Here is a 72089-nt window from a genome sequence, read left to right as displayed (position 1 = left end):
GCATCCTCGTAGTGACTAGTGAGCAACCCAGACTCGTGAGCCGAATACAGTGGTATGAGACACTGTATTCGAGCTGTCGACCTACGTCTAGGTGACGAGCCATTCATAGTGACCTCGAGCATACTCTAAGACTGCACAAAGGCGATGAGTCTTTCTGTAGCAATTAGAGTATAAACTAGGCCTGCATTGATAAGGTGACGGGCCCTTTGCAGCGACCTAAAACCACAACATCGTATGTGATTTGCTAGGACTGACGACCATAGAATGGATCATTATTTGGGATTTGATATAAGGGAGGTACCTTAGCTTCCCACTCCTGCTGTATGAAAAGGACTAATAAGAACTTGGTAATCACGCTCATGCACCGCACTGCATGTGCCGTTTGGCGTTGAGTAGAGAGCAAGAGGAAGTGTGTAACGACCTTGGAATTTTTGTGCTAATCTTTCCTTAAGTAGTTGTTTTGGGGTAATTAGTGCTTTACTCGATTGCTTGTGAAATTCGCATCAATCACTTTAAATTGTATCTGCATGGCTCCAAACGTGTAGATTAGTGAGCGCTACGTTACTCTGAAATCTGGGATCCATCGCTAAATCCAGTTGTTCTGGGGAATTTTTGGAAGATCTGGATCGGATCTGGACCATGCGTCGAAAGTCCGATAGCGATGATCTTAGGCTGTTGCGGTCACCGAGTTGGGCTTGATCTTCACCTCGAAAATCAAGTCGATCTGATGTTCTGGGTCGATTTGGTTGAGCTCGGAGTGAAGAGTGTGAGAACGGTTGGAATTTATTAAGCTTTATTGAAATCTGAGTCGTGTCGCTTGCGCGACGATTTTAAGCATTCTGACCGTTGGATTCTGACCCAATTTCACCCTCTGATCAGGATAGTTGGCCCAGGCATATCCTAGTGCTTGTGGACCTGATCGAGTTTCCGTGACCGTTGAATTGAGTGTGGTCCGCCACGGCTGATCTGAAGAGCCGGTCGGTACGAAAACTCAGCCTGACCTAGATCCATGGTCAATGAGCTTAAGTCCGACCTTTCGTGGTTATAGGCCCACCAGAAGTGCTTCGTTGGATCGAGAAAGGCGTGCTTTGGTTATAACCTAAGTATACCTTGACCCTGGGGTTATTTCCATCATTTTAAGGCCTATATATAGTCCTTAAACCCTAGCTCTCATTTCCATACGAATTTTCTCTAACCCTAGCTTGGAAAGAGAGTGGAAAAGAGAGAGTCAGTGAGAGAGATTTGTTGGTGATTCATCTTGATTCTTCCTTGTTCTTCTTCACCTTTGAACCTTCACTTTGAATCGTTCTTCTGACGGTTCTGAGTTCCTTTGGGGTAAGTTAACCTAACCCTAACCTGTGTTAGAGCTTAGACTAGACTTGGTGTTGTTGTATCTCATTTCTATCCTTATTTTAGGGTATTCTAGCGCCGTTGACGAAGACAACTCATCTAAATCAGCTCGGCGGTTCTTTCTTCGCTTAAGGTGCGGACTTTAAGTGTATAGGTTATGGTTTTCAAGGCTTTCAATCCCAGTTAGTGATTTATTCTTGTTATGGATGAGATTTCACATGTTAAATGTTATGTTTACATTGCTTTCCTGATATGCATGTGCTATATTGAGATTTGTGTATTCTAAGTGTATTTATAAGGTACCGTATACGTATAAAATATGCACTTGTGTTTGCCATGATTATTTGTCATGTATGTATACTAGATGCATGTATGACAACTCCTTAGTAAAAGGAATTGTCTAAGTGCATGTATTCCAACATACGCTATGTATGTTGTTCCTTGTATGCTAAGTGTTTGTAGAAATGCATGAATGATCTAAGTGTAACTGATTACACTAATTGTGGGCGTTGAGAAGTGATTCTCAATACTCCTATTGATGCGCATGTTTTCCTTTATGCAGTTACATTCCAAGTTATTTACATTCAAGCATCTCCTATGCTTACATTTATGTTAAGTTGATATTCTTCAGATGTGTATGTACCATGATTTGAGTTGTTGATCCATTACTGTTTTACATTCCATATGAATATCTGTATTAGTATAGGATGTTTAGGACTATGCCTTAGTCCAGGAGACGGTAATTGACCCTATATTCGTGGTTGAAATTGCTTTCGCCACGTAGGACGTATTAGACGAACCCGAGCCGTATTAGAGTTGGCGGCAGTGGTTTGGCCACGCGGAGTGTTTGCGCACTCTATGTCGTTCAATTCAACGTGCGCTCGTGCTAGTCGAGTTCGTCAAATAACCCGATTGTCCGATGTATGTTAACCATGTATGGACGCTACTGTTTGAATCTAGGATACCGAACTTACCAGTGAAATCTTAATAACTATGGTACCTGATCCGCTAAGACTCATGAGCCGGACATGGTGGTATGGGACACCATGGTCGAGCTGTCGGCCTACGCTGGGGTGACGAGCCTCCCCGTAGTGACCAGTGAGCAACACCGCCTCGTGAGCCGAATTATGGTGGTATGGGACACTATATTCGTGCTGTCGGCCTACATTGATTGGTGACGAGCCCTTTGTAGTGACCTCGAGCATACCTGGATACCGCAAGGAGGTGACGAGCCGATCTGTGGTAGTAAGGGCATGAAAGGCGTACATTGATTGGTGACGAGCCCTTTGCTACGACCTCAAATATAAAATCGTATGAGATGTCTAGGATTGACGACCCTAGTATGGATCATTGTTTGGATAGTGACATGAGGAAGGTATCTTAGCTTCTCAATCCTGTTGTGTGAAATGGACTAATAACAACTTGGTAATCATATCCATGCACCGCATTTACATGTGCTTTGTAGATGTGGCGCACTTTGAGGCGATGTCATGCGTAACGTAAGATGAAGACGCTGAGGGTGTACGCGTGAGGGCACGCATCATATTGCATTCATACTTGCATTAACAAGAGTACTTAGGATTTATTTAATTGTTCTGCTTTATCATTACTGTTTGATTGAACTGATAACATGTTAACCAGTGCCTTATAGCTCCAGAGTTGATCACTCACTCCCACGTTTAGGCGGTGTTACACACCCACCGGACTGCATCTTAGGCCACCGATGTTGCGAGATGTGGATGCGACGCCCGAGGCGAGCGAGGCTGGATGACGACGAGGTGCCTTCTCCTATATGCAGTTGTTTTGAGACGGGTTCTAGCGAGCCTCGGTCTGATGCGCGGGATTCCTGGGATATTTTTGGGGACTGAAATGATGTAATTTAATACTTATAATTTTGTTGAATAACACTTTTACACGATCTGGTTGTATATGTAATTCAGGGATTTACACTTGTACACTTTTTACTATAAGTCTTCCGCTTGCTTTATTCACTTGTCCCTAAATCATATCTGTGTTTTGGCTTAATCTATTCCATGTTTTATGCACTAATACAGTCAACATACATTCATCATTAAATATGTTGCATAAGTGATGTTTTGGAACTCGGGAGCTGAGTTATGCTCGACCCCAGAATTTCAGGGCGTTACAAGTTGGTATCAGAGCATGATCTGGATTAAACCGGACCTGGGTTATGGTCACACACCGCATGTTGTCTCCACTTTAGTGTATTTGGGTGCGGGTCTATCATCGCTTTGTATTTGTGCTCCGTAGCTTCTATCGGCGAAAGTTTCATGGAAACCTTTGCCGAGATCGAGTCTGTACTTCTACCTGATCACACACAGCAACCCGAAACCTTTTCTAGACCCTCTATTAATGAGTGTACGTGGTCTATCTTTCCTTTTTTTCATCTTAAACCTTCCAGAAATTGCTGTTTGAACCAGATTTCTGTCAGAATGGCCCGATAGACCTCAAACTACGCAAGGGGCCATTTGGGGCATTTCCAGTGGGGCCCAGGGGGGAATCACATGTTTTGGACCAAGGGGGACCAGGAGGGCCTCGCCAAATCGGTGAGGCATCGTCGATATGTCCAGAGACCGGCGATGTCATCGGCGGTTCGGCGAGGGATCGCCGGTCGCCGGGCCAGGCGGGCCGGGCCGACGCGGGCCAATCGTCCCTAGGCTTAGTGTGGCCCACCCCTCCACGGTTTTCATTTTAAAACCCTTCCTTTCATCTATTTCCTTCACAAAGCCCTCTCCCAAGCTTTCCTTTTCTTCCAAAACCTCTCCAAAGTCTTTCAAATCTCTCCCAAATCTTCATCTTCCTCCCATTTTTGTGCAAACCCATCACCCCATTCTCAAATCTTCCATTCCATTGCTGATTTCTTCGTTTTCCCTTCTCATTTGAGCTCTTTCATTCCCTATTTGGCTAATAGTTGTGTGGAAGCTTCACCATCTTCCTATTTCTCTCTTTCTCTCATTTTCCATGGCCCTCTTTGAGATTGTGACGGCCATCTTTTCCATTTCTTCCCTTCTTTCCTTGATGGGGAAGAAGAGAGCGCCCGTGGATGAAGCCGGGCCGAGCCGCCCAACCCGTGCACGGAGGCCGAGAGGTGCCGCCGCTAGCACGTCCGCCACGCGCGAGTTCCAGACGAAGCGGGACCTCGATCCTCGAGCTCCTGTCAGTAGGACCTTGTTGGCGGAATTGTCGCATGGAGTCTATGAGGGGCGTAGAGTCCTTTTTGAGGCTCATGTTGATCCGCGGCTCTTTGGTGAGTTCTTCTTGTTAGAGCGCCTAGAAGGGGCTGGTTGGGGTCCCTTGTTCGAAGGCGAGTATCGCGCGAATGCTAGCACTGTTCGGGCCTTCTATGCCAACATTCTGGAGCCTTCGCTGGATCCTCTGCAGTTCAAGATTCCCTGTGGTAGCGGTCGAGTTGGAATTGTCAATGTTGCTTTGATATCCCGACTCTTGAAGGTGCCACTTGGGGAAGTGCATGCTAGCGAGAAGAATGTGGACAGTGTGCGCGAGAAGGATCATCGCACCCGATTCTTGTGTGGTCGTCTGGTTGGCAGCTGAATAGGAGTCTTCTGGCTTCTTTCATGACGGACGACTTCCGTTTGCTTCACCACATCTTTACGTTCAATGTATATCCAAGGTGGAGCAACCGCAGCGAGTGTACGCGCCTGATGGTAGATTTTCTATATCAGGTGGGGCAGGATGCGAAGTTGTGTGTGCCGACGTACGTCCTGTGTCAGATTATTCTCATCGCTCGTTCGAGTAGACGGACCGAGTCTCTTCCCTTTGGCCGCCTCATTTGCAAGATCGCACATGAGTTTGGCTATAGGCTTGGAGCTGAGAAGCCGGTCCCTGTTCGCCATATCAACTTGAGGACCCTTAAGCTGATGGAGGTTGGTTCTGGTCGGCTTGCCTCAGAGGGTGAGGCCGGGTCTGAGAGTGGTGATGATGAGAGTTACGCTGAAGGCGGTGCGGAGTCTGGGGAAGAAGCAGAGCAAGACGAGGAAGAGATTGAGGCACAGGATTCGAGTGATAGCTCTCCTCTTGTGGTGCCTGAGCAGGGTGCAGAGCAGATTGCCAGAGATGTCCGTCTTACACGGCTTGAAGAAGGGCAAGCTGCTTTACGTCAGGAGATGGTGGATCTTCAAGGCTTTGTTAAGCATAAGTTTAAGAAGATGTCTCGGACTTTGAAATCTATCCTGTGTTGCTTGCAGGATAAGGGTGCTCCGCCTCCATCTCCTGATTCCGACGAGTAGCATCGTTGTGGTCGTCTTTGCTTTGTTGTGTTTTCTTTCTGTGTGTAGCCGTTGTTGGCTTGTAGTTGGAGCTGTTATAGTGTGGTAGCTATTAGTGGTTGTAGTTGTTGTGGTTGTTTGAAGTGTTAGATGTTGTTGTTTTCATGCTTTCCTAGTCGTGATTCATGTATTGCTGCACTACTTGTATTGCGACGATTTTGGTTAATGGAATGCATGTTGTTTATTTTTGGAGTTGTGCTGTGTTGTTGTTGTGTGGATGGATTATGTGACTTAGAATCTGACAGGTTGCATCCTTTGATTTAATGTAGGGATGCCTCTTAAGGGTTCGAAGACTTCGGCCCGTCTTTCTCTGATTGAGTCGCTTGCTGGGGTTCCTCCCTTGAGCGATAGCCAGTCAGATCCACAGGCGGGTCCATCTCGTGCTGGTGTTGGGTCGACACCTATGGCTCCTCCAGTCACACCCTCGGTTCCTGAGCCGAGCCATGCACCTTCTTCTGCTTCACCTGTTGATAGGTTTGAGCAGATGATGTTGTTGATGCAGCAGCAGCAGCGGCAGCAGCGGCAGCAGGAGTTCCTCTCCTCCATGGCCGGCATCTTTGCTCAGTCGGTAGCGACTCCAACTGTTTCACCTATGCCTCCATGTGGGAGCGCCAGTGCCAGTGTCAGCGGCACATTCGAGCGATTTCAATGCTTGCGACCTCCTACTTTTGCGGGTTCTCATGGACGAGGAGGCCAAGTATTGGATTGACCGCATCTCTAAGATCCTAAAGCCGCTACACTGGCTCTGAGGTCGAGCAAGTTGAGCTTGCCACCTTCATGTTTGAGAAGGAGGCCAGTTTGTGGTGGGACAGTGTGCTTCGCACTGTCGAGGAGGACTTCGTGTGGTCGTGGCAGGCGTTTGAGGCGCGCTTCCACGAGAAGTATTTCCCGGTGATGTACCGACACGAGAAGGAGAGTGAGTTCCTTCGCCTCCGCCAGGGAGGGTTGTCGGTTACGGAGTATGAGAACCGGTTTACTGAGTTGGGGCGGTATGTTCCTTTGATCCTGGGTGATCAGCCGATGAGGATGCGGCGTTTTTCTGAGGGGCTGCGACCTGAGATCCGATCGAAGATTTGCTGTGCTAGCATTTCTTCGTATGCGGAGCTGGTGAGCATGTCCTTGCGAGCAGAGCAAGACGAGGATAGAGCGTCCCGCATGCGAGCACCGATGCCTCTAGGCCGCGACCGGATTTCCGTGTGCACCTTTCCTCGGCAAGAGGCCGCGTGTTGATTCTCCTCCGAGGCGTTCGGCGCCGCCCGCTCAGCAGAGAGAGCTGATCTGAGATGTTCTTATTGTGGGAAGGTGGGGCACTTGGACCGTTTATGCTTCTCCGTATGCGAGCCGGTGGTTTTACTCCACCGCAGAGGGTTAGCCGTCCGATGCCTCGGTGATTTCTCCTCCTCCTCTTCGATCGGCGCCAGCTCATCCATCCTTAGACCTGCAGTTCTGGTTTCAGGCCACCTCGGCGGCCCATGGTTCCTCCGCCGAATCGTCGGCGAGGCTCGTGTTCATGCGCTTTCAGCTGAAGCGCCTATGTCTGACTTGGTGCCGAGGTCCTTTGAGGTGACAGCGCATATTGAAGGTATTCCCGTTTCTGTGCTAGTGGATACAGGGTCCACTACTTCTCTTATTTCTTATGCGGCAGTTAGGTGTTTGGGTTTGAGATCTGTTCCTATGCCTGGAGTGACGCTTACTACCGCTACGGGGATGTCCTCTACCTTGGGCAAGCGTTGTATGGATTGTTTGGTCGATCTGGGAAGTGGATCGATCCGTGTTGATTTGCTAGTCGCACCGCTTTATCACTACGATGTTATTATGGGTATGGATTGACTCACGAGGATGCGAGCTGAGATTGATTGTGAAGCGAGATCAGTGACGATCCATGGACCTGAGGGCGAGATTGTTACTTTCCCAGTTCAGGTCAGTTACCCGATTCGTATTGATTTTTATTCTTCTCTGTTGGAGAGTTCGGCCGAGTTGGCGTTAGTTAGTACGCCGGTAGTTCAGGAGTTTGAAGATGTGTTTGAGTCGATTCCTGGATTACCTCCTCAGCGTGAGATTGATTTTGCTATCGATCTTATGCCTGGTGTGGCGCCCATTTCTTTACCTACCTATCGGATGCCTCCGAGTGAAATCGAGGAGTTGAGGAGGCAGATAGATGGTTTGCTAGAATTGGGTTTTATTCGGCCCAGTGTGTCTCCTTGGGGAGCACCTGTTCTGTTTGTGAAGAAGAAGGATGGTTCCTTGCGATTGTGTATTGATTATCGCAGTTGAACTAGGTAAATGTGAAGAATAAGTACCCTTTGCCCGGGATTGATGATTTGTTTGATCGGTTGAAGGGGGCACGGTACTTCTCGAAGGTTGATCTGCGATCGAGGTATCATCAGTTGAGAATCAAGGATGAGGATTGGAAGACCGCTTTTAGGACCAGCTCCGGTCATTATGAGTTCCTTGTGATGTCGTTGGTCTTAACGCACCGGCCGTGTTCATGGATCGATGAATAGGGTGTTTCGGCCTTTCTGTTTCGATTCGTCATTGTCTTCATCGATGACATTTTGATTTATTCGGCGGGGGACGAGCACGAGGAGCACTTAAGAGCGGTTTTGGGTACTCTTAGGGAGCATCGGCTTTTCGCACAGTTCAAGAAGTGTGATTTCCGGAAAGAGGAAGTCAAGTTCTGGGACATGTGGTGTCCAAGGAAGGGATAGCCGTCGACCTTGCCAAGGTAGGTGCAGTGCAGGAAGCCTGGTTCGATTTTCGAGGTGAGGAGTTTTCTTGGCCTTGCAGCTACTATCGACGCTTTATTCGGGACTTCTCGAAGATTGCCACACCGTTCGCAGGTGACACGGAAGGATTTGAAGTTTGCTTGGAGTGAGCGGCGGAGTTAGCTTTTCAGAGTGAAGGACAAGTTGACGTCCGCCCCTGTGCTAGTATTGCCGAGCAAGGGGTTAAGTATATTATATATCCTGACGCCTCTCGCGTTGTCTGGGTTGTGTCCTTATGCGGAAGGGACGGGGTGATTGCTTATGCTTCGCGTCGATTAAGGAAACACGAAGAGAATTACCCTACGCACGACATGGAAGTGGTCGTCATCTTCGCATTAAAGCTTTGGAGACATTACCTCTATGGTGAGGAGTTCGAGCTCTTTTGCGACCACAAGAGCCTTAAGTATATTTTCACGCAGCGTGATTTGAATATGAGGCAGCGCAGATGGATGGAAACATTGAAGGACTTCAAGTTCGATGTTTCTTACCATCCTGGTAAGGCGAACCTTGTGGCAGATGCGTTGAGTCGCAAGAAGGCTTTGGAGTTTGCGGCTCCGCTGATGATAGCAGAGTGGGAGATGTTGGAGTTCATGCGCGATTTTGAGCAGAAGCTTACGGTGGTTGAGCCGTATGAGGTTATCGCACACATTCGTGTACAGCCCGTTATCGACGAGAGGATCGTTGCAGCTCAGGCAGATGATGAGCTTTTGGTGAAGATGAGGCAGCGGGTTGGTACAGATGAGAGCTCCGACTGGAGTGTTAGTTCTGATGGGGGCCTACGTTTTCGTGGCCGGTTATGTGTTCCTGACATCCCTGACTTGAGACGTGAGGTTCTCGAGTTAGCCCATAGTTCTAAGCTTGCGATGCATCCAGGTAGCACGAAGATGTATCAGGATATGAAGAGGTCTTATTGGTGGGACAATATGAAGGTCAGTTGCTGAATTTGTTTCTCGTTGTCTCACGTGCCGGTCAAGGCAGAGCATCGCCGACCTCCTGGGTTGTTGCAGCCCATGCCCATAGCTGAATGGAAGTGGGATTTCATCTCTATGGATTTTATTTCTGGGTTGCCGAGGACGAGAAAGGGATTTGATTCTATTTGGGTGATCGTCGATCGATTAACGAAGTCGGCGCATTTCTTACCAATCAGAGTCACTTACTCTGCAGACGAGTTGGCTAGGTTGTATATCAAGGAGATAGTACGTCTGCATGGAGTTCCCCTGGAGATTGTGTCTGATAGAGACACGCGTTTTACATCTATCTTCTGGACTCGTATCCAAGAAGCGATGGGTGTGAAACTGAAGTTCAGCACCGCGTTTCATCCGCAAACAGATGGGCAGACGGAGCGCGTGAATCAAGTCCTGGAGGATATGTTGCGAGCTTGTGTTTTGGATTTCAAAGACAGTTGGGATGATTGTCTTCAGTATGCAGAGTTCGCGTATAATAATAGTTTCCAGGCGAGTATCGGTATGGCTCCCTATGAGGCGTTGTATGGTCGCCCGTGCAGAGCACCACACTGTTGGGCAGAAATTGGTGAGCGTAGTTTGCTTGGCCCAGAGTTGGTGCAGGTGACTTCAGAGAAGGTTGACATCATTCGACGTCGACTTTTGACAGCGCAGAGTAGGCAGAAGAGTTATGCGGATACGAGGCGTCGACCGCTTGAGTTTGTGGTGGGAGACCATGTTTTTCTGAAGGTCTCTCCTATGAAGGGAGTTTTGCGGTTCGGTAAGAAGGGGAAGCTGGCGCCGAGATTTATTGGTCCATTTCAAGTTCTGGATCGAGTGGGAGCGGTAGCTTACCGCCTTGCTTTGCCCACACCTCTTGCGGGCATGCATAACGTATTTCATGTTTCTATGCTGAAGAAGTACGTTCCTGATCCTTCGCATATTATCAGTTGGGAGCAAGTGCAGTTAAGTGAGGATGCCACTTATGTACTGCGACCGACGCGTATTCTGGATAGAAAGGAGCAGGTACTGCGTAGCAAGGTTATCCCTCTCGTGAAGGTGCTATGGACGCATCATGGCGTAGAAGAGGCTACTTGGGAATCTGAAGCTGAGGTCAGGAAGACCTACCCTCTGATCCTCGAGGATTATATGAAGGTATGAATTTCGAGGATGAAATTTTCTTTAAGGGGGGTAGATTGTAACGACCTTGGAATTTTTGTGCTAATCTTTCCTTAAGTAGTTGTTTTGGGGTAATTAGTGCTTTACTCGATTGCTTGTGAAATTCGCATCAATCACTTTAAATTGTATCTGCATGGCTCCAAACGTGTAGATTAGTGAGCGCTACGTTACTCTGAAATCTGGGATCCATCGCTAAATCCAGTTGTTCTGGGGAATTTTTGGAAGATCTGGATCGGACCTGGACCACGCGTCGAAAGTCCGATAGCGATGATCTTAGGTTGTTGCGGTCACCGAGTTGGGCTTGATCTTCACCTCGAAAATCAAGTCGATCTGATGTTCTGGGTCGATTTGGTTGAGCTCGGAGTGAAGAGTGTGAGAACGGTTGGAATTTATTAAGCTTTATTGAAATCTGAGTCGTGTTGCTTGCGCGACGATTTTAAGCATTCTGACCGTTGGATTCTGACCCAATTTCACCCTCTGATCAGGATAGTTGGCCCAGGCATATCCTAGTGCTTGTGGACCTGATCGAGTTTCCGTGACCGTTGAATTGAGTGTGGTCCGCCACGGCTGATCTGAAGAGCCGGTCGGTACGAAAACTCAGCCTGACCTAGATCCATGGTCAATGAGCTTAAGTCCGACCTTTCGTGGTTATAGGCCCACCAGAAGTGCTTCGTTGGATCGAGAAAGGCGTGCTTTGGTTATAACCTAAGTATACCTTGACCCTGGGGTTATTTCCATCATTTTAAGGCCTATATATAGTCCTTAAACCCTAGCTCTCATTTCCATACGAATTTTCTCTAACCCTAGCTTGGAAAGAGAGTGGAAAAGAGAGAGTCAGTGAGAGAGATTTGTTGGTGATTCATCTTGATTCTTCCTTGTTCTTCTTCACCTTTGAACCTTCACTTTGAATCGTTCTTCTGACGATTCTGAGTTCCTTTGGGGTAAGTTAACCTAACCCTAACCTGTGTTAGAGCTTAGACTAGACTTGGTGTTGTTGTATCTCATTTCTATCCTTATTTTAGGGTATTCTAGCGCCGTTGACGAAGACAACTCATCTAAATCAGCTCGGCGGTTCTTTCTTCACTTAAGGTGCGGACTTTAAGTGTATAGGTTATAGTTTTCAAGGCTTTCAATCCCAGTTAGTGATTTATTCTTGTTATGGATGAGATTTCACATGTCAAATGTTATGTTTACATTGCTTTCCTGATATGCATGTGCTATATTGAGATTTGTGTATTCTAAGTGTATTTATAAGGTACCGTATACGTATAAAATACGCACTTGTGTTTGCCATGATTATTTGTCATGTATGTATACTAGATGCATGTATGACAACTCCTTAGTAAAAGGAATTGTCTAAGTGCATGTATTCCAACATACGCTATGTATGTTGTTCCTTGTATGCTAAGTGTTTGTAGAAATGCATGAATGATCTAAGTGTAACTGATTACACTAATCGTGGGCGTTGAGAAGTGATTCTCAATACTCCTATTGATGCGCATGTTTTCCTTTATGCAGTTACATTCCAAGTTATTTACATTCAAGCATCTCCTATGCTTACATTTATGTTAAGTTGATATTCTTCAGATGTGTATGTACCATGATTTGAGTTGTTGATCCACTACTGTTTTACATTCCATATGAATATCTGTATTAGTATAGGATGTTTGGGACTATGCCTTAGTCCAGGAGATTGGTAATTGACCCTATATTCGTGGTTGAGATTGCTTTCGCCACGTAGGACGTATTAGACGAACCCGAGCCGTATTAGAGTTGGCGGCAGTGGTTTGGCCACGTGGATTGTTTGCGCACTCTATGTCGTTCAATTCAACGTGCGCTCGTGCTAGTCGAGTTCGTCAAATAACCCGATTGTCCGATGTATGTTAACCATGTATGGACGCTACTGTTTGAATCTAGGATACCGAACTTACCAGTGAAATCTTAATAACCATGGTACCTGATCCGCTAAGACTCATGAGCCGGACATGGTGGTATGGGACACCGTGGTCGAGTTGTCGGCCTACGCTGGGGTGACGAGCCTCCCCGTAGTGACCAGTGAGCAACTAAACTCGTGAGCTGATTATGGTGGTATGGGACACTATATTCGTGCTGTCGGCCTACATTGATTGGTGACGAGCCCTTTGTAGTGACCTCGAGCATACCTGGATACCGCAAGGAGGTGACGAGCCGATCTGTGGTAGTAAGGGCATGAAAGGCGTACATTGATTGGTGACGAGCCCTTTGCTACGACCTCAAATATAAAATCGTATGAGATGTCTAGGATTGGATTTACACTTGTACACTTTTTACTATAAGTCTTCCGCTTGCTTTATTCACTTGTCCCTGAATCATATCTGTGTTTTGGCTTAATCTATTCCATGTTTTATGCACTAACACAGTCAACATACATTCATCATTAAATATGTTGCATAAGTGATGTTTTGGAACTCGGGAGCTGAGTTATGCTCGACCCCCGAATTTCAGGGCGTTACAAAGTGACTGACATGCGCGACCGTTAGATGAAGATCGCGGAGGGAGTGCAAGCGAGGGCATGCATCATTTATATATACCATTCTTGCATTAATCAGAGTACTTAGAGATGTTTGATTGTATTATTTTATCATTACTGCTTGACTGAATTGAGAACATGTTAACCTTTGCTTTATTGTTCCACTGAGTTGATCACTCACTCCCACGTTACTGGACGGTGTTTTAACCACCAACCAGTCTCTGTCTCAGTGCAGATGGAGACCCAACTGATGAGGCAAAGATGGACTTCGCAGACAATGAGGATGCTTTCTCATATATGCAGTATTCAGGTGGGTTTATATATACCGCTCTGATCGACGGGGCTTCAGGGTCATACTTGTGGACTATCACATTTTTTTTGAAAATTTTTATTTTGAAACAATACTTGTAATTATTGACTTGGCAACGCATACATACTTTGGGGACTTATATTGGTTTATAAAGTTATACATATTCGTTTCAGTCTTCCACTTGCGTATTACAATTGTCCCTGGACTATGTTTTGCTGTTTTGGCTTAATCTCATTCATGTTTTATGCACTAATACATACAACATACAACCATCATTAAATATGTTGCATAAGTGATGTGTTGGAACTCGGGAGTTGGGTACCTGCTTGACCCCCGATTTTCAGGGCGTTACAAGACTCAATGTGGTAAACTCCTGATCTCGTGTTAGTCGCGCGCCCCATCTGAAATCCTGGCCATTGTGAAGGTACACGTAACAAATAGTTGCGCACCACCAGCCCGAGTGGATAGTGAATGAATGAATGAATAAGTATGCAACTCCTGCTCCACAAATCAGTATTGTACATCTCTGGGATCATCATCGGGGTCTAGTACACTCTACATGTGAGTGGCCCCTTGCGTAACCATGTAAGTGGAAGAGACCTCACTATCTGCCTGGCCAGTAATCAGCCAATATCTACCTGGCACGTCGATAGTGGACCGAATCATGAGCTAGTCAAACTCAGCCTAGATATGCTTACTACCCTCGGGCGGGTAAGGCCACACCCCCTCCCAACTGACCACAACACAGTGGGAGACGCAACCTACTGGTATACAGCCCTTATGTCATGCCCCAAACTCAGAAACTGGGCTCACAAAATTCTCGATCGTCGAATCCAGCGCCGACAGCCTCCGTAGTACCCCATTCTCGGCTCCCAGCGCCCATTCGCCAGGTTCCGATCTTGGGATGCTACGAGGAGGATTTTCAACATCAGTTTGATTCATAATAAGCATTACCAAAGGCATAACCTACAAACAACAACCAAAAACTCCATTACATTTCCACTATGATAAAAAACTTTACAAGTACAATGAGCATAAAGGGAAATATAATAATAATGAATAAAAATCTCCAAGATGATCTGCAAAGCGCTCCTGCCTCAGCGTTGCTGCGCTCCAACGTCACCTGCATGCAACGGTCATTCATAAGTTTATAAAAAGCTTAAAGGGTGGTGTAAGTATGTACACAAGGTAGTAATGTAATTATGTAGTATCAGAGTAATACGGAATATACTAATGAGTCCATGAATACCATTAGCCGTACCAAGGCTATGCGATGCAAGGCATGATTGATGTCGGCCATACCAAGGCCATGCGATGCGAGATATAAGTCAAGCATACGAATCCTTATCTAAATTCACATATCAATACAGCTCAAATCTAGAATATCACTGGCGTCTAGTGCACTCCAAATCAAATTGCCGCCCTATCGCGCGCAATAAGGTGAGTGGAAGAGACCTCACTATCCGCCTGCCAATATCGGGCTCTGCTCGTCGATAGCGGACCCATTCCTCGAGCTAGTCAAATTGAGCCTAGCTTTACCCCCTTCTCTCGGGCGGGTAAGGCCGCACCCCCTTTCAACCGACCACGATACAGTGGAAAGCGCCACCGTCTGGTAATCGGCACTCGACGCTCATGCACCCATTCAATCTAGACGTTGGAGCAATCTCTTGGTACCATAAGGGTTTAGGGACTTTCACCCAGGGATATTTATAGAACCCCATGTAGAACAAGATTTTCGGTATCCAATCCTGCCAACCACGATATGCCTGTGGAGGCTACGTGTAACACCTGGTCCATTCGATACTATTTTCCATGCATATGTGCATGATGATCGATGCCCTTAGCTAGACCTGGATTGGCCGTTCATAATATACACCCAACTGATCGGAACCCCAAGACCTTGAAACTTATCTCATATCGACCGCCCCATCGCCGCGATCGTGGAGGTACCACCCGTTCGTCGGTATGATACTCCGTTAGTGAAATACGCCGTGAAGAATAATTAGTGTATCATGTGCGCATGGCGCCATGTACTCCACTCCACACATGTGCACAACACATGTCATACACACATGCACATGCCACACATGAGTGAGAGAATCTCTACCCATGTGTGTGATGTCACACACCCATACCTCTCATCTCTCATGTGCATGAAAAGTCAACTCTCCTTCATGCCACACCTCATGCATGACATCATTACACCATGCCATCCCATACTCCTTTAATCCAACATTAATTACAAAGCATGAATTAATTACCATAATCCTAGCATAAGCTAAGAATAATCACATTAGCCTAACTTAGTCATATTTTATCCATTTCTTTATAAATACCCCTCCATCCCTTAGCATTTCACCATTTTCCATAGGGGAGAGAGAGAGAGAGAGAGAGAGAGAGAGAGAGAGAGAGAGGAGTGATCTTGGTGGGCCATCAACGCCATCAATCCCATCCCTTCCATCTATCTCAACCATTAATTACATCTCAACCATCCATCTAATTCATCAAGGTGAGTACACCCACTCCACTCTTGGTTTGTTTATTTTTTTAAATTATTTGTATGATTATTAGTGGAAATGATTTGAGGATAATGATGTGATCAATGGTGTGGATACATAAGAGAGTACATATAAAAATAATAATAATAAAATTAATACTTGTGATGATATGATGAAATGATGTGATTAATGGTATGGATGCATGGAAAAAAAAAATAATAAATAATAATTTATTATAGGCTTTATGTGGGACCCATTGATAGTGGGCCCCACTAGAATTTTGTGGCCATCCAAAGTGTCCAAGTATGGCAATTTGGTTAGCCACACACTCACACATGCACACGTGCATGCACACCACAGGAAAAAAAAGAAGAAGAAAAGAAGGCAGGCGTCCAGACGCCTGCCACCGTTTGAAAGAAAAAGAAGGGAAGAGGTGTGGGTCCACAGTGGGCCCCACCCATGATGTATGTATTAAATCCACGCCATCCATTTAATTTTTCAGATCATTTTAGGTGTTGAGCCGAAAAATGAAGCCAACCCAGTTCTCTGGTAGGCCACACCATTAAAAATCATGTGAAGACATGCTAAACCATATAAAAGTACTTGCTGGAGCCCAATTGAAATTTTTATGCATTTGAAACTTGGACTGAACGCTCCACCACGTGGGACACACACAACAGATGGACTGGATCGTCCTGTTGTGGGCCCCATATATGAAAAAAAAAAACAAAAAAAAACAGCACTGCTGCCAGTGTCTAACGCTGCAGCAAGCAGTGTCTGCTGCTGACGCTGGAAGAAAGTGGGCCCCACCACAGGCCCCACCTTGATGTATGTCAAACATCAGCACCGTGCATTTGATGGGTCCCCTTTAAAAATAGGTCACCCTCAAAATTCAGCTGTACACGGAACTCAGGTGGCCCACACCATCAAAAAAATAAAAGTAAAAATAAATTTATGAAGCTGAATAAATTATCAATTTCCATAAGTCTAATCATGTGGTATATGTTATATCTAAACCATCCATCCATTTGGTGAGCTTGTCTTAAGGTTTGAGAAGAAAAATAAGATAGATCTAACTATCAAGTGGGCCACACTACAAAAGTATCAAGGATTAAACATCTACCATTGGAACCCTTTTGGGTCAGAAGTTTTGGACCAATATGAAATTTGTATTTCCCCTTAATTCAGGTCTTTGTGACCTTATGAACAGATTGAATGGAAAATAAACATTATGGAGGGCCCTGTGAATGGTTTAACAGTGAAATCATTATCCTCACTGCTAATTGAGGTGAGGTCCAGATAATCTTTATGATTCATTTTTAGATAATTTTCTAAAATGATCTCTAAAAATAAATGAAAGGTGTAGGTATAATAAATACATCACTTTAGGGCCAATGTAACTTTGATCTCCTTGAACCATTCGTACAACTCGAAGCTCGAGCATGTAAAATCACTTGTTAGGTCCACATGAAATTTGGATGTATCTAAAACTTAGTCTGACCCCTCAACCAAGTGGGACACACATAATGGATGGGCCGGATTTACAAACCACATCTCTGTAGGCCCAACAAATGATTATGAATATTTAATGGAGGGTAACTCTCTCAACTTGTGTATGGTATGGCCCACTTTGATGTAAGTGTTATGTCACTTAATCCACCATGGCTATGATATTTTATATATTTAAGATCCTCACTGTTTATCTATTTTATCAACCCTTTTGACGGTATGTTATCAAGACTCAGGCCCATCACAATGATTAGATAGCCGTTCATTATGAAATAATGTAAATTAAACTCTCATCACTAAAAATTTATTATGGGCCATCCTGATGATGTATTAGATATTCAACCCATCTATCCCATGTACCGGGTCCCCTTTAGGGCATTGTCCCAAAGATCAGTCAATCGAACCTGAATTGGACCATACAATATAAGGCTGTGAGAATAAGGACTTAACTATTGAATCCAACCTAAGGCCGCCATGGTGTATCTATTTAATCCATGCGGACCATCCACTTCCTCATATCATTTTAGGATTTGGACTAGAATCAAAGCAGACATAAGTCTTAAGTGGGTCACACACGACTTAACCTCATAGGAAAACCCCATGAGCTCCACCACATAGAACTCATTGTAAATTCCATTGATGTGTGGGCCCAAGAATGTTAAGGCTCATTTTGAGTGAACGCCATGTGGGCCCATCAGTGGTAGCCTTGTTTGGGCCAACCATTGGGCCTCTTCGACAAGGGTTGGTAATCTCCATGTGTTGAACATATGACGAACTAGTATTGTAATTTTTGAAGTAATGATGAATAATCCCTTTAATGGGCTGGTTGTGGACAGCCCTTGATCACTTGGCACTTTGGTTAGAGTATGGTCCTAAGTAATAGGATCATGTAACTTGTGTTTAAACTCTTAAACATGTTTAATTATAACAAATATGTAGATTCTAGTGGTGTAAGGGTGTGATATACTTATTTGGTCCATTAATCATGTAGGTATTTGATGTATATATAGCCACCTAATCATAGGCAATGGTGGAGTATATGTAGTATATGTAGTCATCTAATTGTATGAATGTGAAATCGTACAAGGCCACTTAACCGTATGAAATCAAGTGGCATTGATGGCCATTCAACGACGTAGGTTTGTACTTATCGATATAGATACCGCCACTTGAATCACATATAACTAAGTTGTATACTAACCAAATGTGATGTAGAGTTATATTACCCAAGCTAATGCTATTAAGGTCCTAGATTCTATACACTATGATCTCTAAACCGTAAATAGTACGATGAAATGTGGCTCTTGGCCTTTAACCATGCGACACCAAATATGAGTCATTAACTATGTGACGTGTGAAGTGGTTGTAGTATAAGACTTATCGTAATTGGTGTAGCCATGTATTCGTGGCCTATGGGCAAGGCCCATTGAGATATATTTCCAGCCCATATGATGAAGCTCATTGTGATGTATTTTCGGCCCATGTGATGCGGCCCATAGTGATGTGTATTAGGCCCAGGTATGTGGTCTGCCTGTGAAATAGATTTAAGGCTACTTGCAATGTATTCGAGGCCCATGGGCGAAGCCCAATGTGATGTATTTGAGACTCATGGGCGTGGCTCATTGAGATATATTTTAGGCCCATGGGTTGTGGCTCATTGTGATGTATTTGAGGCCCATGTGTAGGGCTCACCTCTTGTGTATTTGAAGCCCATGGGTCGTGAAGCCTGATGTAGTGTATTCATGGCCCATGAGCCGAGGCCCATTGCGATGTGTAGTGCACATATGATACGGCCCAACGTGATGTATATGCGGCCCATGAGTGAGGCCCAATGCGATGAATGTGCGGCCCTTGTGTGAGACCTAAAGCGATGTATATGAGGACCGATGTGATGTGTGATTTCGCCATGATGTATGTATTAATGTTTATGTGGGTCACTCCTTGGGAATAATATTGGTTAAATGTCCACATTGACGGGCAATGATGGTTGAATGTCCATATTGCGACCTTCTCTTAGGCCTTGTTAGGCCCATTCTCACCGATTCCAATTGACGATGCCGATTACGAGTACATGATAGCATAACATCATAATACATGCCCATACGCATCATCTGCATGTTTGTTATGAGATGTGGTTGATCATTGCATATGTCATTGAGCATGTTACTATGAGACTCCCTAATAGGCGTAAGTTATCTCACATGAGTGCACGGTATGCGCAGGATTGATGCATGACTGGATTGTATGACTCATGCATCTTGCATTGTGTGCCCTAGCGACATCAGGGCCGTAGCCTCCATAGGCATATCGTGGATGGCGAGATGGGACATCGAAAATATTTGGTTCTAGCATATGGGCCCCATAAATTTTCCTGGGTGAAAATCCCTAAATCTCCGAGGCCAGGAGACACCCTAACGTCGAGACCGAGTGGATACATGAGCGCCCAAGTGCCAAATATTAGGAGGTCGCGTCTCCCACTGTGCCGTGGTCAGTTGGGAGGGGGTGTGGCCTTACCCGCTCGAGGGTAGGGGGCATTACTAGGCTGAGTTTGACCAGCTCGTGAATGGGTCCGCTATTGACGTGCCGAATAGGTATTGGCAGACTATTGGTCAGGCGGATAGTGAGGTTTCTTATGCTCACTTGGACTGTGCTGCTAGGAGAGAGACGGTGCCATTTGGAGTGTACTAAACTCCAGTAATGATCCCAGAGATGAACTGTACTGATATGTAGACTTATTGAGCAGGAGTTACATACTCATTCATTCATTCATTCACGATCCACTCGGGCTGATGGTGCGTAACTATTTGTTATGTGTACCTTTGCAATGGCCAGGATTTCGGTTGGGGCGCGCGACTAACCTGAGATCAGGAGTTTACCACATTGAGTCTGACTATCTAAATTAGGTATGGGACTAGTTTGGATAGAAGTCCTTTGTGATAGACCCCATAGTCTGTGATACTACGTACTATCATCCCGACTTCACTCCAGTATAGTCATTTCATTCGCACCACATATTGCATTGCATTAGTAACATTTAGCATTTCAGGTTACTATGTTTCAGTATTTAGATACGGCTGATGGTATTCGTGAACTCATCCGAAACTGTATATTGCATTGCATCCTCGACATCTGATATTTAGCTCTTTATAACTCATCATTTGCATAGCTGATTTATATTGTGTACTCTGATATTGTATGACTCATGGACTTGTCAGTATTTTCGATATTGTATAATTATGGCGTAACAATATGATGATGATGATGTGATTACAAATGCATGTAATATGGTTATGGCTATGGTATGATTTCCTTGTAGCATATTTATCTTGCTTGCATGTAGGACACACTGCACATACATGTGTACTCACTAGGCTTTTTGCCTAAGCCTCCTATTTCTCATTTTTTTTCAGGGCTGGAGTAGCTTGGAAGACTTTGCTTTCTCGATGCACTGCATCTATTTTTCGATTTGGCAATGTTGACGTTGTGTACCTTTTGAAAGCATTGTACTTGTAACCATCAGGATTTATAATGGAGAGTGTTACTTGGTACCTTAATCATGGATCTTCATGCTCAGGTATTATTATATGTATATACCAAAAAAAATCAGTCAAAAATCTTCGTTGTGGTGCGCCGAACTCGGGACTTGGTGTATGGAAGTCGAGTACCGAATTCAGGGCATCACGGAAGTTGTCCGTCCCTGGGTTTGGGGCGTGACACTACGACTCTGATGTCGCTAGGGCGTACAGTAATCATATCACACAATGCGAATGCATGAATCATACTATCTAGTCATGCGACAATCCTGTGCGTATCGTGCGCTCATGTAGGGCAACACCGCCTATCCAGGAGCCCCTAAATAATTTGCCTAAAGGCATATGCTATGATCAGTCACTTCTCATATCAAGCATACATATGATGCATATGATCATGAATCATGGAACTATACTAAACATGTTATATGGTGATGGACGCTGTTCATAACGAAGATGGGCCTAGATGGCCTACAAGTATGGGCCTAACAATGGGCCCTAGGGAGAATTATAATGCGGACATTTAACCAACATTATTCTTACAATGTGGACGTCAAACCAACATTGCTCCCAAGGCACGACCACCATAAATGTCATTACATAACCCATGGTGGAATCATACAATGCAATAGACCTTGTATACATCCCATTGGGCCTCGACCCATGGGCCTTAGAATACATCAAAATGGGCCTCATCATATGGTCCTCATACACATTAAGGTGGGCCTCAACCCCTGGGCCCTAATACATCACAATGGGCCTCAACCCATGGGCCCTAATACATCATAATGGGCCTTAACAAATGGGCCGAAAATATATCACAATGGGCCCCAGCCCACGAGCCCGAATACAACTCAATGGGCCACGCCAAAATGGGCCATAAATACACAACAGGTGGGCCCTATTCATGGGTCTCATATGCATCAAACGGGACGCGCCAATGGGCCTCATGTATATCAAGTGGGATGCATCAATGGATGACATAGATATACAATACATTCATCACGGCAGTCCACACAAAAGAAGGGTCATGGATGTAAAACAGATGAGTGGCGTGGAATACACCACATAAATTAAGTGGGCCTCACGGACTTGCTGGCCTCAATACCTCAGCTATCAAGCTGGTGTGAGGTACTCCAGTCAACCTGCATCCCTTATCCATGGATTGGACAGTGTGGATGCAATACATTAAATCAAGGTGGGCCCCACACGTTGCCATGGTGGGGCCACGTCCAATGAATGGACAAGGTGGATAAAAGCATACATCATGGTGGAATCCCACCGTCCTTACACTGGACGGTGAGGATACAACACTTATATCAGGTGGGACCCACGCCCATGGACAGCGTGGATTAAAACCCATATATCCTAGAGCAAATGGATACACGGTTGGGATATAACTCGGACCACATGATGGGGTCCACATGGTCAGTCAACGGTAATATAGCAGCTATATTACTGCTGTAGGTGTGTCCCCCATGGAGCCCACCATAATATTATATATATATATATAGATATATATATATATATATATATATATATATATATATATATATATATATATATATATAATTATACTGATCCAAAACGTCTTAAAAGGATTTCAATGGTTGACATTCAATCCTCCACTGACAGTGCAGTCCACCTGATATATCTGCCTCATATGAGATGGATGGTGCAGATGAAAGGTAAGTCCACGTTGGACGAACAGGATGTAATTAAACACAGTGGCCGCACACGCTGCATCATGGAGTCCACACCCAGTGGACTGGACTGGACGGTGTGTACAAGACCCATACATCCTGATACCACCCACTGTCCAGCCATCTGGACGGTGTGGAGTACAATACATGCATCAGGGTGTCCCACGTGGGGCCCACCATAATGTTTACTTTCCATCCAACCTGTTGATAAGGTCGCACGGACCTGGATAGACAGGAAAACAAATTTCATTTTGACCTAAAGCTTCTGGGCCACCCAAACAGATTTTAATGGTAGCCATTCAATCCCATTATTTCCTATGATGTGGGCCACATGAGTTCCCGATGGAGCTGATTTTTTTAGGGAGCCCAGTTCAAGCAGGGGCCCACCTAATGAACGGTTTGGATGACATACACACATCATGGTGGGGCCCACGGCTGGGACCGTGGGTCCCTGCTCGTTCGCCCTCCAGCAGCAGGCACTGCTTGCGCCTCTGACAGCAGCAGCGTCTGCTGCATGCATTTGTTTTTTTTTAAACGTGTATTTTCATGGTTTTTCATGCGTGAGGCCCGCATCAGGTGAATCCAACCCACCCAATGGATTCCATAGTTCATAACCAATCCATCAAGCTCAATATTGGGCATCTTTCGGCGTGTAGAAAAGTTAAGGTGAATTTAAACGGTGAAAATTACCGTTTGCTAAGGTATGACCCACCAGAAAGTTGGATCAGCTTCATTTTTTGGCTCAACGTCTAAAACGAGTTGGTAATTAGGATGGACGGTGTGGATTTAATCAATACATCTTGGTGGGGCTTGCATGAGCAACCCACCCAAAATCCTCACACCAAGCTAGTATTTGTGTTCTCAGTTGACGTCTAGCGTCCCTGGACGCTGGACAGTTTGGGCATGCTCAAGTGGGCCATCAAATGGTGGATAGTGTAGGTACAACACATATGTAAAGTAGGGCTCCACCTACAAATGGCTTGGATCAAATACATGCTTCATGGTGGGGTCCATCCAAGTGGGCCACACAGCCACCTCATCACAAAAAAAATAAATAAATAAAAAGAGAGGGAGAGAGAGAGAAAGATAGATGGACACGCGTGATGGAGAGACCCCGGCACTATGGGCCCTCTGTTTCAAGCATCCAATCATACATCAAGTGGGTCTCATTGCATGTGGGCCCATCAAATCAAAGATCAATGGTGGAGATCCCTTTTCCACCAAGATGTAAGGTCTAGATGACCCCTTTTTAGACTAGAAAGTAAACATCATGATGGGGTCCATGGAGAATGGCCCCATCATGGAATGATAATAAAATCAAGGTGGGCCATCGGCCACATCTAGGGTCCCAAGTGAGATCCATACCATTAATCGGTAAGCCTCACTAGGCTCATCATCAAAACATGGAAAGATCTAGCCTAAAAAGCACCCACCGTTCGATCTTCTTGGTCCGTTGGAAAGTCGATCTCCTTGTGCTTCACTTTGATGGAGGGTGATGAGGTTTGAATGGCTAGGATGATAGATCTAGGGAGAGGAAGTGGGCCACACAACTCACTTTTCTCTCACTTGGGAAAGCCACGGACGTGCACCATTTTCCTTGCTTGGAAAATGTGAAGAGAAGGAGAGAGAGAGAGGGTTGTAAGGGAGAGAAAGCGTGATGGGTGATGGATGTGAGGTGAGTGATGGGTGATGTGAGAGATTGGTTGCCTTTGGGGTTTGCTTGACTTGTGGAGAAAGGAAGCATGGGTTGCTCTTGTACTTGACATGATGTGATGTGATTGATTGATGGGACATGTTGCAGAGATTTTCTTGGGATCGTAAAAGCGCGGCGTTGCTTTGAAATAAACGCCGGCCCACATCTTCCTGTCAGGGTATTGGATCGGTATGCAAGACGCGGCGTTGGAATTACGGCGACAGTGCGGTCACAATGATACAAGTCTCGGATTAAGCCGACTCAAATCTACAGGATACGACTTAAGGTCGTGCGCAAATGTCGAGCATATGTCGCAGGTTGCCAGAATTTAACGGGAAGGATCGCGGGAGTTGACGAAACAGTACAGGCTAGGATATGGGTCTTACAGCTCTCCCCACCTAATAAAAATTTTATCCTCGAAATTTGAAACACGACACAACTAATACAGAGCTCAACCAAGGGAGGAAAATCCTATCCGAACACAACATGCCAATATAATTAAACAATTAAGAGATGGAGAGAATGCCTGCAAACCTCAACCTCGTGCTCCCAAAACGCCTCATCAACACTACGATGATCCCACTAAACCACGAATCTTAGATCAGAAGGGATCGAAACCATGTAGCCTCACAAACTCAACAATAGGGAGCTATATCAGAAAATCTCTAAGTTATTCGAACTCGGAGATATATATATATATAATATTATGGTGAGCTCCATGGGGGACACACCTTTGGTGAAAACTGATGGACGGTGTACCTACAGCAGCAATATAGCTGTTGTATTGCCGTTGACTAACCACGTGGACCCCATCATGTGGTCCGAGTTATATCCCAACTGTGTATCCATTTGCTGGTGTGGCACGCACCAGGATATATAGGTTTTAATCCACGCCGTCCATAAGTGTGGGTACCACCTGATGTAAGTGTTGTATCCACACCGTCCAGTGAAAGGATGGTGGGATTCCACCATGATGTATGCTTTTCTCCACCTTGTCCATTCATTAGACGTGGCCCCACCATGGTAGCGTGTGGGGCCCACCTTGATTTAATGTATTGCATCCACACCGTCCAATCCATGGATGAGGGATGCAGGTTGACTGGAGTACCTCACATCAGCTTGATAGCTGAGGTATTGATGTCAGCAAGTCTGTGGGGCCCACTTGATTTATGTGGTGTATTCCACGCCACTCATCTGTTTTACATCCATGACCCTTCTTTTGTGTGGACTGCCATGATGAATGTATTGTATATCTATGTCATCCATTGATGCATCCCACTTGATGTACATGAGGCCCATTGGCGCGTCCCGTTTGATGCATATGAGACCCATGAGTAGGGCCCACCTGTTGTGTATTTATGGCCCATTTTGGCGTGGCCCATTGAGTTGTATTCGGGCCCGTGGGCTGGGGCCCATTGTGATATATTTTCGGCCCATTTGTTAACGCCCATTGTGATGTATTAGGGCCCATGGGTTGAGGCCCATTGTGATGTATTAGGGCCCATGGGTTGAGGCCCACCTTGATGTGTATGAAGACCATATGATGAGGCCCATTTTGATGTATTCTAAGGCCCATGGGTCGAGGCCCAATGGGATGTATTCAAGGTCTATTGCATTGTATGATTCCACCATGGGTTATGTAATGACATTTATGGCGGTCGTACCTTGGGAGCAATGTTGGTTTGACGTCCACATTGTAAGAATAATGTTGGTTAAATGTCTGCATTATAATTCTCCCTAGGGCCCATTGTTAGGCCCATAATTGTAGGCCATCTAGGCCCATCTTCGTTATGAACAACGTCTATCACCATATAACATGTTTAGTATAGTTCCATGATTCATGATCATACGCATCATATGTATGCTTGATATGAGAAGTGACTGATCATAGCATATGCCTTCAGGTAAATTATTTAGGGGCTCCCGGATAAGCGGTGTTACCCTACATGAGCGCACGATACGCACAGGATTACCGCATGACTGGATAGTGTGATTCATGCATTCGCATTGTGTGAAATGGTTACTGTACGCCCTAACGACATCAGGGTCGTAGCCTTCATACGCATATCGTGGTTGGCAGAATTGGATACCGAAAATCTTGTTCTACATGAGGTGCTATAGATATTCCTGGGTGAAAGTCCTTAAACCCTAATAGTACTAAGAGATTGCTCCAACGTCTAGACCGAGTGGGTGCATGAGCGTCGAGTGCGATTACCAGATGGTCGCGCTTTCCACTGTGTCATGGTCGGTTGGAATGGGGTGCGGCCTTACCCGCCCGAGAGGAGGGGGCAAAGCTAGGCTGAGTTTGACCAGCTCGAGGAATGGGTCCGCTATCGACGAGCCAAGCTCGATATTGGCAGGCGGATAGTGAGGTCTCTTCCACTCGTCTTATTTCGCGTGATGGGGCGACAATCTGGTTTGAAGTGTACTAGACCCCGATGATTTCTCTAGAGAGCAACTGTACTGATATGTGGACTTATTAAGCAGAAATTGCATATCCATTCATTCACTCATTCACTATCCACTCAGGCTGGTGGTGCATAACTATTTGTTATGGCCAGGATTTCGATTGGGCGCGCGACTAACCTGAGATCAGGAGTTTACCACATGGTGTCTGACTATCCAAATTTAGGAATGGGACTGGTTTGGATAGAAGTCCCTTGTGATGGACCCCATAGCCTGTGATACTTTGTACTATCATCCCGACTTCACATTCTAGCATGGTCATTTTATTCGCACTGCATATCACATTGCATCCGAAGTACTTAGCATTTTGGGTTACTATATTTTTACAGTTATATGACCTAGATGAGGTTGATGGTATTTGTGGCTCATCAGGATTTGCATATTGCATTGCATCCTCAGCATCTGTTATTATCTTATTATGTTTTGCATCGCATAGCCTTTGTATGGCTGATAGCACTCATGGACTTACCAGTATATTTTCTCTTACTCTGATATCGTATGATTCATGTCTTGTCAGTATTTCCACTTTTTTCGGTAATGTATGATTTATGGGCTTTATGGTATACTTGGCACTTATCTTGTGCACACACTTTCACCACCCTCTAAGCTTTTGTAAGCTTATGCATGATAGATGCGTGCAGGTGGTGTTAGGTTGCAGCAGCGTTGAGCTTGGAGCATGTAGCTGTCTTTTGGAGTTTTGAATTTCGACATATGTATTTTCCTTTCAGCATTGTATTTAAATATTTATATTAGTAGATATGTGATGATGATGTTGCCTTTGTGATTTAGATAAACTTGTGGTTATGCTCCATACAAAAAAAAATCATACTGAAAATCCTCCTTGTAGGATCCCAGGATCGGAATCTGGCGCATACACGCTGGGAGCTGAGAATGGGATATTACGGAGGCTGTCAGTACCGGATTCGGCGATCGAAAATTTTGTGAGCCCGGTTTCCGAGTTTGGGGCGTGACACCTTATGCGCTCATACGTATCCACCAGTCTTGACTTTGGGGCGTCTCCTGACCTCAGAGGTTTAGGGATTTTCACCCGGGGCCATCTATGGCAACCCGATGCTAATAACAGATTTTTGGTGTCCCATCTGGCCATCCACGATATGCCTGTGGAGGCTACGGTCCTGATGTCGCTAGGGCGTACAGTAATCACAACACGTAATGCAAGATACATGAGTTATATAATCCAGTCATGCATCAAACCTACGCATACCGTACGCTCATGTGAGATAACCTCCGCCATCACGGAGTCTCATAACAACCTGCCCAATGACATATGCAATGGTCAACTATATCTCATACAAACATGCAGATGATGCGTATGGGCATGTATCATGATATTATGTTGTCACATACTCATAATCGGTATCAATAACCGGCATCGACAATCAACCTCGACAATGTGGACATTTAACCAACATTGCCCCCAAGGAATGGCCTACATAGAGCCTAACATATAGTAGACCCATGGCCTCCTACAAGGGTTAAATATACAATACCATGGGCCTCACTCAAGAGCTTAATACACATCACGATTGGCCTAATACACATCACAATGGGCTCCATCGCCTGACCCTCAAATGCATCATAATGGGCCTCACCACATAGGCCTCATATACATCACATTGGGCCTTAAACATGGGTTGAATACTCATCACAAAGGGCCTCAAATACGGGCTGCATATACATCACATTGGGCCTCAAACACGGGCTGAATGCACGTCACAATGGGCCTCAAATACGGGCCGCATATACATTACATTGGGTCTCGACAATCGGCCTCAATATCCAGCCTCGATAATTGACCTCGACAATCGACCTATACAATCGACCTCAACAATCGGAATCGGCCCCGACAATTGGAATTGGAATCGGCTTCAACAATCGGCCTCGACAATCAGAATTGAAATCGGCCTCAACAATCGGAATCGAAATCGGCCTCAATAATTGGATTGGCCTCGATAATCGAAATTGGCCTCAATAATCAGAATCGGTATCGACAATCAAAATCAGCCTTGATAATCGGAATCGGTATCGACAATCGGAATCGGCCTCGATAATCGAAATTAGAATCAGCCTCAACAATCGGAATCGGCCTCGATAATCGAAATTAGAATCGGCCTCAACAATCGGAATCGGCCTCGATAATCGGAATCGGTATCGACAATCGGAATCGGTCTCGATAATTAGCCTCTACGCAAGGTGGGATCCATAGATGGACGACTGATGATGGACTAATCAATATCATTGGGGCCCAAGTGTTTGGGTGAACCCACTAGAGAATGATGAGAATGGGCTTATCCAGGCCTAAGGGAAGGTCACAATGTGGACATTTAACTATCATTACTCATCAATGTGGACATTCAACCAACACTGCTCCCAAGGAGTGGCCCACATAGGGCCAAACATATAGTGGGCCCATGACCTCGCACAAGGGCCTAATATGCATCATCATAGGCCTCACTTATGAGGCATATATACATCACATTGGGCCTCACTCATGGGCCAATACATACATATATATATATATATATATATATATATATATTCATTGGGCCGAATCAAATGGACCGAATCAAATGGGCTAAGTTGAATGGGCCAAGTCGAATGGGCCGTATCAAATGGGCCGAATCAAATGGACCGAATCAATGGGCCGAATCAATGGGCCACCGAGTCGAATGGGCCGATCAAATGGGCTGATTCCAATACACCATTCATCCATTGTTAGAAATCATTTTAGAGCATTTATCACAAAGTGAATCATATCCCAAGGATCATCTGGACCATACCACAAATGGCAGTGGTGATAATAATTTCCACTGTTGAATTCCCGTGGGCCCCACCATAGTATTTATTTTCCATCCAGTCTGTTCATAAGGTCATAAAGACCTGGATTTAGAGGAAAAACAAATATCATATTAGTTCAAAATTTTTGTAATCCCAGAAGGGGTGTCAACGGTGGGTGTTCAATCCACTGTTTTCTGTAGTGTGTTCCACCTGATAACTGGATCTGTCTTATTATTAGCCTCAAGCCTTGGAATGGGCTTGCCAAAAGGATGAACGATGTGGATGAAATACATCCATTAGGTGGGCCCCACCTATCCAGCATGCTGGACGGTGCGGCCAAAACCCATACATGACGGTGGCTCTTGGACGGTAGGGATTTAACACATGCATCATGGTACGGTCCACGTAGTGGCCCACCAATACATTACCATATTATATAATATAATATTATATATATTATACCTATACAATGGCAGAATGCTGCCTATACTCACCGTCCAGAATGCTGCCTATATTATATATTATATTATATAATATAATATTATATATATATTATACCTGGACGGTGCAGATTTCATATTAACGGTGGGTCCCACGTGGGAGTGGGACCCACCATAGGATCCTTATATTAAATATAATATATAATATAATATAATATATATATATACACACACACACACACTACACCTATTATATTATTATTATATTATATTATAAATTTAAGGCATCCAACATCCAGAGGGTCTAGACGCTGGGTAGAGGATCGTTGGGAGGTGGCTGCATTGATGTGGGCCCATCTCCACATGTGCAACATGTGTGGAGTGGTCCCCACTCCCTGTTGCCTCATAATATAGACATACATCATGGTGGGGTCCATACATGTGGCCCACATCGTCTCTGGATCAAACTGATACTTGTGTTTTCCTTCATTCGGGCCCGTCCAAATGGACTGCTATGTGGGCCACTCAGTGGACGGCATGGATAAAGTACATACTTCATGGTGGGCCACACACACACCGTCATCCATAAGAGAGAGAGAAAAAAATGAGAAGGAGAGGGACCCCGCCACTATTGGGCCCTTCCTAATACTATGCATACATCAAGTGGGTCCCATAATGAGTGGGCCCTTAAAAATCGAAATCAATGGTGGATCACCCACCTATCGGCCTTCTTCTTTAGCTCCTTGGACTCGTATGCTCTGCGCCTTCAATTTTGATGGAGGTTGATGAAGAATGAATCGTTGAGGTGAGAGATGAGAGGGTGGGAAAGTGGGCCACACTTGTTTTTTTTTTGAGAGAGCTTGGGGAGGTTGGACGTTGGGTGCTTCCTCTTGGGATTTGGAGAGTGAAGTTAGAAATGAGAGAGAGAGAGAGAGAGAGAGAGAGAAGTGATGGATGGATGGAGTGGGTGTTTCAAGAAATGGGAATGGGAAGTATGAGTTGGTTTGAATTTGGTGTAAAGGTGGAATGGGTGGGGAGAGATAGTGTTGACTTGGGGAAAAGAGGGAATGGGTGCATGTACTTGGGATACGGTGAGGTGGCATTAGGGTATGGAGGGTGTACTTGACTTGATTGATGTGACGGGTCGTAGAAATGCTCTCGGAATTCGCAACGCACGACGTTTCTTTGGAATGATCGTGGGCCCATATCTCCTGGCCTGGGTATCGCATCGGCGCGTGAGACACGACATTGGAATAGCGGCGACGGCGCGGTCGCTAGGATACAAGTTTCGGGTCGAGCCGACTTCAGTACACAGGACTCGGTTTAGAATCGGACGCAAACGTCGGATACAGGTCGAGGGTTTTTCGAATTCGACCAGAAGGACCACGGAAGCCTACGGAACGATACGGTCTAAGATACGGGTCTTACAATTATGCTCATTAATGAGGGAGAGCTAGAAGATTATTCTGAGGCCCTAGTTGACGAGTATAAGGGGGAGTGATTGAAAGCTATGCAGGAGGAGATGAAATTCTTGCATAAGAACCACACCTATGATATAGTGAAATTACCTAAGGGTAAGAAAGCTCTGAGTAATAAGTGGGTGTTCAGAAAGAAGATTGAGCAGAAGAATTCACAAACGAGGTGCAAGGCCAAACTTGTGGTGAAAGGGTTTGGTTAGAGGAAAGGTATAGACTTCGAGGAGATATTCTCACCAGTGGTGAAGATGACATCCATATGGGTGTTGCTTGGGTTGGCGGCGAGCATAGATTTGGAGACAGAGCAGTTAGATGTTAAAACCACATTTCTCCATGGTGACTTGGAAGAAGAGATCTATATGCACCAACCAGAGGGGTTCGAAGTCAAGGACAAAGAGCATATGGTGTGTAGGCTGAGGAAGAGCTTATATGGGCTGGAACAACTCCAAGGTAATGGTACAAGAAGTTTAACTCATTCATGTTGAAGCATGGATATGACAAAATGGAGTCGGACCACTGTGTGTTCACGTGCAAGTTCTCAGATGATGATTTCTTAGTTTTATTGTTATATGTTGATGACATGCTCATCATGAGAAAAGACATCAAGAAGATTGACAGGCTGAAATAGGAGTTTGGTAAGTCATTTGCAATGAAAGACTTGGGCCCGGCTAAATAATCCTAGAAATGGAGATAACCCGTGACAGAAGCAGCAAGAAGCTTTGGTTATCACAAGAGCAGTATATTAAGAAAGTTATAGAGTGGTTTAATATGAATGCAGCAAATCCAGTTAGTACTCTACTGGATGGTCACTTCAAATTGAGCGACAAGCAGTGTCCCAAGACGAAGGTAGAGGTGGATGAGATGAGGAAGATACCCTACGCGTTAGCGATAGGAAGTTTGATGTATGTTATGGTGTGTACACGCCCAGACATAGCATATGCGGTTGGTGTTGTCAGCCGGTATCTTACCAATTCTGGTAAAGAACATTGGGCAGTAGTGAAATGGATACTAGGGTATCTAAGAGGCTCATCCAGGTTGAGCCTGTGCTTTGGTGACGGAAAACCTATGTTAGAGGGCTACACAAATACATATATGGCAGACGACATAAACTCCAGGAAGTCTACATCGGGGTTCATGTTCACGTTTACAGGGGGAGTGGTCTCTTGGTAGAGTAAGCTACAGAAGGTCGTAGCATTGTCAACGACAGAGGCCAAGTATATTGCGGTCACAGAGGCATGTAAAGAGATGCTTTGGATGAAGAGGTTTTTACAAGAACTTAGCCTGAAGCAAGAGTAGCACATGGTCTATTGTGACAGTCAAAGTGCTATACACTTAAGCAAGAATCCAAGTCAGCACTCCAAGTTAAAGCACATAGAGAGTCGGTATTATTGGATCAGGGATGTCACGCCCCAAACTCGAAAAACGGGCTCACAAAATTCTCGATCACCGAATTCGGCCCCGACAGCCTCCGTAGTGCCCCATTCTCGTATTCCGGCATTCACATGCAAGATTCCAATCCTGGGATTTTACAAAGAGGATTTTCAGTATTATTTTTTTTTTTGTAATGGAGCATAATCACAAGCATAACCAAGTCACAAAACAACATCACAACATATCCACTATATCAAAAACTTTAAGTACAAATGCAGAAAGGGAAATACAAGGTGATTAAAAACTCTAAAATGAAATGATGTGTGCTCCGGCCTCAGCGCTGCTGTGATCCAATGCCACCTGCACACAATGGTCGTGCATAAGCTTACAAAAGCTTAAAGGGTAGTGTAAGTGTGTGGGCAAGGCAAACGCCAAGTGTACAATATCAGAGTAATGCGAAAATATGCGGTAAGTCCATGAATACAACCAGCCGTACCAAGGCTATGTGATGCAAGGCATGAATGCTATCGGCCATACCAAGGCCATGCGATGCGGGACATGAATGTTATCGGCCATACCGATGTAATGCGAGGCCTACGTAGCCGAATGTCATACATGAGATGCAATCCATGCAAACTAGTACTCATCAAGTACACATATTAGTACAGTTCCTCTCTAGATATTACTGGGGTCTAATACACCTCACATTGACTGCCTCCTCCCTAGCTGCACAGTCAAGCAAGTGGAAGAGACTACACTATCTGCCTAACCAGTAGTCTGCTAATACCTACTTGGCTCGTCGATAGCAGACTCATTTGCAAGCTGGTCAAACTCAGCCTAGCTTATAGCCCCCTCACTTGGGGGGATAAGGCCACACCCCCTTCCAACCAACCACGACACAGTGGGAGACACGGCCTACTAGTATTCGGCACTCGGGCGCTCGTGTATCCACTCGGTCTAGACGTTGGAGCATCTCCTGGTACCAAAAAGGTTCTGAGATTTTCACCCAAAGACATCCTAAGTGTCCACAATGCTAGAGCTAATATTTTCGGTATCTGATACGACCATCCACGATGTGTCTGTGGAGGCCACGGCCCTAATGTCGCTAGGGCGTGCAGTGATCAAGTCACACATATGCGAGATGCATGGGTCACGCCGTACAATTATGCAGTAATCCTGCACATACCACGCGATCATGTAGGGCACTCCGTCTCATAAGGAGTCCCGTAAATGTTTCAACCCAACGGCTTATGCTATGGTTAAACATTCCTCATATCAAGCATACATATGATGCGTATGGGCATGAATCATGGAATTATACTAAGTATGTTATAAAGTTGTAAACTATCCTTACAATGCAGATGGGCCTAGACGGCCTACACACAACAAGTTTGGGCTTATCAATGGGCCTTAAGGAGAGTTACAATGCGGACATTTAACCAACATTGTACTCACAATGTGGGCGTCAAACCATCATTGTTCCCTAGGCACGGCCCGCCATAAATATCATTACTTAAACCAAGGTGGAATCACACATTGCAATGGACCTTAGGTACACCCCATTAGGCTTTAAATACATCAAATGGGCCATATCACGTGGGCCTTATATTCATCAAGTAGGCCACATCAATGGGCCGCACCAATGGTCCTTATGTACATTGCAATGGGCCATAACCCATGGGCCTTATAATACATCAAAGTGGGCCTAATCACATGGGCCTTACATTCATAACAAGGTGGGCCTCAACAACGGCCTCATACACATCAAGGTAGGCCTCAACAAAGGGTCATAAATATGACAAGTGGGCCACATCACATGGGCCATATGTGTATACCAAGGTGGGGTCTACTTGAACTATAGATCTGTCTTATTTTTAGCCTCAAGCCCTAAAACAAGCTTTCAAAATGGTTGGACAGATTGGATGCAACACATGCATCATGGTGGGGGTCCACATGAAGGCCCACCATCATGTATATATTATATATAATATAATATATCATCTATATATAATATATACAATATAATATAATGTACACACACACACACACACTGCAGTCCCATACGTGGGGTGGGTCCCACCGTCCAGTGTGGACGGGGCGGATATAACACATAAATCATGGTGGGTTCCACCATCCACAGTCAGTGGACGGTGTGAATGAAACACATACATCACTGTGAGTCCCACGTGGGGCCCACCATAATGCTTATTTGCAATCCAACTCGTTGATAAGGTCACACGGACCTGACTGAATAGGAAAAACAAATTTCATATTGATTTAAAACTTCTGTGAACCCAAAAATGGGTTTCAATGGCAGATGACTCAACCCCACTGTTTCCTATGACGTGGGCCACCTGAGCTTTGGATGTGGCTGATTTTTTGGAGGGGGCCTGTTTCAGGAAGGGGCCCACCCAATGAACGGGTTGGATGACAAATATACATCATGGTGGGGCCCACAGCTGGAGCCGTGGGTCCTACCTACAGACCGCCCGCCCGCCTGGCGTAGACATTGCTATTGTATTTTTTTTTTTTTTTTGAAATCGTGATTTTTCATGGTTTTCCATACATGGGGTCCGCTTCAAGTGAATCCACCCCAGCCAATGGATTCTACAGTCCATAACCCATCCATCAAGCCCAATATTGGGCATCTTTCGGCGTGTAGAAAAATTAAGGTAAGTTTAAACAGTGAAAATCACTGTTTTCAAAGGTATGGCCGCTAGAAAGTTGGATTGGCCCTATTTTTCGGCTCAACGCCTAAAATGAGCTAAGGAAAGGGATGAACAACTTGGATTAGAAACATACACCAAGGTGGGGCCTACATGAGCAGTCCACCAAAGTTTTTGAATCAAACTGATATCTCTGTTTTCCTTTCACGTCCAGCGTCCCTGGACGCTGGACAGTTTGGGCGTACACGTGAGTTAAGGTGGGCCCTACTCAAGTGGGCCACCAAATGGTGGATGGTGTGGGTATAACACATATATAGAGTGGGCCCCACCTACAGATGGCTTGGGTGAAAAACATGCTTCATGGTGGGGTCCATCCGGGTGGGCCACATGGCCACATCATCACATGAAAAGAAATGAAAAAGAGAGGGAGAGAGAGAGAGAGACGTGTGATGGAGGGCTCCGCCACTATGAGCCCTCCCTTGCAAGCAATCATACATCAAGTGGGTCCCATTACACGTGGGCCTATTAAACCGAAAATCAATGGTGGAGATCCTTTCTCCACCAAATATAAGGTCTAGATGACCCTATCCATACAAGGAAAATAAACATCATGATGGGGTCCATGGAGAATGGCCCCATCATGGAATGATCATGAGGATCAAGGTGGGCCATCGGCCACATCTTAGGGTCCAAAGTGAGATCCATACCATCGATCGGTAGGCCTCACTTGGCCCATCATAAAAACATGAAACTAGCCTATAAAAGCACCCACCGTTAGATCTTCTTGGTCTGTTGGAAAGCCGATCTCCTTGTGCTTCACTTTGATGTAGGGTGATGAGAGTTGAATGGCTAGGATGAAGGTTTTTGGGATGGGAAAGGTAGGCCACACAAAGTCGTTTTTCTCTCTTGAAATGCATGGACGTGTGGTTTTTGGTTGCTTGGGAGGTTTTGAGAAATGAGAGAGAGAGAGGGGATGGGATGATATGGATGGGATAATATGACGGTTGTAAGGAAAGGAGATAGATGGGTATGGTTTGTTTTGAAAATTGGTAAAAGAGGGATGGGTAGGGGAGAGAGTGTTGACTTATGGAAAAGAGAGAGATGGGTTGCATGAACTTGAGGTATGGAGTGTACTTGATTGATTGATTGATGGGACACATTGTAGAGATTCCCTCGAAATTTGTAACGCACGGCGTTTTCTTCGAATTGAACGCGGGCCCACATCTTCTGACCTGGGTATCGGTTAGGTGCACAAGTCACAGCGTTAAAACCGCGGCGACGGCGTGGTCACTAAGGTACAAGTTTCGAATTGAGCCAATGTTGGTATGTGGGACCTGACTTAAGATCGCGCGCAAACGTCGGATATGGGTCGTGGATTGCCGAAATTCGACCGGAAGGACCGCGGAAGCCTACGGAACGGTACGGAATAGGATATGGGTCTTACAAAGGATACTTTGGAACAGAAGGTGTTACAGCTTGAAACATCCCCACGGACGATAATGGGTCAAAATGATGACTAAGGCCTTGCTCAAGGGCAAGTTTGAGATTTGTAGAAATTGGGCTGGCTCGAACAAGGCGAATTTCTCTTAAGTTAGAAAGGGAGAGATTTGATGGGATTTTCCTCCTCAGTTTAGAGGAGAGGTAGTTCAACCCATTAAAAAAATAGATGTTTTTCCGCGGTGCTCGACCAGTTAAGTGGGCTGCTCGACCGGTCGAGTGGCGCTCGACTCAAAGTCCAGCGAACAATTGGTTTTGGAATTCTGTGGTGCTCAACTAGTCGAGTGGGGTGCTCGACCAATCGAGGGGGTCCCTCGACTAGTCGAGACCCTGGCTCGACTAGTCGAGGTTACGCAGATTCAATCCGGATTTAGTGCGGACTGCGTAAATTTAAGGCGGTTTCGCCAAGGTGCATAAGAGAAGTTGCCTAAACTGTAAATAGGGGTCCTAGGGTTATTTTAGGGAAATGTAAAGGATTTTTATAAAGCTATTAAGGGTTTGCTAAAGGGTTTTAGGGCTATCGAAAGGTGAGAGAAAGAGAAAAGAGAGAGAGGAAGCTTGTGGATGGGAGGATTCTGCTCGTAGAGGTGATCTACTTCGCAGTCGACATCTCAGCGCTTCTACGTCTTCGTGATCGATGAGATCTGTCAGTTTTTCATTATTCTCTTATTGTTCATCGGCTCCTGCGTGAGTGAAGAAGGTTTGATCCAAGCGGTGTGTGCTTGTGATCGGTTGTAACGTTCTACTTCATAGTGAATTGTCGCTCTGGACGAGGTCCTGTGGTTTTTACCTCTTTGAGGGTTTTCCATGTAAAAATCCCTTGTGTCGTGTGGTTTATGCTTTGATTGATTTTATTGCCTTATTATATCCCCATAATTTTGGTGTTTTTGGGAGGCTAGATCCTAAGGTTTTGTGCAACAGCCCCCAATAGTAGGAAGACTGTTCTAGCACATTTCACTTTCTGTGTAGCTCTACGTTGATGTTTTTATCTCTGCTTCTTATTTATGTGGTTTCTGTCACTCCACCCAATCAGTTTGGATATTTTTTGATAGGATACGTTAGGACTATAGCCGTTGGATATTGGGTCATGTTTTCTGATTAAACCACTAATTATACAAGATACACAATTAATGGTCGGTTGCTACTTTGAAAATCATTTAGATTGAATGATTGCAGTTCGATTATGGCCCGAAAATAACTATTAAAAATGGTTCAGTTCAAACTAAAATTATCAAATGGTCAAAGGGTGATCCCCTTGAAGTTTCGAGTTCATGTGGATTTCAAATGTAAAATAAGACAATTACAGAGGAATCAAGCCCTTTATTTAGAGTGGTTCCTACAAGTGTTCCAGTTAGAATCTCAACTTCAATCAACTGACTAACAGTGAAAATTCTCACTTTGAACTCTCATAAAATCTACATGAAAAAGGCGAATATATTTTAGGCTATTTTTTCAGTCACTATTATACATATGAACTTACCGTTGGGATAGATGGGTGCTTCGGGCTTTGATTCAAAAGAGTTTCGATGTTGGTGATTTCTCGATGATTTATTTGTACCCATATTTATGGTCTATAGTACTGGTTGTTCGTCGTAGATGAAGGCGATCCTACATTTTCCAATTTTCTTAGAGGTGATGGTTACCAAAGTCTATTGCATTGGAGACTAATGCGAAAATGTGCTTATCAGAAAGGGTGATTTTGCATGAGTGTTGTAGCACTTATTTTTTTTATATGAAAATGCTTCAAAAAAATATTTTTGCTTCGATATCCTTCACCTTTAAATTTACTATGTTGTGGAAAAAAATGTACACAGTTGACATAAGCAACATAACTATAAAAGAAAAGAGTTAAACCAAAACTCAAAACGCAAAGAGATAAGCAAGAGACAATATGTTCGCGGGACAACAACACAATGCCTTCTTCTTCGGGTCATATATTTCTCCCACTATTCGGTCGTACAAGAAATATCTCACCAAAGAATATCCCAGAAGATGCCCTCTCTACTATTGTCCCCGTTCCCCCTTATATTGACAAAATACCCACGGAGAGAGCACGTGAAAAGCCTAGGGAAACTAGGCTTCATATGTACGTGTATGGGAGAGGTGGTGTTCTATATTGGAAATGTCCACAACCTCAACAACTATAGGAGCATCCTTGGTGTACCTTGAACCATTTTTTAAAGTCTTATTCTATTCAATGGAAAGAATGATACTCTTTTTGTAACCATAACTTCTCTTACCGGATTTGGGCTAAGGTTGTTAGGCTACATAGGAAGTAATGGATTATTCCCACTCAAGCTCTCTCAATCCTTGACTTTGAATTTGAAGCCCCACAAAATATGTAATTGATGTGCCTTTTTGACAACTCGAACACTTTTTTGAAATGTTGGTTGTGTTTGGAAAAGTCTTGAACCTACCAACTATAGAATTCGATGGTGAAGATGATGATATCGCCTCGAGTGGATCACTACAAGATGATGATGCCCGATACTAGTTTGGAGGATCGAGCATTAGGTTTGATAGCGACCCCATGTGTTCAAGTGTTAGCTACACTTGCATTTCCTCGGGTGGAGGCAATGCAGAAGGTGTTACAGGCTCATTCGCCCTATAAGAGCTTTGGATAATCCTTCAGCTCATATTTTTTAAGTTGGATTAAATACTTAAAATAGAGTCACACTGGTATGCTTACCAAATCAGGTGTCTCATCGGGTGTGTCAAAAATTGTTGGCTCTCGGTTTCAAAATGTAGTCACGTGTGATATGTGCGGGCATGCCAAAACCGATTGTGTAGCTCGATTCCAACCGAACAACTTTGACCTCAAGTGTCAAGATAGGCAGATAGATTAAACTCAACCGTATATGACGAGATCTGAGAAGATCGATCACCTATTTAACCACTTATAAGATGTTGTTTAAACTGACCAAGTGATTATCGAAGGGTAGGATTCGTCCTCCAAGAATGGGTTGCACCCTGCCTTCCATACGAAAGGACTTTCCGAGACAAAAGCAAACAAAAAGTGAACACTCACAGTTGACCGTATGGAGTTAACTACAGAGAAGCTCTTTGACCGAAGAATTGCTTGTATTACTATAGAAACCATCCAATGTATGAGCATAGACTTCGATTACATTTAAGAATTATAACTATTGAATTACCGCTACTCCTAATGTAATATTTGACTACTTATTACGTTAAGGGCCTGTTTGGATTGACGTATTAGGGTGTATTGTATTGTATCCAACTATTGTTCATGTATACGTTTGATGAATTTCAGAATACATCCACATCAATAATAGATAAATCAATGTTTGGATAAGAGTACTTGTTTAGGCAAGTATACAAAGATGTCCAGTGATCAACGTTTTGATATGACGTATTAGGGCTGCTTAGTGTATATATGTATAGTATTGAGGCTACATGCACGAGGATGTCTACTCCCATTGCGATGCAAAAGTACAATTGATTCTCAGCGGCTATGTGGGTCCCTCAATGAGGTCTGTGAGCCATCCATGTTGTCCATCTATTATAGTTGTTAGATTTTGTGACGATTAGGGCCATGTAGCCAAATCGTCACCGTCCGATCAAAAATATTGGGACAGATAGGATCCAACATCAGAAACTTTTTCAGTTTTGGGTGGTGATCTGATTCCAACCATGCATCTACTAATTGTGGGACCACCATGATCGGGCCCACTTTTTCGATCCGTACACCCCATCAACGAGGGGCCTCTTGCACTCCAAGAGGGCCATGCAACTCCTAACCTGAATCGGCTCATTGTTTCAGGGTAAATGCATATCACAGTATGATTGGGAAGGTGAATATTCGTACATAAATGATCGACTTTCCTGCGTCCGATCTGGTGGACAATTTCCTGATTTGCCTCGATCCAATGTAGTAAGAAGTGTATCCAACGAGTGTATTATGAAACTTAAACCTTCGGAAGAGAACCTTCTCAGCCAAATGGCCACATGCAGAAGCTGGGAGATGATCTAAGGCAATGTTAGAGGAGGAATTTTTTGTCATCCTCAGATAGAAAACCCTACAACAGACCCAGCCTCTATCACACGCGAATACTCCATCTTGAATAGGCTGTACTGCAAGATGCAGTGACGTCTGACAATACACTACTGTCATTTGAATTTTTGATGAAATGATGTATTCACACGCATGGTACTCCACGGATCTCAAATCCAAATCAAACATTGTATAATGTATTTTAACCTGTTTAATTAAATACAATTCAATCGGGACAGTCAATCCAAAGAGGCCCTAAGGAATGTAAAGAATAGATTATATATACTAAGGAATTTAATGAATAATTGATAAATTAATTTATTTAATTGGTTGTTACGGGACATTTTACTTCATTATATTCCTTTGTTATTTATAGTTTTTATTTTTTTATTTTTTTGAATGTAGTCATCCAGATATATATATATTTTTATTTTTTATTTTTACGTCAGATTGATTATAACAACTGCTTGAGCATCACTCCAAACTCTTCTTTTTCATTCCACTGCTCCACATCAAGGACATGCATCATCGCCCAAACAGCATGAGCTGTGATGTCGTGAAAAACGCTCCAAATATTTTCCCGTACGCATGCTAGTTACAATACACGTATCCTTTGTCTCTCCCGGGAAGGTCAAAAATTGGGACAACACCCTTCAGTTCGTTTGACCTCCCTAGTAAGTTTGTTTATGGTAATCACCACTGTTTACTGTGGTGGGGTCCACCTGAGGCTTGGATCGGCTTCCTTTTTTAGCCCTGATATCTCAAAACGGATGGACGGCGTGGATATACAACACATACATGGTGGGCCCCAAGGTCAAGACCTGACGGAACTTGGTCAGGTCCCGACCTGACTGAATCCGCGCCTGTTCGATAGTTGAGAGAGAGAGAGAGAGAGAGAGAGAGAGAGAGATGGGAAAGAAGGAGAAGATGAAGAAACAGAAGCAGCAGAATCGACGCCATTACAGGGGAGAAGCAGTAGCAGAAGAAGAAGAGATGCTTTCCTCTGCTTACAATCTTCCGAAATCCGAGGAAGAAGAAGAAGAAGACGAAGGAGGAGAAGAAGAAAATCAGCATTCAAAGGAAGAATCCCCTTCGAAATTCCTCCTCTATCAGAAATCCGTTCAAGTAATTTTCCTTTTTTTTTTTCATCGCATCTCTAGCTAGCGTTTCTACATTACAAGAACTTTGATACTCTGGTGGAGTGTGGTGTATGATACGCAGGGACTTTTGAAATTACCTAGGAAATGCTTACATGGCATACAAGTTGTTGAAATTAGAACTTTTCAAAAGTCTGAAGAGTTTTAGCGAACAAGTAACATCTCTCTCCTTCATAGAATGTAGATTTCAGGATTCATTATCTTTAGGAGATAATCCAATGCACCCTTGGAAGCTGATGGGTGGATAACACACCATTAGCTTGTTTTTAATGGTGTGTTTCATAGAGAGGTAATAAACAAAGTGTGGTAGCCCATTCAAGTGCAGAGGCGGATTATAGGGTAATGGCTCATGCTACGCATGATGGCATGAGCTTGTTTGGTTGAAGTCATTGATAAGCGAGTTGCTGTTTATGGTTGATTTTTCCATGAAGCTACATTGTGGTAATCAAGCTGCTTCTCATATTGTTGATAATCCGGTTTATCTGGATTGAATCAAGCACATTGAAGTTGATTCTAACTTCATATAAAAAAGTTGCAAGTGGGGAAATTTGTATGTCATTTATCAAGTCTCAGGATTAGTTGGCGAATGTGTTCACTAAGGGCCCGTTTGGCCAGGTGGATTGAAAGGGATTGAATGGTATTAGGGTGGATGGCATAGATTTCTAGGTAATGATGGTGTTGTCAGTGGATTGTCTTGAGATCTATGGGATTGCTATATCCCTGTATTGCTATATTCAGTCTGTTTGGCACGCCTGGCCAATCCCGGGATTAAACCTTCCCATCCCTTCCAATCCCTCGGACCAAACACGTCTCTGGCAAATTTGAATGGATTAAGGTGGATTGGATGGGATTTAAAGGTAATGATGGGGTTGTCAGTGGATTGTCTTAAGACCCATGGGATTGGGATCAGATCACCGACTCTGTTTGGCATGCCCGGCCAATCCCGGGATTTAACTTCCAATCCCTTCCAATCCGACCGGCCAAACGGGCCCTAAGGCTCTTGGTCGCACTCGTGTTGGATATTTAAGATATATGTGCTCTAGCTTGAGGAGTATCGATGGATCATGATGCATGGTGATGATCTCATATGTGGCTCACTTGATATGAAGATTATGATATCTATTGTTTTGTATTATTATTTTCCTCATTAGTCTTTAAAGGTGATGTGTCAGAATAGAGTTTAAGTTAATGGGCTTTGGTTTATCTTATAACTTAAGCGTAGGGGTATTGTGTACTTTTCACAAATATAACAAAAGCCCTAATGATAAGTAAATGGAGAGGCTAAGGCATCAATACGTCTTGGACCTTCTCTCTCTTTGTTTTGGCTTCTCCTCATATTCCCTCTCTTCCTCCATGTCAATCTCACTTTATGAACAATCGTCATCACCATCATCTAAGCTTTATGTCAACTAATTAGGGTCGGTCACACGAATCCTATTCAGTGTTTCCACTCTGTCAGGGATCATATCATTAGTTAAAGCATAGTTCATCAAATCTTTTCTTACTACCTCCACCCAAGTCCTTTTGGGTTTTCCCCTTGTCCTTTTTTACCCTCAACTTGAACTAACCTACTCCTAACCTTTGCAACTCTTGGTCTCCATTGCACATGGCCAAACCATCTAATTGACTTTCCCCCTTTCTGTTACCTATTGCTGCTACTCATAGGTTCCCTTGAATGTATTCATTCTTGATTCTCTCCTTCCCCCCATTGCCACTTAGCTATCTCAACATCCTCATTTCATCTACTCTCATCCTATGAACACGTTATTCCTTTTTTGCCCAACATTTTGTTCCATAAAGCATGGCTACTCTTTCAGTTATCTCCCCTTTAATTTGATTGGCAACCACATAAAAACTTCAAACTCACATCTCCACTTCATCCATTCATTCTCAATCTCTTTACTCATGAATTATTGACACAAAATATTGGAAGTGGCCATTAAGATACAAACAAACATTTCATTTAGGTATGTGGGAAATGATTGATTATCTGTGAGGTCATCCAAGTTGTGGCCTATAGGAAGCACTTAATGATTGGAACCCTTCACTCTCTAGGTCCCCACTAGAGATTGTCCATGATCTGAAAATCCCACTGGATGGATGATCTGGTGGGTCCTGCAGTGGCAATCGTTTTGCATTCTACAATTTGGAGGCCCTTTTAACTGGATGGGCAGGATTGTCTGGTTATTATGATTTTTCTGTTGTTGGTCATCCACAATGGGGGCACTAGTCAAGGGGTTTTGACTGCCGAGGTAGATCGTGTATACATTTGTTGGGGGGGGGGGTGGTGGGTTAGAATCGAGGCCTGCTGTTCCAGGTAGTCCTGGGGATTTCTGAACCAGTTCTTGATGTTGAATGTTTGCAGGCACCAAAAGGAGATATCAGCTACTTGCAGAAGTTCTTTCTGATGTATGTCGGCGGAAGATTTCCGCTCCATTTGCAGGAAGATTTTTGTGGAACTGCTCTTCTTAGGTAGAAAATGATTTTAATTTGTCTTCTATTGTTCTCTGTTATTTGATTGATTCAGTTATTCAATTTACTCATTTAGAGCACATATTTTGAGATTTGGTAGTTCATTTTGTCCTCATTGTCTGATGATCCTATGTCTTATTGGTGGCCACAAATGTACGGTTTAACTGAAATAAAGTAATGGACTGACATTCAAAAAACTAATATCCATTATTTAGAGGTTTGGAGCATCCAATCAACATGATTTTGGGGCTATGACCTACCTACTGTTTGGATTGATCGACATGGGTGTTACATATGTAGTAGTTGTATGCATGCTTGTTGACCACCGTACCGCGTGAAGAATTATGCCCAAGCTATTATCTGAAACTTCCACAATTATCAATTCACATAAGCAGTTTCCAGTGAGAATTTTGCCACTACCTCCATTTAGGAAGCTGATCTCCATTTATTTCCAGCTTGTACTAGTTGTGAAGGCCATTGTGATGCAGGATAGTACGATCGATGTATAGGGTCCACAAGTGGGTCCACAATACTGGTCAATTGAAGTATTTGGCCAAAGACGTGATCCGATTGAGGCCCATATATCCAATCGCATGGCCCATATGCATGACCCGATTGGGCTGTGGGGTCCACAAGTCAATGGATCTCTTAGGACTCTACATATTGAACTTTGTGGAATTTGGAGTATTTGTAGAAACCATGCAGTATTGGTGTCTATGATTAATATATAGAGAGGTGGAGAGGTGGAGAAACCATGCAGTACTTTTTGAGAAAGGAAGATCTAAAAACTTATTTCGAGAAGATTCTAGAGAAGGTAGAAAGCTACCTAATGGTCTAAGGGCGATACACATGAGACTATATGCATTAATTATCAACTTAAATAAAAGTTTAACTTTGTTTATTCTTATTTCATGAGATAGGATGCAAAATCTTAGGGTGCAATGTCAAGGAACCCCTTTGGGGCGACTCCATTGGGTTTTTGTGGAGTGATTTTGCGTATTTATTGATGCAGGGCAGATGGCTAGAATAATGCAATGCGATCATCAACAAATTAACTAGAACAATTTAAAGCACAAAATAAGGATAATCTAACACAAGTTTAAAAAACCAGTAATTTAACATATTCGAATTCAAGCCATACGAAAATCCCACAATGTAGATCCAATAAAATACAAAATAATCATGATCTATGGAAGGTAGGACTTCCATCTAAGCATAGGGCTTGTTCCCAATTCAAAGGGGTTCACTTGGTTTGTGAGGGTTTGGGTAGGTTAGAGTTAGGACTTTAGGGTTTGGAAATCGGATTTTCGAAATTAGGGTTTGTAAGTAGGGTTATCGGGAATTAGGGTTTTGAGAGTTAAGGTTTTGGGGAATTAGGTTTTTGAGAATTAGGATTTTGAGAATTAGAGTTTGAGACTTAGGGTTTTAGGAAACTAGGGTTAGGATTTGGGGATTTGGGATTCTAGGGATGGGTTAGGTTGCGGGTGTATGGATTGGAAGAAGGAAAAACAAGGATGGAGATTGAGATGATTTGTTGTTGGAGAAAGAAGAAAAGATATCTAGAAAGAAAGAGAGAGAAATACTTTTGATTTAAGAGAATGAGAGAGAAGGATAACCTGGATTCACTCCATGGCATCACACCAATTCACTCTAATCACAAGAGATTTGTTTCATATCAAAGTAAAGAGAGAACATTTTTTTTTTTTCCATATATTAAATAATGGGCTAGGGTGTGGACGTCCAAGCCTTTGTAGTCTCATAAAACAACTAAATAAACTAAACTATTTTGTGGCCCACGATCAAGATGTCTAACCACAATGATCCAATGGTCAGAATGGTCCAACTAAGTAGCCCACATGTAGCTTCCCGGTTAATGTTTTAAATATTGATGATATTGGCCGATATATTCCACGATATATCTTGTATCCCACCTGTGTGATACGAAATGCACAGGTAGTGCTGATATATCTCAATGTTCTCCATGTGTTTTTTTTATTATTTATTTTTTGAATTTCCTTCAACCAACTATCAATTGAGACTAATTTTGAAGTATTTAGGAGTATTTGATGAAACGATCTTCGCATACATTCCAATTTTGAAATTTTAAGTGTAGGTGGTCCAATTTGGGGAAAATTCAAAATTTTCCAAGTTGCTCGCAATGTTGCACTTCAAACATGAAATCAAGCATGTATGAGGGTTGATCTGCTATTTTGTCAAGTCCTTGTCAATTTTTGGAAAATAAAAATAAATTTTTAACTAAAAATTAATAATTTTTTATTAAAATATTATTATTTTTTTTCAAAATTTTCCTTCAACTAGCTGCCAATTGAGACTAATTTTGAAGTATTTAGGAGTGTTTGATGAAATGATCATCGCGTACACTCTAAATGTTATGCATTCAATTTGAATATAGTTGCATTAGTTCAGTCAGATAATACATAGCTTAGGATCCTATACAAAGGAAGCCTATTATGTGCACTTCTTTTTTGAAATGTTATAATTTAAAAGTGTGTATTAAGGTCTTTTTTAATAATCCCTGAAGTTACATTGAAAAATTCAATCACATTCCCAATGTTTCCCCATGTTTCCCAAAAAGTGCGATAAATTACCCGATACAAACAATATATCCCGTGCGATAACCGATACATATATGTATCCCATGGATGCGATATATAACGCAATACGATATGCATAATTATGCATGTAAGGTCTTTAACGGGCTAGGCACTCAAATTGGGCCCATGGCGCCCCACGTATGTATTACCTAGCCACAAAGAAACAGGAACTCTCCTCCACTCTTAGTATACTTTAACTGATGCTTGGATGTCCTCATCAACTCCCTTTGGCTGAGAAGAGTCGGCCTCTGGTGAAATAAAGCTACAATTATGCTCGAGGAGATTCGGGTCTAACCTTTGAAGCTCTACCTCTGTGATCCTTGTACAGTCTGACTCTGGCCTGTTCTTCCACTTGACGAGATATTTCTGGAAACTTTCGTGTCTGGTGGAAACCACTTGCTCATCTAAAATATCTTCAATCTTTTCTCTTTTATTGGGTATGGATGATAGAGAAATCAAAGGTTGCAACGAAGGATCTGGCAAAGGCCATGGTTCGTGGGATAGGTCGGAAAAGCTATCTAAGGCAATGTGAGGATTGGAACAAGGGCTAGGGGGTGAAGCTATTGGGTCCTTAAAGGACACAAGATCTTTCACATTGAATGTAAAACTAATATCCATATCAGGTGGAAGTTCTACAACATATGCATTAGAGCCCAATTTTCTCGATATCTTATAAGGACTGGCACTACGGGCTTGTAATTTCCTAATGTCTCCTTGCAGAAACCATTCTGGCTGTATACGAACCATCACATAGTTTCCTACTTGAAATTCTTTAAACTTGCAATGATTGTCAGCAAATATCTTGTACTTTTCGTTACTCATATTAATCTGTTTTCTAATATCATTATGCAAATCATGGATCTGGCATGCGAATGCATCTGTGGACTTTGAAGGTCTATGGATATGGTTGTCCACATATATGTGCCAAGTGCCATCTTTCTTAGGCGTGAGGAGGGCGGGCATGATACATGTACTAAAACTTTCTTGAATGAACCCTTTTCTAAGAAGTTAATCAACTCGCCTCTTCAACTCCGCATGCTCCGTGGGGTTCATTCGATAGCGAAGAAGGTTTTGTAAAGTTGACCAAGGGACAAGATCAATGGCATGTTGAATGTCCTGTATGGGTGGAAGCTCATTTGGTAGGTCTCAAGGTAAACATCTCTAAACTCCTCCGACACCGGAATCACTTCATGTGACAACTCTACACTAACCTTGGGTGTAACCTCTCTTGCCACAAGGGCATACACCATCAAATTAGCTTTTGTCTCCTTTTCAAACTCTTTGGCATTTATTATGTGGAGAGACTAAGGCTGGGACTTCCTCCATCTTTAGGATCACCCTTCTTGACGTTCTCTTTCTTATCCGGGGTGTTCTTTAGTGGAAGAGGATTTAATTTTATCCTCTTACCTTCATATACATAAATGAATACGTATTCAACGGCCAAATAGTGTCACATCACGGTCATACAACCAAGGTTTGCCCAAAATGATGTGGTCTATATCCATAGGCAAAACATCACACCACAACGTGTCTTTGTAGGAAGAAAACTGAATGGGAATAAGACATTGCTGAGAAGCCGATATCGAGGACGCATCAACCCATGAAACTCGCTAGGGCCGAGGGTGAGGAACAGGTTTCAAACCCAAACGCTTTATAATGCTAGCGGAGACCACGTTGGTGAAACTACCACTATCAATTATCACCTTATAGTTTTTGTTGTCACACTTAATGTAAGTGTGGAAAATTGAATTCCTGCACCAATCGTCGCTCTCTTTAACATGGGCTAAGGTGCATTTGACAACTGCAAGTGGCACGGTCTCAACTCCTTCAACTTCTTAATCACTAGCACCGATTTTGGGCTAATATTCTTCTTCTTCACAATCCCTCTGATAATTTGCTTCTTCCTCAAACTCGCCAATTACGAAGGTCTTACCTCGCTCTTTTCATAGAGCACCAGGTTGCGAAATGACCATAATCTTAGCAATTGTAACACCGCGTATGCTCACCTCCCCGTATAGTGGTACTAACTAGACCTTCGTCCCTCACATCCGTATTGTTGGGTTGAGTACCAATTGGGGCTTTGGATTGACTCCTAAGACTAGGCTGAGCTCGCTGGGGAGTGGCCTTGACGTTGGATTCATGAGAGTCGAATCGTCTCATGAATTGCGGTTTCAAATACTGCTCAAGTTCTTACACCACTTGATTAACATGCTCTAGGGTGTTAACGTCATGAGGAATGAGCTCACGTTGAAGCTCAGGTCAGAGGCTCATCCTAAAACGAGAAATGGTCATTAACGGTTCATCGATGTAACAATGCATCATGTATTCATCAAACTTGGCGATATAATTAACCACGAGCATTGATCCTTGACAAAAGGATTGTCACTGATCTAAAAGCTTCTAGCAGTAAGAGAGAGAAATGTACTTTTCCTTCAAAATCTCTTTCATCTCATCCCACAGTGGGACCGGGTCATCTTCAAACCTCTCTATCTTATGCTCGACATTTGTCTAAAACTTGGCTTGGCCCACTAACTTCATCTTGGCAAACCTTAAGCAATTGGATATATCGTACCACTCAAAATAATGGTCTATGTCCGCAAGTCAATCGAGAAAGGCCTTGGGGTCTAGGCAACCATCATAGTTCGGGGCCTCAATCATCGCACTCTTCATTACCTGATCATCAAGATCATAGTGGTCTAGGTATTCTCCACAGGGTAGTTGGGTACGCATCCCACCACGGCCAACACCTTGACCACGACCTCTTCCATGTCCTCCAACTTCACTTCCCACTTGAGATATTTCATCTTTCTCATTGTCGGGGTTTGCTTGGAGGGAAGCTTCCAACTGGGTAATGCGAGTATGGGCAATGTAATCCTTATCGGTAACGGTGGCCATAATGGTCACCACCATCATTAATACAGGTATCAGCTGTAATGACTAATATGGGGGCATAACGACTATTATGACCCCCATAATGGTTGAGATTTTTTTTTTGCAAAATAATAATAATAATAATAATAATTCTGAAAAAAAAATCTAAAATAATATAAATATTCCAAATATGTAATCATTTTATTTGTTTTGAACATGTTTATGGTAGTATAACGGTCCATTCTTTGGTGAGAGTGTTGTATTGGGCTTTCTAGTGAAATTGTGAACATGATTATATGTCTCTAATGTTTACACATACAATCAAGTGTTAGAACTAGCAATCAGAAAAAAAGCATAAATATTACTTTTTCAATTTTTGATAAAAAGGCCATCAGAACTTCTATTCGCTCAAATCACTTCAATTTATGGTTTTAATCTTAAAAATTATACTAAGAGTGGTCGAAATCTATTGTAAAATGATCTAGGAGAGTGTTTGGAATGAGAAAAGTAAAAAAAAATAAAAAAAAAAAATAAAAAAAAAAAATAAAAAAAAAAAAGAGGACAAAATGGATTTAAATAAAAAAACTGGCCGTTTTTCAACCGTTACGGGGGTAACAGTCGTTATGCCCTGTAATGGCCTTTACAGCCACCGTAACGGTTAATACGGTCCCAAAAAACCAGCTGCCCCGTTTTACTCCCGTATCGCATAACGGTCATGGCCATTACCTATACATATCGGCCTTTACGACGTATCGTAACGGATACAGAACACCATACTTCTCATTCTTGAGGGTTGCTGATAGGTGATTGGTGGTTCTAATTTTGGGCCTCGATGGCTACGAGACGGTTATTGATAGCATTGATAGCCTTGGCAAGTTGTTATGAATTCATTGTTCGGTGTAGGACCAAAACCATGCCCAGTGCAATTGGGCATAAACCAGAGATCTAATGGGAAACCTAAGAGCTAAAACTGTAGATGCAATGTTATGAGAATGAGAAGATTGCTAATCCTAGACACGACAATATGAAAACCCTAATCTAAATGCAACATGAAAGTCCTATGCTAGACCTAGTCTTTGATACCAAAATTTGATGTAGGACGGATGGCCTAGCCTAGAATGATGCAATGAGATCATCAATGAATTAACTAGAACAATTTAAAACACAAAATAAAGTTAACCCAACGTAAGTTGTTGTTGTTGTTGTTTTTTTTTTTTTTTTTTTTTTTTTTTTTACATTCTGCAATTTAACATGTTCAAATTCAAGCCATACGACAGTCCCACAATGTAGATCCAATAAAATACCAAATAATCAAGATCTTCGAAAGGTAGGACTTTCATCTAAGCATAGGGGTTGTTCTCAATTTAAACGGGTTCACTTGGTTTGTGAGGGTTTGGTTAGGTTAAGGTTAAGACTTTAAGGTTTGGTAATCGGATTTTGAAAATTAGGGTTTGTAAGTAGGGTTATGGGGAATTAGGTTTGTGAGAATTAGGATTTTGAGAATTATAGTTTTAGGAAACTAGGGTTAGGATTTGGGGATTAAGGTTTGAATTGGGGATTTAGGGTTGTGATTTGGGATTCTAGGGATGGGTTAGGTTGCGAGCGTATGGATTCGAAAAAGGAAGAACAATGATGGAGATGGAAATGGTTTGTTGTTGGAGAAAGAAGAAAAAAGATCTAGAAAGAAAGAGAAATTCTTTTTAATTTAAGAGAATGAGAAAGAAGGCTGACTTGGATTCACTCCATGGCATCACACCAATTCACTCCAACCACAGGAGATTTGGTTCATCTCAAAGCAAAGAGAAATAACTCTCTCCCCATATATTCAATAATGGGCTAGGGTGTGGACGTCCAAGCCTTTATAGTCTCAGAAAAGACTTTTTTTTTAACAAAATGACGCTTTCAGATAAAAAAGTTTCACATAAAGACAATGAAATAAAATTTGTTCCTAACTCCCTAAACTCAACAAAAATATAAGCTAAACCAAAAATAAGAAACATATAAACAACTAAATAAACTAAACTATTTTGTGGCCCACAATCAAGTTGTCCAATGACAATGATCCAACAGTTTGAATGGTCCAACTAAATGGCCCACATGCATCTTCGCAATGTGAGGCCTTCAATCATGCATGTGTGGTCTTCAATCGGCTAGGCACTCGAATTGGGCCCACGAGGCCACCTGTATGCATCACCTAACCATAAAGAAACGGGAGCTCTCCGGTATACTCTGACTGGTGCTCGGATTTCCTCATCATTTATCCTTTAATTGTTGTTTTCTTTTTATTCTTGCTGATTTTGGAATTGCTTGGAGATTGATGGATGACCTAGATATTGAATCAATTGTCAAATTTTGTATGTTTTGGATATTCATGCTCCTATTTTGATATCAACCACATCAGCCATTCAATTTTCCACCCCAAAGGAATGCTAATCCAAACACCCGTCATTTAAAAAAAATAAAATCACATCATGAATACTAGCACGGGACATGTTTGTCGGATTTGGGATGTTCACAAGGAGCTCCCCACGGTGCATGCGTCATATACTAAAAATCAGTTTAGGCCACTCATCAAGTGAGCAACGCATGCACATTGAATGTAGACCGGTGGCATTGTTCGGAGTATCCTCGATTTTATCAAAATATCTCTAATATTATCCATATCTCCAGCTCGGTGATACTGATAACGCCGGTAGCTATACCAATAACACTGGTAGTATAAAAAATTCCAGATATCAGCGGTGTATCGCTAAATATAGCCAATGTATCAATATCATCAATATTTTTTCTGTTTAAATTCCAGGCGTCGCTTGTATTGCTAATATTTTCGACTGTGTAAATTCCAGATGTCGCTTATATTGCCATTGTATCGGCAATATTTTGATAATATCGCAAATGTATCAATATCGCAAAAAATCTATTTATTGAAAATTTTCCATTTCATTTTTTTTTTTTTTTTGTGGGTGCACGGTTGTACGTAGTGTTCAAATTGTCGATGATAATATGGATAATATCACGATATTATCGTTATCGCATCATGGGAATCTGTTTATTAAAAAAAATTCTATTTCAAAATTTTTAATGGGTACATGGTTGTATGCACTGTTCAAATTGTCAACGATAGTATTGATAATATTGCGATATTATTGTTATCGCATCATGGGCGATATCGAGACTATAGCCTTTCGTTTCCTTTCTAGTTGTCAATGATTTCTCATCAAAATATCGTGTGTTGTCAATATTATGAAATATCGATGGATGTTTGAATGGAAAGTTGGATGGTTGGATGGATAGATGGGATTGATGGGATGGTTGGGCTGATTTCTTACGACAACATATGTTTTTAGGTCCCCATTAAATGGAAACTTATTATGTATGCAGTCTTTTTGCAATTTTTTTTTTTTTTTCCTTCTAAATATGCAAATATGTGGATTTTCACGTCTCCTTAAGTTTCACTGAAAAATTCCACCGTTTTCCTCATGTTTTCCCACATTTCCGGTCATTGGTGATATTATCAACAATATCGATATTGTGTCCATATCCCCAGATAGCAAAAATTGTAGCGATACCGATGCTTCAAACACGGACCGGTGGGTTTTTTTTTTTTTTTTGGTGTGTGTGTGTGTGTGTTTTCATCATCCATTTCTTTATACATTTGATGAATAGGCCGTTGTGTTTTGGTTTAAGAAACAATCATTATGGGGGCTACTGTATCAGCATCCATATCCTGCATGTGTTTAAGGTAGGGGTGGCAATGGTGGTCCAGCACTACTTGTGCCTCTAAACTTAGCTTGAGGGGTGGCCTCGGGCTTGAAATCTAGGGTTGTGTCTGGGCCAAGCCGATTCAGGGCCATTGATGAATTTTTCGGTCCAATAATGAAGGGGGTCACTGTTATACAAAAGGACGGACAATTTGAAGACACTTGCAAGGGTCCCATTCAACTTCCATGTGTAATTTAAAGGTAGTTTTTTATTTTATATCCGAAGTCATGTTTCTATCATCAAAACCATTTATATGATGAGACTTGCCGTGGATGGAGTGGTTAATGCAAAAGCTTTCTTATATTTTGACTATTCCAAACCTTTGATCATGTTAGTCTTTTCCTTACAGGGCCAAGGCCTTTTTAGCTCGATTAGGGCCAGGCTACACTAGGACCAAGGCTTAGGGGACTAAAGGCCAGGCCAGGGCCAACCCTAGCACCGCCCATTGCCACCCCTAGTTTAAGGTTGGGACATTTGTCGCTTTTGGTTTTGGTGCTGGAAGATGGGGCTGCTGGAATTAGTACTACACTCACATTTTTTACTTCTAACCTTGCAGAAGTAAAAAATTTGGAGTGGAGTACTAATTGAGAATCATGAACCTTTAGCATTTTGTTTTCTTAGAATGCTGTCTTCACATTGAATTGAGGATACAAGGTAAAATAGCCTGTCCTGGTTATTTAATCCACATTTTGACTCATTGAAGCACCAGACTGGAAATTCTTTCTTTGTTTCAGTTGAAACTGAGGCATGTTATTTGAGGAATATGAAGGTTACTTGTATGGCTGGGATTCCAAATTCCACTTCTGCGGTCCGCCACATGAAAATGTGTGCTAAATATGGGCATCGTGACATCAGGCCAGCCCCCTCATCAGGGGGATCACACGTATGGAGAAGTGGATGGTTAGAATGGTTGACTGAAGGTCCATACTTGTGCACACATATGACCCGCCTGATGACTGGACTGGCCTGATTTTTGTGCCGCAGCACTTACATGGTGGTGCCAGCACATGAACATCAGGATCTTACACACGCAGTGGCATGTGCGGCAAGAGTTGGATTCAAATCCCATACTGATGAGTAGCCTTAGCTGGGCTCATACTATTGAGCTAGAAAAAACTTATGCTGGGCAAGGTATTCAAAAACTGTTTATGTAACGGCCAGTAACTGTGGTACCCATTACGTGATACAGGGCTGTAATGCTTGATATGGAAAAAAACAAAAGAGGCTGTTACGAGTGCATAACAGGCCTACACAGGGCCATAATGGACTGATATGGGGCTGATACTTAAAAAAAAAAAAAGATTTCAATCATTACAGGGCTGTAAAGACCATTACGGCCCATATCACAACAGCCATAAGGTTGGGCGTTACGGCCACCATTACCTTTATTAAATACACTAATGCTGGGTGGCAGAAATGCATTGAAGGTAAGTTCTAATAGATGATGTGTAATACTTCAATGCTTTGCTGGATAAGAAGTCTATCATAGTTACCGGTGACACTATAGTTACAATGAACTTCGAGTTGCCACTTCCTCTACTGCTTACTGTTGTTTCTAGTAACCAGTTCTAAAAATCATTGGATGAATTGCAATTATATTCAGTGTTCAAATTATCTCCGATATTATCTTTATCTCTAGCTCAGCGATACCGATAACATTGGTAGTGATACCGATAACGCTGGTAGTATAAAAAAAATTCCAGGTATTAGCAATTTATCACTAAGTATCACCAACGTATCAATATGGCTAATGTAATCGTCAATATTTTCAACTACGTAAATTCTAAGTGTCACTTGTATTGGCAATGCATCAATATCGCCAATGTATCGCCAATATTTTCGACTAAGTAAATTCTAGGTGATGCTCGTATCATAAGTGTATTGATGATATTTCAATAATATCGCCAACATATTGATATCATCAAATTTTGGTTTATTGGAAAAAAAAATCAATTATTTTTCATGGGCACATCATTGTATGTAGTGTTCAATTTGTCATTGATAATATCTCGATATTATCAATATCACAATATGCGAGTTATTGAGACCACAATCTTTCATTTCATTTTCAATTGTTGATGATTTCTTGATGAAATATCATGTGTCGTTGATATTTTGCAATATCAATGGATGTTTGGATGGTTAAATATTCTGGAGGGCATGGTTGGACTAATTTCTTACAACAACACATGCTTTTAAGGCCCCATTAAATGGAAACTTGTTATGTATGTATTCTTTTTGCAAATTTTTTATTTTTAAATATGCAAATATGTACATTTTAACATCTCCTAAAGTTTCATTGAAAATTCCACCATTTTTTCTATGTTTCCCCGCATTTCCGGTTGTCAGCAATGTTATCGGCAATATTGATATTGTTTCCGTATCCCTGGCCAGCGAAACTTGTAGTGATACCAATACTTCGAACACTGATTATAATCCACGTTCTTGTTCTTTTCCTTTCTCATGTTGCTTATAAACTTAACGCCGTCCCTCTATGTTTGCCAGCACGGAATGGCTCCGCAGTGATCCGAGACGAACTGCTGTTGGAATTGATTTGGACCTTGAGGCGCTTCAGTGGTGCCTGGAAAACAATTTAAATTTGATCGGACCTGATGGGTATTCTCGAATCTCCCTGTTTCATGGCAATGTTTTGCAGCCCTCTGAGGCCAGTTTAGTTGAACACAAACTCCATGGGTACATAAAAAACATGACACTGAATGACCAGGAAGGGCGTTTTGAGACTGTTGATCAGGTCGTCAATTCTGAATCTACTATGCAAGTGGGCTGTAAGGATTCCGTCGATGAAGAGGCTGAAAAGAAAAACTGCAAGCTGCCGGCGAAAGATATAATATGTGCATTTAATTACAGTTGTTGCTGCCTCCAAAAGCGTACGGACCTGGTCTTGTACTTCAAGCATGCTCTTAATGCCTTGTCTAGAAGAGGCGGTATATTCGTAATGGACTTATATGGTGGCACGTCGTCAGAACACAAGCTAAGGCTTCAAAGGAAATTCCCAAATTTTACAGTAAGTTGCATTGCTTTATACAACCAATAAGACTTTTCCATTGATTATTCCAGCGATGCCCTTTTTTCGTGCTTGGCAAGCATGTTTGGCATTGCATGCTCTAGAGGTTGACGCGCTTTCTTTGGTATTGCATGGTTCTAGAGATTAACTGTTTACAAATTCCCCTAACAGTTAGACTAATGTGCAATGTTGCTTTGAAGTGTGCATGTAAAACATGTATGAGTGCACTCTATGTCTGATGTTTGTATATTTGTGTGCCTTGGTGCCTAATCTTCATTACTATGAGGGAATTCCTTGTGTATGTGTCCACCCCTCGTGTTCGATGGTGCATCTGGCAACTTCCCCTCTATGACCTTGGCTTGCTGGGGGCATGCATGTCAACTGGACTAGGAGGTGGGACTGTATTGGCATGTGAGATTGTCATCATGAGCTTCTGTCATAGCCTGGGAAAAAGAGTCAGGTGGAGGTCTGATGGCCAGCTAATTGTGGAACTTTTGCCAATCTACCATCTAAGATCCTAAATAGGTGGGAGAAGGCTAAGAAGATGATGTTGATGATGATGATTTCAGCATTGCCCTGATCATGGTAGCTGGAGCAGAATCTAAAGGTGCGTGGGTGAAACTAAATTACAAGCAGAATAGATGGCTATCCATTAAACTCTCTTTTGTGTGGTGCAAGAAACTGAACTGCAGGATATGAGTTGGTTTTCCCCCTTTTATTCCCAGATCAATATCTGTTGCATTTCAGGTCCTACCTAAACCATAATAGATATTTAATTGCATTAGTTTATACCTACTGCATTTCTGCCTTGGGAGTTTTACTGCAAAATTCTCAAAGAATTCTGATTTTACCAAACAATGGCCATTTCACACCCTGAAAAGCACGGTTTGGTACTTAAAAAAAAGTCGAGCATTTTTTTGGTAAAATCAGAATTCTGTTGTGAAAATTCCTTCTGCCTTGTTCCTTCCCAAATGCATCTGAGCTGCAATGTTTGAATGACTATTTAAGAGAGAACTTAGAATGTTTGCAAATTTCTTGTTTCTTATCAGCAACTTGCTTTCGTGCATGCAGTGTGTGTGAGATCCAAACTTATCCTAACCAATCAGACAGTCCTAACTTCTGATCTCCATATTTCGGACAAGCTGTGCAGCAATTGTGTGCGTGATCCCTACCTTGGATCTCCATATCCCAAAATTTACACTGATTGGACAAATCCTACCCATGGATTGGAGGAAGGAGGACATCAAGGGAAGGTGAATCTAGAAGGACATTCAAGAAGCTTTACTGGAGTTTTATATGAAGTTAATACTCCAAGGAGATCGTGAGCAGGCCATCTCTTGACGGTCTTTGGTTTGGATCCCTTTTGGAAGACATAGCCCTAAGCCTTGAAGGTCTGTTTCAGTGAATAGGATGTTAAGGGAGTAATTTTTTTTTAAGGATCACGAACTTTTATTGAAAAAAAGGAGAAAAACAGGAGGGGCGGGGCCACTGAGAAAGCAGACTACCTAAACTCCTAAGAAAAGAAGATTACAACCCTTGAAGAAATCTACATTAACGGCCCATTCTATAATGAACTGTTTTGCTCTACGAACTAAGGCCTCCACCGATTTGGTCTCATTTCGGAAAGTTCTTCCATTTCTTTCTTCCCAAACTAACCACCAAATAGCCAGGAGGGCTATTCTCCAAACTGGAGTTCTTTGCTTGCCTAGGCTGACACCGTGCCATGCCTTTAGCAACCGATCTGTGGAGTCGGGAAAGGGCCATTTGATATCGAAAGGGCTCAAGATTTGAGGCCAGATTTGGTGTGTATAGGAGCAATAGATAAACAAGTGGTCTACTGTCTCTTCATCCGCCATGCAACATTGACAGACATTTGGAAGAATCATCCCTCTTTTCCTCAAATTATCAATCGTATGGACCTTTTTCTTTCCGACAAGCCACCCGAAGAACGCTATTTTACGAGGTGCCGAGGATTGCCAAAACTGATTTGTCGGGGTTTCTTCTTCGAGGGAGGAGTTGCTGTCTAGAATTTTGTAGAGCGATTTAACCGAGAACACCCCAGATTTTTCAGCTCTCCAGACTAATCTGTCTTCGCCCGAAAGATCCGGCTTGCTATTGGAGATCCGATCTAGGAGGGCCACAAACTCGGCAACTTCCCAATCCTGTTCAGGGTTCCAAACCGCATTCCCGCCGATAAGGGAGAAGCATTCTGCAACCGGTATGGCTTGGTTTGGAGCAATGCGAAAGATGTTTGGAAAGTCCTCTTTGAGGGCTGATTCTCCCACCCAAATGTCTTCCCAAAAGCAAACTTTAACGCTGTAGCCAATAGAGATGGGCATCAATAAAGTGCCAGGAGCGGACAGATTTACAATTGGCTTCTTCCAAAGCTGTTGGGAGATCATCAAGCAGGACTTGGCGGAAGTGTTTGGGAAATTCTACAGGAGAGGTCACCTCAACAGGAGCCTGAACTCGACACTCATTTGCTTAAACCCAAAGAAGCAAGAGGCCAAAGAGCTGAAAGACTTTCTTCCTATAACTTTGGTGGGCTGCATGTAGACTTTCATCCTATAAGCCTGAACTCAACACTCATTTGCCAAAAAGACTTTCATCCTATTTTTTTGGTGTCAGTGGTGCTGTTAGAGAGGGGGTCCGATTTTAGATGGTGTTTCTCAACAGTTAATGGGCTGTGCAAACCAAAACATCGCGACAAGTTTTGGGCAAAATTGGATATATGTCGTAGTAGGTGGGATGGTCCACGGTGCGTGGGAGGTGGCTTTTACGTAGTTTGATTTCTTCATGAAAAATCAAACGGAGGACGAATCTCAAGAAGTATGAAAAACTTTTCAGAATGGATAATGAAGAATGAGATGATAGATCTATCAATGGGAGGTGCTAAATTCACATGGTCCAATGGGTAAGCATCACCAATAAAGTCCAGACTAGATAGGTTCCTTATATCCTCGAAGTGGGCCGACAAATACCCGTTGATGCACCAATGAGGATTGCCTAGGCCTTTTTTGGATCATTGTCCAGTTCTTCTGGAAATTGACGAAGAGGAATGATTGGGGGCCGCAACCCTTTAGATTTGAGTTAGCATGGTTAGAAATCAAAGGCTTTTGGGAAAAGATAGTAGAGTTGTAGTCATCCTTTCGAATTATAGGGGGAGCTGGTTTTTCACTCTTCCAAAAATTAAAGTGACTGAAACCAAAAATATGAGTGGAAGAAAGAGCACCTAATTGGGTGAGAGAAGGAAAAAAGCAAATTTCTTCTAGAGATTCAAAGAATAGGCTCGAAAGAAGAGGAGGAGAACCTATTGGAGGAGGATATCACTTGGAGGAGGTGCATAGCACAAAGTACAATACTAGAGTGCGAGAGGAAGAAATCAAATGGCAGCAAAGGTCCAGGCAATGTTTTAAATATCGACGATATTGGCCGACATATCTCACAATATATCTTGTATCCCACTTGTGCGATATGAAACACATAGATAGTGCCGATATATCCCACATGTTCGATCCCGTAAGTATTTTCAATTTTCGATCCTTTTTTTTTTTGTTGAAATTATGTTAAATAAATGTCAATTGGTTACAAATCTATCGGTTCTTCATGTTTTGCATGAAAAATCATGGAGTCGAAACTTTGATTTCGATATTCATTGGTTCTTCAGTTCTCCATCCTTTATTTTATTTTATTTTTGAAAATTTCCTTCAACCAGCTGTTAATTGAGACTAATTTCAAAGTATTTAGGAGTACTTGATGAAATGATCATCACAAACACTCAAATTTCGAAATTTAAGTGTAGGTGGTCTGATTTGGGGAAATTTCGAAATTTACCCAATTTCTCCCAAATTGCTTGCAATGTTGCACTCCAAACATGCAGTCAAGCATCTATGATGGCTGATCTACTGATTTGTTAAGTCCTTGTCAATTTTCAGAAAATAAAAAACATTTTTAATTAAAAATTAACTAAAATATTATTAAAAAATATATTTTATTTCGAAATTTTCCTTTAACCAGCTGTCAATTGAGACTAATTTCGCAGTATTTAGGTGTGTTTAATGAAACAATCATCACATACACTCTAAATGCTATGCATTCAATTTGAATATAGTTAGTTGCATTAGTTCAGTCGGACAACACATAGCTTAGGAGCCTATAGAAAGGAAATGTATTATGTGCACTTCTTTTTTGAGATGTTATGATTTAAAAGTGTGTATTAAGGTCTTTTTTAACGATCCCTGAAGTTTCATTGAAAAATTCAACTATTTTCCCAACGTTTCCCCATGTTTTCCAAAAAGTGTAATAAATTATCTGATACAAACGATATATCCCGTGTGGTAACCGATACGTATCTGTATCCCAAGGATGCGATATGTAACACGATACCGATATTTCGAACATTGGGTCTAGGGCAACATGGCTAAAAGCGGGAGACAAACATAACGAGTTCTTTCACGCGATGGCTAGTGTTAAAGCGTGAGCTAATAAGATTATGTCGCTGTTGGTGGATGGGGAAATGATAGAGGGGAAGAAAAATATTTGTGAATCCATAGTTAAGTTCTATAAAGACCTTTTGTCTAAAAAGAGGAGACCTAGACTGACTCTTGATAACCTCTAATTTGAATCAATTTCATCTAACGCGGCGGATTTGTTGGAACATGCTTTTATCGAGGAAGAAATCAAGATTGTAGTGGCAGAGTTGGGGGGTGATAAAGTGCCGGGGCCAGATGGCTTCCCTTTGTCATTTTACCAGAAAATTTGGGAATGTGTTAAGGGGGATGTATTACGTTTCATGCACAAATTCTATGAGAATGGCATATTGGTGCCACAATTAGGGGCGACGTTCATAGCAATGATTCTCAAAAGTGAAAGAGGAAAATGTTTGAAAGATTTCTGTCCTATTAGTTTGCTAGGCGGCCCATACAAGGTTTTAGCAAAAGTTTTGGCATCTAGATTTCGAAAGGTTTTGGGAGATGTTATATCAAGGGGCTTTTGTGGATGGAAGGCAAATTGTTGATTGTTCTTTATTGGCTAATGAGTGCGTCGACTCTTGCGGTAGAAATAGGGAGAAAGGTATAGTTTAAAGCTTGATATTAAAAAGGCATATGACCATATCGATTGGGCGTTTTTAGATTATATGTTGAGAAGGTTGGGGTGTAGTTCTAGACAATGTTCGAGTTGTCGGTATCGCTACAAGTTTCGCTAGGCAGAGATAAAGATATAATATCGTTATCGCCGATAATATCGCCAATAACCAGAAATGCAGGGAAAATGGGGGAAACATGGAGAAAATGGTGGAATTTTTCAATGAAACTTCAGGACATGCCTGAATACACATATTTATATATTGAGGAATAAAAAAATTACAAAAAGAGTGCATTAAATAATAAGTTTCCATTTAATAGGGGCCAAAAGGATGTCCAAAGCTCAAGTGGACCACATGATGGATGGATTGGATCTTGTCTCAATTTGCCATGCTGGTACATATAGTGACATTTGAGCTCCTTAATGTACACAAATTACAGATGGAAGTGCATAGATCCAGTTGATCTTAACTGTTTGATTTCGCCCATTGAATTTGTACTTTTGACCACTTTTCAGATTTTATTTTATTTTTCTTTCAGTTTGTAATTGTATGGTGTCCCATGATTCGGTAATCCAAACTGTTTATATTGATGGGCCTCAGCACCGATGCTTCATTGACCAAAACTCTCCCATATCAAAATTTATGTGAACCCCAAAAAGGTTTCAATGGCAGGGCGGTCAATCCTCAACCGCTTTTTTCAGTGTGGTTTACTTGATTTTTGGATCTATCTTATTTTTTGGATCAAGACTTACGACGAGCTCACCAAGTGGAAGGACGGTTTGGATATAACTCATACCTCATGATGGGACCCACGGAACTTGGTGACGTCAATACACTGGTTTGTGGTACACCAGCCAATCCACTTCGGAAGCGGATTGCGTACCGAGTAACTCAGTACGCTACGCGTACTGAATAAACTCTGTGGGGCCCACCGTCATTCATGCACGGTATCAACTCTGTCCATCCGTTTTATCATATAAATTTATATCTTTAAACCAAATATTAAGAATATCCAAATCTCAAGTGGAACACACCATCGGAAACAGTGTGAATTGAATTCTGTCGTTGAAAAGTTCTTGGTGGCCACATAAGTTTTACATCAAGATGATATTTGTGTTTTCCTTTCATCCATATCTTTTTGATGTTATTAACAGTTTGGATGAAAAATAAACATCATTGGGAGCCTCAGAAAGGTTTCAATGGTGGAAATCAATACTTCCACTATTTCCTGTGGCATGGTCTACTTGAGCTTTTGATATACTTCAATTTTGGCCTCAACCATGAAATGATTTGTAAAAATGTATGGACAGTGTGGATAAACCACATGAATTCACGGTGGGCCCAACGGAGTTTACTCACTACCATAAGAGGGTACTGAGTTACTCAGTACCCAATCCGATTTCATCCGAGTCCGGGATCTCACCGTATCCCACGCGCACGGAGGATCTGATGGCCACTGAAAGGCCACCGTGATGTATGAAATTTATCCGCAACGTCCATTCATTTCTTCATATTATTTTAAAACATTATCCAACAAATATATAATATCTAAATCTCAAATGGGCCACACGGTGGTAATTAAATTAATACTGTTGAAAAATTCTTAGGGGCTACAAAAGTTTTAGATCAAGATTATATTTGTTTTTTCACTCCATCCAGGTGTATATGACCATATCAAGGGGTTGGATGTAAAATAAACAATACAGTGGGCCCTAGGAAGGTTTCAACGGTGGGCGTCCTTAGCATCGTTGCTTCATATGGTGTGGTCCACTTGAGCCTTTGATATGCTTGATTTTTGGTCCAGTACTCTAGAATGATATGAAAAGATGGACAGACGGTGTGGATAAGATTCATACATCACAGTGGTCCCTCAATGGCCCTTGGATCCTCCCCCTGTACCAAGCTCCGAACGGATCGGGTGGTACCTGATCCGCGCGCCCATCCGCCGCGGAAACGGATTGGCTAATGCCACTGCCCGATGGCTGGTGGTCGGTGCTTTGTGGGCCCTACCACGATGTATGTGTTTCATCCATGTCGTCTATATATTTTTATAGATCATTTTATGGTATGATAAATAAAAAATGAGGTATATACTAATCTCAATTGGACCACATTACAGGAAACAGTGTTGAATGAACTTAGACCAATAAAAACTTTTTGGGGGCCATAAAATATTTTGAATCAAGCTGATCTTTGTTTTTTCCCTTCATCTGGGTCTGTATGGCCTAATTAACAGATTGGATGCCAAATAAATAGTATAGTGGGCCTTAGGAGGATTTAAATGGTGGATATCCAATCGCTATTATTTTCCTGTGGTGTGGTCCACCTGAGATTCGTATCCCTCTCGATTTTGGGATAAAACCCTAAAATGATCCTTAAAAATGGAAGAATAGAATGGATAAAATACATACATCATGGTTGGGCCTAGAAAGGTTTCAACGGTTGAAATCATTATACCCACCATTTTGTATGGTATGATCCACTTGATCTTTGGATTTGCTTCAATTTTGGGCTCAACCCCTTAAAGTGGATGGAAAAACAAATGGACGGCGTAGATAGACCATATACATTCAAGGTGGGCCCAACTGAGTTTAGTCAATACGATAAGATCGTACTCGGTAACCGATTTCCCACGAAAACCTTAGAAAAGGCCCGTGCGACTGCGAGAGCGTTTTTCTCTGGAGGGAAAAAATCAAAAAAAAAAAACCTAAAGAAGGTTTTGCGGGGAGATGGTGAGATCCGAAGGGTTTTACGGGAGATTTCAAATCCCTAAATCTATACCGGTTCTATCGATCGAGATTTGAGAAGCTCCTCCTGTTCCAACTTCCGATTAACCAGGTACGTAAATCACTCTGAATTTTTTTCCCCAATTTTTACGTATTCACGCAATTTCAGCCCCGATATTCCGATTTTTCTTCCGATTTATTCACGTAGCCACGATAATATCGCCCGTATTTCAATAATATCACCCATATCAAAAAAATCGCCGATATTTCGCTGACAATTGGGAGAGACACGAAAAAAGGGGTTTTCGGTGTCGCAGGGCCGGCGACACCGATAATATCGTCGATATTATCGACTTTTCGCCGACAATTTGAACACTGGTTCTAGATGGTGCTTTTGGATTCAGAAATGTGTGAGATTGGCAAAATTCTCGATAATGGTGAACGATTTGCCAAAGGGGTTCTTTGCTGCTTCCCAAGGACTACGTCAAGGCGATCCTTTATCTCTATTTCCATCCGTCACAATTATGGAGGCTCTTAGTAAAATGATTGATAGCGGTGTCAAGGTTGGCTTGGTTAAAGGCTTTGGGGTGTACAACTACAACTTTCAGATATCACACATTTAGTACGTTGACGATATGCTTTTGTTATGCAAGGCAAATGATTTCTTCACGCAAAATCTTCACTCCATAGTTTTGAGGTTGTTTCCGGTTTGAAGGTCAATATCATCAAAAGTGAGATTTTAGGGGTGGGGATCTCAAAAGAAGATGTGCGGGATTTCTCCTTACTGTTTGGATGTCTGGAAGGATCCTTTCCGCAACTTACCTTGGTTTACCGTTATGTATAGGAAGACCGGTGAAACGCACGTGGGACCAGTGTTTGAACGATGCGATAGGAAGATGTCCAAATGGAAAGCGAGGTATTTATCTATGGGCGGGAGAATGGTTATGATTAAAGTGTCTATGTCAAATCTGCCGATCTATTTCATGTCACTTTTTAAATATCCAAAATCTATTATTTACTTGTTGAAAAGAGGAGTGATTTCTTGTGGAAATGGTAGGAAGAGAAACGAACATTCCATCTTTTGAAGTGGGACAAGGGTTGTAAGCCGACAGACCAAGGAGGTGCGGGGTTTGGGGTAGAGGAAGGGAGTAGTGGACTAAGGCATCTTCTATGTATCGTTCCTCATATTTATGGAAATCGGTGGCGTCACTAAAAGATAGAGTGGGAGGGCATAGGGTTTAGTTTGGGGGATGGTGGAAGTATTAGATTTTGGAAGGATAGGTGGGTAGGAGATGTGAAGTTGTGTGACAGGTTTCCCGTATTAGTTGGGCTAGCTAGGGAAGAGGGGATGAAGGTCAGCAACTGCTTTTCAGTTAGGGGTGACGAAGTCAATTGGGCTTTGTTTTGTAGAAGAATCTCACCGACGAAGAGCTTGAAGAATTTTTGCAACTCCTTCAAATTTTAGAGAAATTTTCACCGGTGCTCTCAAATCCAGATTCTATAATATGGTTAAATGACAAGTCCGGTTCTTTCTCAATAAGGTCTCTTTATTGGTATCTGTGTGATGGAAATAGATTTGATGGGATATCTCTGACATCTTTTCTATGGCAATGTAGTGTGCTCTTTTGAGGGTGGCGGCTTTCAGATGGCTTGTAGGGAGGAACAAAGTGTTAACAATTGATAATCTGTGCAAGAGGAAGATGATTCTCCCGAATGCTTGTTTCTTGTGCTACAGAAATGCAGAATCAGCGGCTCATCTCTTTATACATTGCTCCTTTGCAAGAGAAGGTGTGGAGTCATCTCCTTGAGCATTTCGGGGTTGATTGGGTGTTTCTGAACTCGATAGAGAAACTTCTATCCTGGCATAATGGGGGGAAGAGGGTGTGGAGGTAAGTTTGTTAGTGGTTCTATGGGCCTTGTGGTGGAAAAGGAATGAGCGGTGCTTTAGAAATAAAAAGGGAAGCGTAGTAGATGTTTTCAGAAAGGCAACTATCAATGTAACCGAGTGGGCGGTAGCGTGGTATCCTCAGCTGCATATATAGCTTGTTTGGGTGGCTGCCTTGTTTGCTTGAGTTGTATATTTGTATTTTTGGCTGTGGCCTTTTTAATGAAATGTCATCATCGTTTCAAAAAAAAAAAAAATCCTAGCCAAAACTTTGGCTGATCGATTAAAGAAAGTCATGCACATCTGAATCTCTCTCTATCAAGGTGCTTTTGTTGATTCCTGTTTTGCGCTTGATCAATGGCACCAAATCCAAGTTCACCACCCATTTATGGAAAACGACAGCCCCTCCCCAGAGTTTGTGTGTTCATGTGGCTCGCAATCAGACAAGATTCTGACAATAGATAAGCTGCAAAGGCGCGGTATGAACATTCCAAACAGATGCCTCTTGTGTAAGTCAAATGAAGAAAGCGCTGCCCATCTGCTCCTGCATTGCCTGATTGCAGAAATGGCTTGGAACTCCATTCTCAAGAATTCAGAATCTCCTGGGTGAGGCATACTACAGTAGAAGAAGAATTCATCAGTTGGTGCTCTGGCCTGTTGTTGGGTGACCACAAGATCTTATGAAACCTGGTCCTTTTTACTATTTGTTGACAAATCTGGAAAGAAATGAACAACAGGATATTCAAGGATCTCCAAATTGTGGGGTTTGGGAGGGCTTTGAAGTGAGAAATCTTCTAAGTTCAGGGTTTGGCAATTGTGGGATCAGGGAGGGCTTGGAATTTACCGCATGCTTTGAGCTCCATTGCTCTCTGGCTAGGCATCCTGGTCTCCTCTTCTATGTTTTATTTGTCCACTTTTCCAGTTTTGTGGTATTGTTCTTCTTGATCTTTGGATAATGTTTTAATGAAATCCTGTTGATTGCTCAAAAAAACAAAAAAAACAAAAACAAAACAAAAAAAAAATAAACAAAAAATAATAATAATAAAGAAAAGAAAGAAAGAAAGAAAGGATTGAGGGATTTTTGACGGAAAAAAGGGCGGTGAAAGGATCTTCTGTTGAATTTTGTATGACTATCTATTTTCTTTATTCAAAAGTCCGACAATAGAATGGTCACGGTTCTCAGGTCAGTTTGATTTTGGGGAATGGCCAATCCAAGTATAGTTTGTCTGACGATTTTTCCAATTCTCTTAATTTGTGCCACATGTACAAAAAAGCTAGTCACTCGTAAGCTAAGGGAAAGAAAGTGACAAACACAAGAATTGATTTAGTTGTTGAATATGGTTGTTAAGGTTTTCAAATAGCTTTCAGGAGGGCTCCCTTTTCTACTGCAGCCAAAATTCTCTTTGCTGTATTGGTAAAATACCCACCATGGTCAAGGACTATAAAGCAAGTGGCATCATCTCCACAACCTTTTAAGGTCCTGTTTGCATGCAAAATTTCCATTTGAATCGAATCAGATTATCCTGATCCATTTCATTTTGAGCGAGAGATGAAAAGAAACAGATTGTAGAAGGCACTGTTTTTTTTTTTTTTTTTTTTTTTTTGGTAAATTAATATACATATTGCCACTTTTGCTCAGGGACTTTTGGATAAACCAAACCCCCAAGATTGAGATGTTTTTCTATATATATATATATATATATATATAGGTCCCGATTCAACCCCATCAAACTGGCCCTAAATTTCTTTTTGGTATTGTCTAATTCTTTAAGCTACAATATCTTCTAAAGTTACTTAAAAGTACTTGTTAGCCAAACGTTATGTTTTCTGCTGATCTAAGAGATGACCTTTTGAATTCTGCAGTATGTCTGGGAGCAGGAAGAGTTCGACATTGTCAATCGCACAACAAGAATTAGCCTCCACTTTCAGCTTGGAAAGAATCGGGGGACACTTCGCCATGCATTTTCATACAACTGGCGACTGTAAGTATTTTTGCATTTCTTAAGAGTCAAATATCTGAAAGAAGAAAGAAAAATGCATTTTGCTCACACTTTGGTTAGTTAATGCAGGCTGTTGGACCCATACAATTTAGTGGGGCACCCTCTTTCTAGTTAGGCTGACCATCTGCATGACCAATCAAAGTGCCTGTCAGACCTCTATTAATAAGCTGGACTTCACTATTGCTTGCTTGAATTTACTTTGACCCAAAAAAAGTGTATTTGATTTCTCAAGAAATTCCATTGAATAGCCCTACTTGTTGAGGATGCCATAAACTCAATTTAGAGATTGGCGTCTAATTCTGTGTTGCTGCATGGTGTTTGGCGGATTTATAGTGTAAAACTTATTATTATTATTTTTTCTTTGTATGAAGGCTTGCCCTAATGTCTTAGATTCAGCTTATAAGTGTTTGCAGTTTGCACCCACATCAATACACTTCGATGTTGATTCAGAGATTCTTCAGGGATTGACGAATGGGCTGAAAGGTGGTTCTACTGGGATTATGAAGTGAAATCATAGCCCCCCAGTTGCATCATGTGGATCGGTGGCAGACCTACTTCAGGAGGTAGGGCCCACAAGGGATAGGTAATGGACAGTCATTTTCTGGAAGAAAAAAAAGATCCTAATCTTTCAGAAAATGGACTTGAATGTAAACCATTGACTCATTGTAGTACTTTACGTTGCTTTTGTGGGACATCTAGGCATACAAATGATCGGCCAAATTCTTTGTTCAGAAAAAAAATAAATAAATAAGAAGAAGAAGAAGAAGAAGAAGAAGAAAGGGTTCAGAATGCCAGAATAGAAGAAGGATTGGTGCAGCGGCTCAATGAGAAATAGGAATCAGTGTTGTCAAACGATTTCTGTGATTATCTCACTACGAAGATCAGCAGACGCAAGGAACAGCTTGGTCCATTTATCAGGCAGGCCACAACATCGAAGGAAATGGGCAGCCAATAGTCTCACTCAACGTACAGGTGTGGCCCATGTGATGTGAGGATTGGCTTCGAGACAAATGATCATAGAGGAACCCAACTTTTGCGTGAGTCAGATGTCATAAATAGGAAAAACAGGGCTGCATGCTTAGCATACAACTAGCTGTAGGAGACCCTTTCTCATCATACATGGCCTATTCATGTTGGGGCCTATCCCTTGAATGGTTCTAATTGCCCATGCAATGCTGCCTAACTCGCTTAAGCTTTTAATGTCACATCATTCGCAGCATAGAACTTCTTGTGAGCATTAATATTATGAAAACCCATTTATGCAGGTGGTCATTGCCAGAGATCAAAGATTGCTTGGAAGAAGCTGGTTTCAAATCTGTACATTTTTGGATTCGAGAGATGCCAGACACACAAGAAAGCCGGAATGCAGAGGAATTTGGCGTCGGTCGAGATGTAAAGTACGAAGAAGTTGCATCTTTCCAACAGCAAGATGCATGGAATGCATATGTTGTTGCATTAGCTAATTGATTGCTGACACGTCAGTACTCTTACCAATTTCACAATATCCTCTGATCAAGCTCTCCGATGAGTTGTTGCTATTGGTTTTTTTTTTTTTCTTTCTTTTTTTCAAAATCTGTTTCGTAGACTTCTTTTAAGAGAAGGTTATTCTTACATCCGGTTTTCATCCAATATGAACATAAAGTAGGCCTGTGTCTGCAGTTAAGCAGTCAGATTTGGAATGAGTTTCTTCTGGGATTTACCCTCTAATCCACTGGAAGCATTTACTTCCTGTTTGGGATGCTGAAGAATCCCGACTTCTTTGGATGACAATGGGGAATGCTGCTGTTGTTTAGCAGTAATGGTCAGGAGAAAGAGACTGACAGTAAATGCTCAACATCTCACTACATCCATAATTCAAAAACTTGAAAACTCAAGACTCAAGTCAATGTCTAGCTGAGTCAGGTGGGTCAACTCGAAGACTCCACTGAGTCTGTACTTGACCCAACTCGATTTTTAGTAATTAATTTAAAGTTGTTAGTGTGGTGTTTAAAAAAAATTGAAAAAAAATAAAATAAATGTTGGAAGGTGCTAGAGTGAATAAACTAGCCAAAAAATTAAAATAAAAAAGCCAGCACTATATGGTATGCTGGTAGTTGGTCCCTGCCTTACAGAAGAGAGGTTGGCTGTTTGAATTCCATACCGCTCAACAATTTTCACTGTATTTTCCTAAAACAGAAAAAAAAAAAAAAAAAAAAACATTTGATTGAGTGATTCTGTCTGAGTCATGCTGAGTTGTATCGAGTTGACCAAGTTTCAAGCTCACTCAACGAGTGTTATCAACTCCTGACCAGCACAGATTCCAAGATGTTCGCTCCAAATCAATTGACTCAGCCGAATTTTGAGTAAAGTCACCAAATTTGTAGAACTACGACTGCATCTTTCTCCCTTCAAGCTACTAGTTATCGGGTCTAGTAGTGGTTAGCTGGCACATCAACTGGCCACCAACAGTGTAAGTGGCCTAGCCTGGGACAGTGTGGGTCTATATTCAAACTGTCGGGCCCAAGAGCTTGAACAGTGAGAACTAGAGTTGGGCATGCAGTCAAGTGGGACCGAGTTAGGGCTGATCCGACTCAACCCGGTTTTGAAGTAGACCTGACCCGAACTCAACCTGACTCGGTACCAAGTCCAGCATGCCTGACCCGATCCGAGTTTGGGCGTAGCCTGGACTAACCCGGATCGAGTCCCACCCAGTCACAAGTACCGAGTTGGGTCGGGTGTGGCAGGTATCTGTGAGCTGAAATCACAGCTCAGAACCTAGTTGCACCTGTCATAATTGCAACCTCTCCATCAATTACACGGCATCTCGTAACTAAAACGTCAAATTTGGGGTTTTAAAAATATATATATACAAGTCAGGTTTCGAAGAGTTGAGTGAGCTGGATTTCGGGTTGAATTACTGGGTGACCTAAACTCGACTCAGTTTGAGTTCAGATTGGATGAAGTCTACTTGGTAGAGATTGATTCACCCACTGAATTTGGGTCGAGTCAGGTTTGAACAAGTCGAACAAGTCGAATATGCCAAGTCAAGTTGTCCCGTGTCTGAGTTAGATTTTGGGTCCAGTGAGGAGTTACTAGGTGACCTAAACTCGACTCAGTTCGAATTCAGATTGGATGAAGTCTACTCTCTCTCTCTTTCTCTCTCTCTCTCTCTATATATATATATAACAAATCCCCACTTCTTTTTTTCTTTTTCTTTTTAACACCCATCCCCACACCCACATACACCACAACGGGTACACGAATACATGACCTATGTTAAACCTTTTGTGAATCTATCACTGAGGCATAAGCAGGGACCCATGGACAAATCCCCACCTAATTGGGAGATTCCTACCGTTTGTTCTTTAGCCTATTTTCCATTGGACATGGACGTCTATTTGTAGGCCACTGATTGAGGAGCTAGGATCTTCTAATGGGAGATTTTTGGTGCTTCCATGCACGGTTGGGTCCATCAATTCAACACTAGA

General features: G+C 42.5%; 1 protein-coding gene across 4 annotated transcripts; it reads left to right on the top strand.

The window, feature by feature from the left end:
- The first annotated feature begins 41581 nt into the window (after window positions 1–41581).
- Window positions 41582–70147, top strand: LOC131234820 (uncharacterized). Of its 4 annotated transcripts, XM_058231800.1 has the most exons (6): window positions 41588–42148; window positions 44546–44652; window positions 56406–56925; window positions 68486–68604; window positions 69073–69185; window positions 69888–70020. In XM_058231800.1, exons 1-5 carry the CDS (start codon window positions 41933–41935, stop codon window positions 69137–69139), a joined length of 1029 nt encoding a protein of 342 aa, XP_058087783.1. In that variant the 5' UTR covers window positions 41588–41932; the 3' UTR covers window positions 69140–69185; window positions 69888–70020. The 4 variants fall into 4 exon arrangements, with proteins under 4 accessions (XP_058087782.1, XP_058087783.1, XP_058087784.1 ...); XM_058231801.1 differs by lacking the exon at window positions 69888–70020 and having other exon boundaries at window positions 69073–69186; XM_058231798.1 differs by lacking the exon at window positions 69073–69185 and having other exon boundaries at window positions 41603–42148; window positions 69888–70147.
- The last annotated feature ends 1942 nt before the right edge of the window (window positions 70148–72089 follow it).

Source organism: Magnolia sinica, chromosome 19, assembly GCF_029962835.1.
Source record: "Magnolia sinica isolate HGM2019 chromosome 19, MsV1, whole genome shotgun sequence".
Lineage (NCBI taxonomy): Eukaryota > Viridiplantae > Streptophyta > Magnoliopsida > Magnoliales > Magnoliaceae > Magnolia > Magnolia sinica.
The sequence above is the reverse complement of the archived record's forward strand: the minus strand, read 5'-3'. Positions and strand labels throughout refer to the sequence as shown.

What these genes read in the sequence shown, in the direction of transcription:
- LOC131234820 (XM_058231798.1), top strand. Translation starts at nt 41,933, where the DNA reads ATGGGAAAGAAGGAGAAGATGAAGAAACAGAAGCAGCAGAATCGACGC. An exon ending in TGTGGAACTGCTCTTCTTAG is followed by an intron (nt 44,653 to 56,405) that starts GTAGAAAATGAT and finishes TATGTTTGCCAG; the next exon opens with CACGGAATGGCTCCGCAGTG. An exon ending in GGAAATTCCCAAATTTTACA is followed by an intron (nt 56,926 to 68,485) that starts GTAAGTTGCATT and finishes TGAATTCTGCAG; the next exon opens with TATGTCTGGGAGCAGGAAGA.